This window comes from Eucalyptus grandis, chromosome 8 (genome assembly GCF_016545825.1).
Source record: "Eucalyptus grandis isolate ANBG69807.140 chromosome 8, ASM1654582v1, whole genome shotgun sequence".
Taxonomy (NCBI): Eukaryota; Viridiplantae; Streptophyta; class Magnoliopsida; order Myrtales; family Myrtaceae; genus Eucalyptus; species Eucalyptus grandis.
This window is the reverse complement of record NC_052619.1, coordinates 21,959,391-22,031,479: the sequence shown is the minus strand read 5'-3', so window position 1 is coordinate 22,031,479 and position 72,089 is coordinate 21,959,391. Positions and strand designations below refer to the sequence as shown.

The 72,089-nt window shown below is 38.6% G+C and overlaps 2 protein-coding genes and 1 pseudogene across 2 annotated transcripts; all 3 read left to right on the top strand.

Moving 5' to 3' along the window:
- Positions 1-2,331: 2,331 nt before the first annotated feature.
- On the top strand, positions 2,332-5,102 carry LOC104456885 (ABC transporter I family member 20). The gene is made up of 7 exons (XM_010071766.3): positions 2,332-2,523; positions 3,067-3,200; positions 3,469-3,588; positions 3,778-3,873; positions 4,042-4,194; positions 4,323-4,400; positions 4,496-5,102. Exons 1-7 carry the CDS (start codon positions 2,349-2,351, stop codon positions 4,733-4,735), a joined length of 996 nt encoding a protein of 331 aa, XP_010070068.1. The 5' UTR covers positions 2,332-2,348; the 3' UTR covers positions 4,736-5,102.
- A 10,717-nt stretch (positions 5,103-15,819) lies between these two features.
- Positions 15,820-54,258, top strand: LOC104416486 (annotated as a pseudogene).
- A 7,964-nt stretch (positions 54,259-62,222) lies between these two features.
- On the top strand, positions 62,223-64,478 carry LOC108954982 (rust resistance kinase Lr10-like). Its single transcript, XM_039299732.1, has 2 exons — positions 62,223-62,445; positions 63,310-64,478. The coding sequence occupies exons 1-2, from the start codon at positions 62,223-62,225 to the stop codon at positions 64,476-64,478; spliced, it is 1,392 nt and encodes a 463-aa protein (XP_039155666.1).
- Positions 64,479-72,089: the final 7,611 nt, after the last annotated feature.

Sequence of the window (72,089 nt, the reverse complement as noted above, 5' to 3'; positions counted from 1 at the left end):
TGGACATATCAAATTATGGTCACCATATGCTTGATGGTTTGTCTGCAAGTGATTTAAATCACTTCTGTTCAATGTGTCCATTAGTATAGGAAGAAGAAGAAGAAGAATACCTTTGATTCAATGTCTCCAATACTTTGTCCGTGCAAGCATAGATCGGTAGAGCCCATAATTTCGTATGGAAATGACGTCTTTGAGTGACCAGGCATCTGCGAGGGTGAGTAAACTTACGTTAGAAGATGAGTGAGCGAACGTGATATGTACAGATGAATTGAAAATCCTCGCGCATATGGAGGCAACTCTTCCCCTATTGCATAAATCGTGTTTGAGACGATGACGAAGGGAAGACCGTGGTGCAGTTTTGCCTTTAAATCCTCATCAGCTTACTAAAGTGGATATATTGCTGGCATGAAAATACCACATCAGGACATCTAATGATGATTGCGGATCAAGGGTCAATGGGGGCAAGATTTGGGATACAGGTGGAAATTGATAATTTTTTAGATAAATAAAATTTGGGCCAGATTCAAAATTAGATCAAAAGTTTGTGCCTTTTTTTTCATGAAATTAGGCCTTTTTTTTTTTGTGATTTTCAGTCAATTTTAAAAAAGAGGCGCTTTCTCATTGAGTAATTATTCTCCATACCATCCCATGAACATCTGTCTTTATAAAGCCAAAGCCCATACGATCTATGAATTTTTGATATCCTAAATCACCCAAAATGTCATCTAAGCCATTTTTAATAGGGAAAAGCCACACACAAAAAAAAAAAAAACTCTAAATTTTGCGTACTATTATACGTTTGCTTCAAACTATTTTTTGTGATTGGAAAAATTCCAAACTAGAACCTCTAAAAAAGAAAAAATCAATGACATCAAAAACCCTAACCTATACATATGCAATACATTTACTCTAAACTATTTTTTTTTTTTTTTGTATGGGTAAAATTATCATACAGATATAAGCTTAGGGTATTTTGGAATCACAATAAGAAATTTGGGTCACATTGTATAAATTTAAAATAAATATATCATTTAGGTAGAAGTTTTGAGTTTTTGATGTCGTAGAAAAATGTTTGGGATAGATATATTACAATTGGCATAGTTTAAGGTTTTTTCGTGACTTTTACTCTTTTTAATAATAGTATGAATAATAATATTAAGAATAATTTGTAATAAATGTTCTCATCTCTGAATTTTCTAAAGTAGGTGCGTTTCACGACTTTTGCTTTTTGACTTTTGTAATAAAGTAGGTGCGTCCCATTATCCTCAACCCCTTTCATTCGAACATATTAGTTTTTCTCAACTTACTAATTTTGACACGTAAAATTCATATATAATTTATCCATAATGTTTTAAAATACATGCTTTTATATATTGTTGGGAAATAAAAAAAGCATAATTTTCTTTAAAATAGTCAATTCAATTTTGTCTCTTTTACGCCAATCAACTTTTTTATAATGATGTTTTTCTTTTGGTTGAAAGTCTTTCACATTGATGTTGAAATGTAAAATATTATTTCAATTTCAATAGATTATTGGAACTCCTATGCAAATCAAAATGTCTATAGAGATGGGGCCCGACTATTCTATGTTACATGTATCCAAAAACCAATAAAACTATTAGATAATGAGTTGATAAACAAAATTAAATTTCTAAATGTGCAATCACATACTATAACTCATTCATTAGAATTTGTAAATCAATATCAATCTATAATCCCCGTCTCTTTGCTTATAATTTTAAATTAGTGACCAATGTGCCACGTAAGTAGCCAATTTTTTTTTCTAAGCATCAATGGATTCAATTTCTAAGGGTTCTAAGGATGCTTTTGTCACTAGATCATTAATTATTTGTCCTCCCAATCAATTCTTGCTCGGCGATAAATTTCTTTTATCACATTGGAACTTTTTATTCTCTAACCTTATCAAGCCAAAGTGTACTATAACTCTGATCAATAGAATTTGCAAATCAAAATTGATCTATAACCTCAGTCTTCTTAGCTATAATATTTTATTAGTGACTGACCATTTGCCAAGTAAGCTGCAATGTTTTAAAAAATTTCTAATTATTTAATGGATTCAATTTCTGAGAGTTTCAAGAATGCTTTTTTTTTTTTTTTCACATGGTACTATAATTTAATCTTTAGAATTTGTGAATCAAATCGACCTATGACTTCGGTTTCTCTAGCTATGATGTTTTATTAGTGAGCGGTCCTGTGCCACGTAAGCCGCCAAAATTTTATATCTATATTTCTAATTAGCGACCGACCCGTGCCACGTCACCCCTGCTCCGGCACACCTAACTCCAGCAACAAGCAACAAGGCCCATTTAAAACAGTCCTCGCCTACGATGGTGGAGGTGGTTATAGAGAGAATGGCGCCGACCGTGGAAATCAACGGCCTCAGATTCACGTACCCGGGGATCGACGGCCATCCTCCGCCTGGGTCCAAGCCCCTCATCGACGACTTCTCGCTCACCGTCGATTCCGGCGACCGCTGTCTCCTCGTCGGGTCCAACGGCGCAGGTTCGTTTCCGCTCAGAGCATGTCTTGTTCTGCCGGAATTTTTGTTCTGGGGTGTCTCCGGGTCTAGTGGTGGACAAGTATATAGCGACCTCGTCTTGTTAAGAAGGCGTGGATCTCGGTTACCCTGTTGAATTGGGTTGTTGGTGAAGCTGTTTTGTCATATAGAATTTGAGTTTGGTGGTTGATGTGTTTCGGATTTCGGTAGCTGGAGATAGTGATTTGATTTCAGAGGAAAGTTGGGTTTACTTTTCAAGAGGGTGGAATGAACGAATTCTTATGCAAAATGTTGTCGATATCCATTGGGACATTGAAAGATTGGGGAAATGGCTTTGAAATGGTAATTGCGAGAGTGTATAATTTGGCAAAATTCAATGATGGGCATGTGCGGTTTCTCGTTCGAGAATAGTAATGTAAAGAATCCAAAGAACCACATGACATTCTCATTCGAAGCAGTGCTTGTGACCGTGAATCGGGGGATATGCTTTTGGCCATTAATGTGAATTCCTTTCTGCTTTGCTCGCCATCGGGTGATGCTTGTGACAGGTAAGACTACTATGTTGAAGATATTAGGAGGGAAGCATATGGTGGATCCTCACATGGTCCGCGTGCTTGGGAGATCGGCATTCCATGACACGGCATTGACATCTTCTGGGGATCTCTGTTACCTTGGGGGAGAGGTGGGTTCTCTTCTTTCCTGATCTTGTTGTTGGACTGCACACTTCTTTGTGATATTGCGTTTGCCCTGATGGCGATTCTGAAAAATTGTTGCTTCCGGTTGTAATATCTGTTCTCTTCTGCTTTTTATGATGAGTTGTATGCTACAGCTTTGCATTCTGCGATTGGTGATTAGAGGGAGAGATTGAGTCTGATGTGATTATTTTCCTTCTCCAGTAGAGTATACAATTCCTGATATAATCGTTTCTTGTTTCCTTTTCCATTCCGCAGTGGAGACGAGAAGTTGCTTTTGCGGGCTTTGAAGTTCCTATACAGATGGATGTCTCTGCTGAGAAAATGATATTTGGGGTGGCAGGTATAGATCCACAAAGAAGAGCTGAGCTAATCAAGGTGAAACATTAACTTTCAGGACAGAATATGATTTAAAAACAGATTTTTTCCTCAAAAAACAATTGCTGAATTTTAAAGTTTATACCAAATGTATATGTTGGACATTGATAAAGTTTATGCAAACAGTACATATGCTATGATTTTTATTATTTAAGAGAAAGTAGATAACTTGGTCATTTGATTTTTTAGGTGCTAGACATTGATTTATCCTGGAGAATGCATAAGGTTTCTGATGGACAGAGAAGGCGAGTCCAAATCTGTATGGGACTCCTCAAGCCATTCAAGGTGCCTGCACCTTTTAATTCATGCAAACACGGAGCCCAAATTGTTCTTTATGTTTGAAGATGAGGAAGATGATGTGCTGTTATTACAGTTTTGCATTTTGGATGTTCTTGTTGTTTACTTTTGCAATTTTTGGCCTTTTGGGTACTTATGAATCCCATCCTTCCATAGGTGCTTCTTCTTGATGAGATAACAGTGGACCTCGACGTGTTAGCAAGGGCTGATCTTTTGAAGTTTCTCAGAAAGGAATGCGAACAGAGAGGGTCGACAATTATCTATGCCACCCATATTTTTGATGGTCTAGATGATTGGCCCACACATATTGTATGTACTTATCTACTTCTCCACTCAAGTTCATCATTTCTTCTTCTCTACTCCAGTGCTGGGATAAACTATAAAAGGTTGTGTGGCATATTCTGTGTCAAAGCAAATTTATCGCTTCTTTGCCTCAGGTGTATGTGGCTCATGGAAAGTTGCAGTTAGCAATGCCGATTGATAAGGTTAAGGAGAGTAGCAAACTGTCTCTGATGGTAACTTTTCCTTTCAAAGCAATTTCATGTTTTTTTTTTTTTTTTTAACTTGGTCAGCATGGATGTTTGATCTATCATGACAACTATCTTTGCAGAGGACGGTTGAGAGTTGGCTGAGGAGAGAAAGAGATGAGGATCGGCAGAGAAGGAAAGAGAGGAGGACAAAAGGTCTCCCTGAGTATGAACAGCAAATTGATGGAAGCCGGGTCACTGGTGATCCGGCTTTCGTTGCTGCACGGCCATTGAATAATGGTTGGGCTGGTGGAAGGCTGCACTCTACCATTGCTGGTGAAGAAAGTTGCTTCTTCAGCTCAAACAGAGTTCTCAGGCAGTAGTCAAATACATACATTCTATAACTTTCAAAGCAAAATAATTCCTTGATTGATGGAAGGTTAGCTTCAGAGGTTTCCCAGGTTTTACCTTTATATTATCAACAGATTCGATAGTCTAGGAAAAACCATCTGAAAGGGAAAGTATTCAGTATTGTTTTCTTCTTTTGGCTGAAGAAAGTATTCAGAAGCATTTTGCTCTTTTATTTGAGATATTTCAGTTTCTTATTCTTTTTGTTTGTTATCTATATGTTTCCATATGATGGGCTTTGCAACCTTTTCCTATTCGACTAGTCCTAATTTGGCACCTGGGGGGATGAATTGTATCATCTTATCTATTGCTGTATACGAAAGAAAAGTTAAGTTCTGCATTTGGAAAGGTGTTTTGATTCTGCTGCTTCGTGAATGTCTGCTGTTTAGTCTGATGCAATTTTGATTGGCATTTACTTGCGAAAGGACTTTGGATCGTGATCTGTGAGACTTGGTAGGGAGTGATAGTCATGGATCATGCGAGTTCTCGGAAATGGAAGAGCTTTGAGGGCTTTTAGAAATGAAAAGCGCATTGCAGAAACTAGAGTTGATTTCTCCATAAATCTTTTAGTGCGCTATTTCTTAATGCAAGATACACAGATAAAGCTCCTTGGGTTTGCATAACAGCGGAGCTTGACAGAGACTCGGAACCTAAAAGAAGCAGAAGATGCATAAACATGATCAGATGCCTGAGAACTATCGAAACAGCTGCAAAACTTTGTTGATACACAAACGGGGAAATCAAATTTCCCAGCCACGATTAATCTTTGTCCTTTTGAATGATGGTAGAGACTGAAATCCAATGGAAATCTTGGAGACTTGCCCTCGTTTTCTCGATTTTCAAGAGAACTCAGTTTAACAAAGGTAACAATATTCTCACGAACGTGAATGGTTTCGATTGACTTATTGCTTTTCAAAATCTCCACCGGGATATTGTTTTCCAATTGTTGGAAATCTATAGTTATTATATGCGAGAGAAGTTTTGTCCACGGCAGCATACATATTGATTTTGCCCTGTACAACATTAATGCAAGTCTAGAGAAGAAAATTTCCTCGAGAACTGAGAGTGACGTGGCAGCTATGCAGGCCCATTTAATCGAGCCGTTTCAACAGATCCAGTAATTAAGGCTCTAATTAACATAGCTTGCTTTGGGCATCGTACCCTCCAGCCCCGCAGCTGACACCAATCCAGTAAGAGGAAAAAAGAGGAGAGTACTTAAATATTTGCAGATCCATTTAAATTAACCTAAATTTTTCTCTCTATTCCTTCACCATCCTACCAATTTTTTATTTATTTATTGGTCATTTGATATTATTTTTTACAGACAACCATCCCATCATCAGTTTAAAGAACAAACACTTTTTTTTTTATTTTCTTTTTTATGTCAAGGCTCAATCAACTCCATGCCTTGATCAATTTGAGTAGAAGCTCGAAGCGCTCTCCCTAGAAAATGTGCGACGCTTTCGTTAGTCCTGGCGACCCGGAATGTAACACATGCATGACCTAGATGAGCCCTCAAGAAATTATCGCTGAAGTTGAGTGAATCATCCTAGCTAACACTGCATGTAAAAAACGATTACGAAGAAAATCATTTTCCTTGCAAGCCAAGAATTTTATTTATCTTTTCATCGTAAAAGAAACCATATGCTTTGAAGATAAAAAGTAGAGTTTTCTTGATGGAGGTGTTAAGATGTATTTGGTAATTATTTTGTTTTCGAGAATAATTTTTGCTTATAAATGATTTTTTTTATTCTATTCTCAAGAATAATTTTCGAGTTTTTAAAAGCGTTTAGTAATTCTCCAAAATCTTTATATCGAAATAAAAATGTATTTGGTAAGACTCTTAATTTTTTTTTATTTCTTTTCATTTTTTAATACTTTTATTATATTTTTCCCTTCTTTTCTTTTTTTCTTTTTCCTTTTCTCTTTTTTCCTCCTTTGTGGCTGGTTCACGAGGTCGACAAGCTTGCTTGGAGCAAGCTGGAGCCTTGCTAGGCCAGGGCGAGGTCCCAGTAAGCTCACTAGACGATCGCCTGACCACCACAAGTCTCGGGCTTGTAGATTTGGGTGAGGCCGAGCCTCGCCTAGCCACAACGAGACTCATCCTTGCTCAGGCGGCACGAGGTTGGCCTCGTTGTGGCCTGGCAAGGCCTAGCTTTGCATCGACTAGTGAGGTCAAGCCTTGCCGTGGATGGGTGAGGCTTGGCCTCGCCTTGGATGGGCAAGATTGACCTCACTTAGATCTACCGAGGCTAAGCTTGCCTAACCACCAACGAGGTTCAGCCTTGCCGAGCCATTGTCAAGTCAACCTCGCCTTGGCTAGACAAGCTTGTCCTCGCAAAATCTGGGCTAGGTCAACCTCTTCCAACCAAGGCAAGGCCGAGCCAACAAGCCTTGCCATAGCTTGGTGTTGCCGGGGGGCCAAGAACGCTCCAGTGAGGTTGCCAACCATGGCCAAGGTCGGCAACCAACCAAAAGGAAGAAGAAGAAAATGAAAAAGAGAAGAGAAAAAAAAATTTAATTTGATTCTAAGAATTGTTCCTAAGAGCAAGAAGCAAATTTTCTTTACTTCTTGATTCTATTCAAAATCTATTCCTAAAAAACAAAAACAAAAAAAGGATTTTTATTATCGGAAACAAAAAATTTATCAAACGGATTACTGTTCTTTTTTTGTTTCGAAGTATAAAAGAATAAAATTAGTTGTTCCTGAGAGTTTGCCAAATAGTGCCTTAGAGATACCTCTCCAGGAGAAGAGTAAAAGGGATGGTGACAAGGGCGTTAAAGATTTGGCAATAGGTGACGAGCACAAAAGGGTTTGATCCTAATGTTCATGGCCAGCTTCGATGTGATCATCATTCCCACATATCCCGCTTGGACAATGACCATCGCCAGGAATGGCACAAAATCTGCCATTTTCTTTGTTTCTTTGGATTTTCTCTATTATTCTTTGGACGGATCAAAGATAAGAGAGAGATGACTTGGAACACTTGAGCACATGCATGGAACAAGGTCAACCACCATAACCTACTAAAGGCTATTGTATCTTTCAGTTACGTGTGATCAGTGATCGTTCTAGGGTGAGTAGGTTCCGGAGCTGAAACTTGGAATTTGGAATCTATCGTATTATAATCAATGCTCAATTTTTGGACCTCGAAACCTATCTTGTTTGCCTGAAATCGATTCTGGAACCTACATTGTTTTTCCAGTCAGATTCTAGAATATACTCTAGAACCTATTTTATTTTTTCTTTCCTTTTTTATTTTATTTTACAGCAAAATCATATGAAGCTAGACGAAATAATTCAAAGTAAAAGATGAACAATAGAAATCCTAATCTAGAAAAAAAAAAAAAAAACAACAACAATCTAGATACGTAGTCACGTAAAATTATAAACAATAAAAATTTCAAACACATAACTTTAAATATAAATTATAAAACTTCATTCACAATTCATCTATTAAAATTTAGTAGAAGAGGAAAGACTAGCGAGGAGTTCCAATGAAGGAAAAATGACGAAGGAGTGTTGATATTAGAATTTTGGGGAAAAAGAAATTAAGATTTTGGCTTTTTAGCTTGTAAAATCAATTCTAAAACAAGGCAGTCCGGTCCCATTTTTTGGTGAGTATTCACTCAAAACCTGCTCATGTACCGGTTATAACCAATTCCAAAAATTTGGAACCCGTTCCAAGACTAGTTCCAATGGGAAATAATTCTCGAACTTATTTTTCAGGCAGTTCAATCCAACTCTTGAGTAGAACCAGTTTGATTGCACACCCCTACTTTTAGTTATAATTTCATTTGTTATGTTAACGCTCAATATCATGAAAAATCAATATACTAGGTCATATGATTGAACGTAATTAGACCTCTAAACAAGTTGGCCATAATAATGCATCGTTACATCATTAGTCGATCATATCATACTCCTAATAATAGCCTATTACATTTTTTAATATGTATCGAATTCATTAATCAGTGTGACTGCCCTAGCTCTTTTTCCATTTTTTATCTTCTTTTCTCCTTCTCTCTCCCTGGCTCCACACATTTCATGCCTTCGAGCAACACCAGACAAAGCTTGTATGCATAGTAAGGTTGGCAAAAATGAGGAGAGACCCCAAATATTTGCTTTTGCTTGTGCCATTTCCATGCATGCATCGTCATTGCACATAGCTTAGATAGGCTCATGACGAGAATCTTTTAATAGTGGGTTCATGGTGATCTCTCCCGGAGCGAAATTCATGTAAATCGGCCATTCATTTCATTTGCAACAAGTGCTGGACCCGTGCTAGTATGTATAAGTTTATTTATATGAAGGAATATAATTAGTGGCTTTCAATCATTGACTTGAGTTAAGTTTTTCAATTATGACATAAATCTGGTTCCCGGGCATTAACTCACAGGATTAGTGTCCTATTTAGCTCAATGCAATTGTAATGAGGATGAAAAGACCACAACTCCTTGTAAATAAAATACCAAGCGAGCTTATTTAATAGGATTAATACCATTAAGAGTTGTAAATCAGGATGTTCATGACATAGTGACAAAAAAATTAATTTCTGTCTCACAAAAAAATGTCAAACTAGTACCCCTTAACACATTTCCTCCAAACTAAATCTCATCTCACTATAGCTCCAAATCAGTATTCTTGACCCCATCCTCCACATTAGATCCCAAACTTCAGACCAATGGTAAATTTGGGTAAGGGTGCCAGTTTGGAATTTTTCGTGCAATGAAAATTAGTTTAGCATAAATATGTCATGGAATACCGATTTAGAATTTTTTATGAAACAAAATTCGATATGGTATAAATATGTCATGGGGCACTAGTCCAAATTCTCGGCCTCATCCTCCACATTCTCTAGCTCCCTCAGCCCATCTTCTTACTTCTTTTTAGACCCAGTTTCTCATCCTTCCTTTAGCCCATGAAGTGAGCCCAAGAATGAAAAAAAAATGAAAAGCCCAGCCCACATGTTCTTTTCTTCTCCTTTGCATTGCCCTCGTGTCTGGGAATGGGGAGTGACGGGAACACGAAACCAGCCTCAGAGCTACGGTCGATTGACGTCGCTTGTCTCCTCCAATATATCGTCCATTAGTTGCCGTTCCGCAGCCGCCGACCTCAGCTTCAAAGAACACCGGCCGTGCCCTGTTTTTGCATTGCTTTGTAACCAAGCACTTCAAACCCGAAGATTCAAATATGGTGGAACATCTAACATCGAAGCATCTCGTTGATCAGCAATCGTTGAAACTTCCGCAGTTGGTATAATCAACACTTGAGGCATCACTTTTTGCACGCTAATCGGGCAAGTTTCTTTCTGTTTCGCCATGGTTTTTTCTTCTTCTTCTTTTTATAAGCTTCGAAGGTGAAATTTAATCCATGAGTTTGTGAGAACATCACTTGAGATTGAAACCGCTCTGTGACGATTAGCGCCGATTTTCAAGTTGATATGATGGTCCAGACCAGAAAAGTTGCATTAAATTCATATCCAAGGCTTGCATTCAAGATACGCGCCCCTAGTTCGACAATTTGTTTATGGGAACTGTGCGATTTGATTTTGCATAATCGGTCATTTGACAATGCTCAGACCTAGGATGGATTGGCAACTACTTTATTGATTGCTGAATTGAATCTTGACGCTGCGTTTTTGCTTGGTGTCATGGCATATTTCTTGGACGTTTGTCGACGGCCGGAGACAAATCTTTGAACCGAAAGCATCTTTCCTTTTCCAGCAATAGCTTCAGGACAAAGTCCCATCACGTTAGCTTCCTATTTCCCTTTTGGTGATAAGTGCATGATTATGTATCGTATGACTTGAGAAATATTAGTTGATGATGGTTTTGGTGGCCGGAAATCGATGGCCGGCCATGAAGGAACTTATTTCGGCAAGGAGAAGTAATTGCCGAAGATGGTCCGGTGACAGCCGGAATATTGTCCGATGGCGGTGTTTAGACGATCGTAAGCGAAGGTTTGTTAGGGACTGGTATCAAAATCGAACGGAGTTCTGGTGATTATGCATTGGAGGAATGGGTTCGGCGAAGAGGGAGCAGAGAAGTCGTCGTGAAGGAGATGTGCAGATGGGTGAAGAAACAAAAATCAAAGAAAAAGAGAAGGAACTAAATAAAATAAATAAATACAATAAAAATATCAATAAGAAAGGAAGAATATAAAATTCTGTTTTATTCTGAGGCGGGTCGAAGCCCAGGTCGGCGGATCATGCCAGTAGGTCGGACCGGGTAAATCCAACCCGAACACACTTTCCCGAATATAATAATAATAAATCATAAAAAAAATATATTAAAAGTTCTAAAAATAAAAAAAATAATGAAAATTCAAAAAAAATATAAATAAAATATTTTAATTCATAAAATATTAAATCAAAATAAAAAAAAAAAAAAAATTCAGAAAAGTTGGAATTCCTTACAAATTTTACTAGTTCTTAGCATAGTTTTTCTCTTAAAGCTTAGAAAATCCTTAAAAAAAATTAAAATTGGAAATTGAACAAGTCTCTAGGACTTTACAATATGGATTTTTGGATTGTCATTTTCTTGTTGGTGCAATATTAGGTTGTTTGTGTGTTACTTCAATTTTGCTTAATTGCGCATTTAAATATCTTGAGTGTTATTTTTTTCATAATGATTATGGTAAAATCTAAAAATCTTTGATAGGTTACTATGGCATTAGTTACTATATAGTCGAGATATGTACGCATTAATTTTAGGCTTAATGTAATCAAGTCCCCGTTCCAAAATCTCTGATTACGCATGAAATGAGATATTCTCTCGTACCTCACTAGGTTTCTAGTCGATCTAAATAGAATAGTGGCGACTTCTTATCTAAAATTCACATAGGATTAATTAAATAAAAATTGAATGCCCAATGTCATACAATGTATGGGTTTAGGAAAACCTGAGTCAATTGAAGGCCATCAGCTTGAATTTGACAACACTTCTAAACCTATTTCCTCTTCCTCACAAGGGTAGGTCGCAACAGTGATCAATTATGCATATATGCTTATTAAGTGTTAAAAAGTGAAGGATATCTTCACACATCAACACAATGAAAGATATCCACCAACTATTTTAATTTCACCCATAGGAGGAGCTTATAGCATCTTATTCATAGCCAAATATCAGATTGTTACAAACTGGTATAGGCACACAGTTCCCCAAGAAATTTTACCATATGTCACAAGCATTATTCTTAAGACACGGACCACTAGAAGTTGCATGCCACTCACACAAACCTTTACAACGTGCTACATCTGTATCCTGAACAAATACATCACGACTGTGAAAATGATTAGGCCATTGGAAGCTGCAAAAGAAGAGGGTGTTTCCCCAAAAACTGGGCGTGAAACGAAATTCCCACATGCCACTAGGAGGGATCCGCTGAAAGCCGAGATCATCGTCCTTGGATCTGCAATGAACAGTCAGTGTTACTTCTCCAGGTAAGTCGTTAAAGATTTGGAGACGGAATTCTTCCTCTATCCAAAGATCACCAGAGCAAGCTTGCGAGAGGACAGCAATGGTCATGAATACCACGAAAGGTGTAAGGGATGTGGTCATGTTTGCACCCTTTGTATTTTCTTTTGGAAAATGCATAAAGAGGCACGGTGGACCAATCGATTTAAGGAGGAATGAGGTGGCTTCATTTGGTAATATAAGTAAATACACCCAATTTACCAAAAAGATAAAATTGCCCTTAATCATCATATTGCAGTTTAAAGTGGTGTTCCCAAACTTTTTAGTTTTTATGAAATTATGTAGGATTTAGTTACCAAAAAGATAAAATTACCATGTATATATTGTTAGATTTTATTTCCATAAAAATCAATTTTGTCGAAAAGAAAAATTTCCAAAAAACTTAGTTCTTTTCTAGGTTGTGTGTTCCCAGATATTAGTAAAACTCTCACATGCCTTGTATGAAAATATCTTGTCAATAATAAGGAAAAAAGATAAATTCTTTAGCATAGTTAGTAAAGAGACTTGATATACATATTTTAGAATAAAGAAATTAAAAAAAAAAATTAAAGTTCACCTAGAAAGTGAGCTTTTGATACAAGAGAGACAAAGAATAGATAAGTTATTCTAAGAGCAATGATGAAAAGGAGATTTTTAAGTTTTTAATATATCAAAGAATTTATCTTTTTCTTACTATTGGTGAGGTACTTTTACACGGGGTATTTAATAGTACACTAAAAAGTTCTTTAATATACTTAAAAACAAGACTTATATACAATTAGGAAAAAACGAAGAAAAAAGAAGACTTTGAATTGAATGATTGGAGCTATTTTATCTTATTTGTGTCAACAGAGCGAATTTAATCATATAGGGAGCGTAAATAGTGCTGCCCAAACATGTATGAAGAGTATATTTTACTTATTAAAGCACTAATATGACAAATGTGAAGGGCACTTACTATTGCAATATAGTGTATGGAGAAAGAGTCTTTTTGAATCTATATCTACATATATCTATACTTGGAATATTTAGTGAATTTTGATGTTAGCATGCAAATTCATTGGTAATTCCAAATGAAGCATCTTCCATTTCTCATTTAGCGCTTGAATAGCTGGTGTATACTCATCATACATATTTTTACCTATTCAAGGACTAAGATGACAAATGTGAAAGGTACTTATAATAGCAATATAGTGTATGGATAGAAAGTCTTTTTAAATCTATATCTAAATATATCTATACTTGAAATTTTAGTGAATCTTGATGTCACTATGCAAATTCTTTGGTAATTCCAAATGAAGCATCTTACATTTCTCATTTAGTGCTTGAATAGCTGGTGTATACTCATCATTAGCATCTTAATCCTCTCTAAGTAAACTATATGTCTACATTTTAATGGGAAATCGAACATAAATCTAATGAATGGTAGATTTGAGTAAGGGATATTGATTTAAAATTTTTTGTAAGAAGAATTTGGAAAAAATGTATTGTGGGGCACCATTTTGGCATTTAACCCTTCACCATATCAGAACTCTTTATTTTCCAACCTTACTCAAGCCGAAGAGTACTATAACTCTTTTCATTAGAATTTGTGAATCGAAATCGATCTATAACCTTGGTCACTTTAGCTATAATTTTTTATTAGTGATTGACCTTGTGACACATAAGCAGCAATTTTTTTCTAATCATTGTTGACACATAAATTTTACCATTTTAGTTAAAAGTTAATCGCATACAAATTAGGAATTAGTCGCTAAAAAAAAAAAAAAAGAAACAAAAGAAAAAAAAAGACAACAAAAAGAAAAACACAAAGAGGACGCTCGAGGGGCCGGGATAGGCCGAATTTGGCCTGGGCTCAACCCGGCCCTCCGTTTTTCCTCTCTCTCTCTCTCACGCACCCGGCCCATTTCTCTTTCGACGCGGCTCGTGCTTGTCTCTTCTTTTCCTTCAACCTTTAAGACTCCAAAACCCTAACGCAGAGAGGGAGGCGGAGAAGGGGAACCAAGGAGAACACAGAAAAGGGAGAATAGAGGGAGCTAAAAAAGGAACCGAGAGATACGGGAGGAGAAAAACCAGAGAAAGCTCGATAGAGGGAGAGGGAGAGAGAAAGGAAGGAAGAGCAACGGCGGAGGGCGGCGGTGGCGTTGCCGGCGCCGTCCGAGCAGCTGCCCTTCGAACGACGTCCCCTGCAGCGCAAAGTTGCGACGTTGTCCGACCCACCGCCTGCAATCCAACGCCGGTAGCCAACCCAGCGAGCCTCACCGCCGCTTCCCTCCCCCGCCCCCCCGAAGTCGCTCGCCGCCTCTGCCGGCCCCGCTCCGCCCAGCTCTACGCCACATCGATGCTGCTGCCACAACTTGCAGCAACTCACGAGCACCGCCGCAGCAACCCGCAAGCTCGCTTGCAACGCCTCCGCCGTGCCTCCACTTGCAAAACCTGACACCTACACCTTCGCGCCGTTGCCGCTGAAGCGTCGAACATCTGCGAGCACCGCCAGCAACTCGCCGCCCGTCCGAACGCTGCCCACCTTCGCCGTGACGACCCGCCACGCTCTACTTGTAGCCCGACATTACTGCCCCCAATGCCAGTAGATTCCGGGCTAGCCGCCGCGCCTCTGCCTCTGCTCCCCCATCGCAGCACTAGCACTGCACCGTCGCCGCCCGAGCCGCCACCACCCGCCGCATTGTCGTGCCTCGCCGCGTCGCCGCCGCCAAGAAACCTAGGGAGTGGAGGTATGAGTCGGGTCGCGGCCACTGAACAGCGTAGGGTTTTGATTCATCCGAGCTGGGCCTGCGCAAATGGGTTGACACATCCCTAGGCCAGGCCCATCCTTTTTAAGGAAATAGGGCTCCAGTCATAATGGGCCAAGTCTGTGGACTTAGTTTATTTATTTGTTTGTTTTTTTAAAAAAGGGAAAAGAATCTCGAGCTAGGCCTACGTTGCAGGCTTGTCCGGGTCTTCGGCTGATGACCCGGGTCGGTCCCACCCGGGAACCCAACCCTAGTCCTTTTTAAAATATATTATCTTAATATAATAAAAATATTTAAAAATTCAAAAATATTTAAAAATATTTAAAAGTAAAAATAATAATAAAATATTTAAAAATTTAAAAATATTTAAAAAAATTTAAAAGTAAAAAAATAAAAAAAAAAAATTGAAAATACAAAAATGTAGGGTTTGTTAGAAATTTCCATGTATTGTCTTTTTAGTGTAATTAGGTCTTTATTTACTCGTATATTGATTATATTGCATGTTTAGTTTGCATATTTAATTATGCTAAATTGCACATGTTTAATTTTACTACAATGAAGATTTTGGTAGTTATGATTATTATTTTAATTATTGTGCATCTGCATAATCACTTCATATGTTAGTGGATAGGTATGAAATCAATCTGAACTGCTTGCCAAAAATCATTTTGCTAAAATGAACAAGATTAGGTACGAAAGGGGCATTAATTGGTCAATTAGTGTAATCAAGTCCCCAACCCTAGATTCTCTGGTTGCGTAAGAAGTGAGGTATACTCTCATACCTCATTTAGTTTCTAGCCGACCCCAATAGGCTAGTGGCAACTCTTTTTGTGCAAAATTTCCTAAGAATATCCAAACAGGGAATTTTCTCTGTGGAATCTTCATTCTCTTGTTTTGCCTGGCCTTCAGGGTGCTATGATCTTTAAAATCTTGCGTCGGACCGAACTAATGCTTTTGGAGGCTATGTTTTCAAGCAGATTTCCAACTATTGGGGTTTATCAAGCAAAAAATGGCCGACCGACCCCAAAAAGCTAGGGGCGACTCCTTTTGTGCAAAATTTCTTAAGAATATCCCAACGTCATGCAGGGTATGAGTTTGGGAGAGCCCACGCCTAATCATGGGCCTTATGCCCGTCTTTTAGGCAATACCCCTAAACCTGTTCTCTCCCCCGAGGGTAGGTCGCGACAATCATTTAATGGATTCAATTTCTAAGGGTTTAATGATGCTTTTTCACTCGGAATAACTCGATCTTTAGAATTCATGAATCAAAATCGTTCTTTGACTCTGGTCTCTCTAGCTATAATTTTTTATTAGTGACCGACCTTGTGCCACGTCGCCTTTGCTCCGACACACCTAACTCCAGCAAGATGCCGACCCTGGCGGAGATGGTTGTGACAGAGGAGAGAATGGCGCCGAGCGTGGAAACCAACGGCCTCAATTTCACGAACCCAGAGATCGATGGCCATCCTCCCTCGGGTTTGAACCCTCATCGACTACTTGTCGCTCACGCTCGATTCCAGCGATCGCCGTCTTCTCATTGGGTCCAACGGCACAGGCTCTTTTCAACTCAAACCATGCCTTCTTCTGCCAAAATGTTGTTATGGGTGTCTCTGTATCTAGTAGTGAACAAGTATATGGAGATCTCATCTTGTTAAAAAGGCGTGCATCTTGGTTACCTTGTTGAATTGGCTTGTTGGTGAAGCTGCTTTATCACATCGAATTTGAGTTTGGTGGTTGAAGTATTTGGATTTCAGTAGCTGGAGATGGTGATTTGATTTCAGGAGAAAGTTGGGTTTATTTTTAAAGAGGGTGGAATGAACGATTTCTCATGCAAAATGTTGTCGATATTCGTTGGGACATTGGAAGATTGGGCGTTGTTTTTAAATGGTTATTCGGAGAGAGTGTGTATTTTGGCAAAATTAAATCATGGGCACTTGCAATTTTCTCGTTCAAGAATAGTAATGTAAAGAATCCAAAGAACCACATGACATTCTCATTTGAAGCAGTGCTTGTAACCCTGAATCGGGGAGATATGCTTTTAGTCATTTATGTGAATTCCTTACTGCTTTGCTTGTCGTCGGGCGATGCTTGCAACAGGTAAGACTACTACATTGAAGATTATTAGGAGGGAAGCATATAGTGGAGCCTCACATGGTCCGCGTGCTTGGAAGATTGGCATTTCATGACACTGCATTGACATCTTCTGGGGATCTCTATTACCTTGGAGGAAAGGTGAGTTATATTCTGTCCTGATCTCATTGTCGGACTGCACACTTCGTTGTGATACTGCGTTTGCATTGATGGTGACTCTGAAAAGTTGTTGCTTTTTATTGTGATATATGTTCTCTTCTGCTTTTTCTAATGAGTCGTATGCTACAGCTCGGCATTTTGCGATTGGTGATTAAGGGAGAGATTAAGTCTGTTGTGATTATCTGCCTTCTCCAGTAAACTATACAATTCCTGATTCCTTGTTTCCTTTTTTGCCCTTTTCATTCCGCAGTGGAGACCAGAAGTTCCTTTTGCGGGCTTTGAAGTTCCTAAACAGATGGATGTCTCTGTTGAGAAAATGATATTTTGGGTGGTAGGAATAGATCCACAAAGAAGAGCTGAGCTAATCAAGGTGAAACAATAACTTTCTGGACATAAAATGATTTGAGAACAGCTTTTATTTTTTTCACCAAAAAAATGCTGAATTTTGAATTATATACCAAAGGGAAAACTTTAAATAAAAGCCTGAAATATTATAATTTTTTTCAAAAAAGGGCATGTCATAAATATTATTTCAAATAAGGGCATGAAATGATCAACACCATCTCAAATAAAGGTTTCAGTGAGCACACGCATCTTGCAAACACTTTTGAAGTTACTATTAAGGGCATTTTAGTCCAAGGATTTCTTTTCTTTATTCTTTCTCTGTTCATCTTCTTTCTTCTTCCTACAACCGACTCTCTAGTTCATCTTCTTTCTTTCCCTCCTTTTCTTCTTCCTTAGCATGCTGAACTAAACTCACCTCGGACAAAAGCACAAAGCAAAATCAATATCCGGGCTGGTTCAAATCGATTAGTAAAAAGAATCTCGATTGAACAGTTAATCTAAACAAGGCAGAAGGAAGAATTATCAATAGGTCAAAAATGATTATGTCCCTTTGTGCTTACAAGCAAAGATCGATCTGAACTAAGAGAAGCAAAAATTGAAATTCTCAACCATTTCGAGTCAAAGATGGATTGGAACGGAGACAAAGAATTATGTCCTATTGTGCTTACAACCAAACAAAAAAATAAAAATAATAAACGTATGGACCCGAAATTCGCTGTAAATTAAAGAGGTGAAGGAGAATTGTTTGTTTATATAGGATGGGATGTTGTGGGAGGTGGGAAAATTCTGTAAAAAGATGTTTATGGCCTCCTCTCGATGAGGATCGCTCTTCCTCACGTGCACACTCACACATGAGTCCTTCCTATCGCCTTCCCTAGCTCTCACCACCTAAAGCATTGACTGCTCGCCACCACTCCGGTACATTCTCCGCGGAAACGTGATGGAGCTGAGTGACGAACGACTCATGGGGTTTCACCGGCAAACTAGGGCTTCCGGTTCCATGGGAGGACTGACTAGGTTCTTCTTGAAGGATTCGGGGAGGTTTTGTACGTGATTGCCTTCTCTTGCAAATATAGTTGGTGTGATTTTTCATTTTTCTTTCATTTTAGGAAAAAAGTTAAGCACCAGGTGAAAGCAGGAAAAAGATCAACCGAAGAGATGATGAAGGAAGAAGATGAATAGAGGGAAAAAAAAAGCATCTGGACGAAAATACCCCCATCATGATGGCATATGCACCTGCTTTGTCAGACCCTTAATTGAGACTACATTATCACTTGAAGTCCTTATTTGAGACCGTGTTAATCACTTCGGCTTTCATTTAAAGCAATACTTACTTTGGGCTAGAAAGTACCATTACTTCCAGCTCTTATTTGAAATTTTCCTTATACCAAATGTATATGCTAGACATTTATAAAGCTTATGGAAAAAGTATGTATGCCATGATTAATATTATTTAAGAGAAAGTAGATGACATGGTCATTTGATTGTTTAGGTGCTAGACGTTGATTCATCCTGGAGAATGCACTAGGTTTCTGATGAACCGAGAAGGCGAGTGCAAATCTGTACGCGAGTCCTCAAGCCAATCAAGGTCCCTGTACCTTTTGATTCATTCAAGCATAGAGCCCGATTGTTCTTTTTGTTTAAATCTAGTGAAACATCTAACATTGAAGCATCTCGTTGATCAGCGATCGTTGAAGCTTCCGCAGTTGGTATAATCAACACTTGAGGCCTCACTTTTCGCACGCTAATCGGGCAAGTTTCTTTCGTTTTGCCACAGTTTTTCTTCTTCTTTTTTTTTTTTTTTATAAGCTTCGAAGGTTGAATTTAATCCATGAGTTTGTGAGAACATCACTTGAGATTGAAACTGCTTTGTGACAATTTGGGCCGATTTTGAAGTTGATATGACGTGCCCAGACCAGAAAAATTGTATTAAATTCGTATCCGAGGCTTGCATTCAAGATACGCACCGCTAGTTCGACAATTTGCTTATGGGAAGTGTGCGATTTGATTTTGCATAATCGGTCATTTGACAATGCTCAGACCTAGGATGGATTGGCAACTACTTTATTGATTGCTGAATTGAATCTTGACGCTGCGTTTTTGCTTGGTGTCATGGCATATTTCTTGGACGTTTGTCGACGGCCGGAGACAAATCTTTGAACCGAAAGCATCTTTCCTCTTCCAGCAATAGCTTCAGGACAAAGTCCCATCACGTTAGCTTCCTATTTCCCTTTTGGTGATATGTGCATGATTATGTACCGGATTACTTGAGAAATATTAGTTGATGATGGTTTTTGGTGGCCGGAAATCGATGGCCGGCCATGAAGGAACTTATTTCGGCAAGGACAAGTAATTGCCGAAGATGGTCCGGTGACAGCCGGAATATTGTCCGATGGCGGTGTTTAGATGATCGTAAGTGAAGGTTTGTTAGGGACTGGTATCAAAATCGAACGGAGTTCTGGTGATTATGCATTGGAGGAATGGGTTCGGCGAAGAGGGAGCAGAGAAGTCGTCGTGAAGGAGATGTGCAGATGGGTGAAGAAACAAAAATCAAAGAAAAAGAGAAGGAACTAAATAAAATAAATAAATACAATAAAAATATCAATAAGAAAGGAAGAATATAAAATTCTGTTTTATGCTGAGGCGGGTCGAAGCCAGGTCGGCGGATCATGCCAGTAGGTCGGACCGGTAAATCCAACCCAAACACACTTTCCCGAATATAATAATAATAAATGATAAAAAATATTTAAAAAATATATATTAAAAGTTCAAAAAATAAATAAAAAATAATGAAAATTCAAAAAAATCAGAAATAAATAAAATATTTTAATTCATAAAAATATTAAATCAAAATAAAAAATAAAAAAATTCAAAGAATCCAGAAAAATCATTAAAACATAAAAATGTAAAAAAAATAAAAAAAAAAAAAAAATTCAGAAAAGTTGGAATTCCTCACAAATTTTACTAGTTCTTAGAATAGTTTTCTCTTAAAGCTTAGAAAATCCTTAAAAAATAATTTAAAATCGGAAATTGAACAAGTCTCTAGGACTTTACGATATGGGTTTTTGGATTGTCATTTCTTGTAGGCGCAATATTAGGTTGTTTGTGTGTTACTTGAATTACGTTTAATTGCGCATTTAAATATCTTGAGTGTTATTTTTTTCATAATGATTATGGTAAAATCTAAAAATCTTCGATAGGTTACTATGGCATTAGTTAGTACATAGTTCATATATGTACACATTAGTTTTAGGCTTAATGTAATCAAGTCCCCGTTTCAAAATCTCTGATTGCACATGAAATGAGATATTCCCCCGTACCTCATTAAGTTTCTAGTCGACCTAAATAGATTAGTGGCGACTTCTTATCTAAAATTCACATAGGATTAATTAAATAAAAATTGAATGTCCAATGTCACCTAAGGTATGAGTCCAGGAAAACCTGAGTCAATTGAAGGCCATCAGCCTAAATTTGACAACACTTCCAAACCTATTTGCTCTTCCTCTCAAGGGGTAGGTCGCAACAGTGATCAATTATGCATATATGCTTGTTAAGTGTTAAAAAGTGAAGGATATCTTCACACATCAACACAATGAAAGATATCCACCAACTATTTTAATTTCACCCATAGGAGGAGCTTATAGCATCTTATTCATAGCCAAATATCATATTGTTACAAACTGGTATAGGCACACAATTCCCCAAGGAATTTTACCATATGTCACAAGCATTATTCTTAAGACACGGACCAGTAGAAGTTGCATGCCACTCACACAAACCTTGACAACGTGCTACATCTGTATCCTGAACAAATACATCACGATGGTGAAAATGATTAGGCCATTGGAAGCTACAAGAGAAGAGGGTGTTTCCCCAAAAACTGGGCGTGAAACGAAATTCCCACATCCCACTAGGAGGGATCTGCTTAAAGCCGAGATCATCATCCTTGGATTGGCAATGAGCAGTCAATGTTACTCCTTCAGGTAAGTCATTAAAGATTTGGAGACGGACTTCTCCCTCTATCCAAAGATCTCCAGAGCAAGCTTGCGAGAGGACAGCAATGGTCATGAATACCACGAAAGGTGTAAGGGATGTGGTCATGTTTGCACCCTTTGTATTTTCTTTTGGAAAATGCATAAAGAGGCACGGTGGACCAATCAATTTAAGGAGGAATGAGGTGGCTTCATTTGGTAATATAAGTAAATACACCCAATTTACCAAAAGATAAAATTGCCCTTAATCATCATATTGCAGTTTAAAGTGGTGTTCCCAAACTTTTTAGTTTTTATGAAATTATGTAGGATTTAGTTACCAAAAAGATAAAATTACCATGTATATATTGTTAGATTTTATTTCCATAAAAATCAATTTTGTCGAAAAGAAAAATTTCCAAAAAACTTAGTTCTTTTCTAGGTTGTGTGTTCCCGGATATTAGTAAAACTCTCACATGCCTTGTATGAAAATATATTGTCAATAATAAGGAAAAAAGATAAATTCTTTAGCATAGTTAGTAAAGAGACTTGATATACATATTTTAGAATAAAGAAATAAAAAAAATTAAAAGTTCACCTAGAAAGTGAGCTTTTGATACAAGAGAGACAAAGAATAGATAAGTTATTCTAAGAGCAATGATGAAAAGGAGATTTTTAAGTTTTTTAATATATCAAAAAATTTATCTTTTTTCTTACTATTGGTGAGGTACTTTTACACGGGGTATTTAATAGTACACTAAAAAAGGTTCTTTAATACACTTAAAAACAAGACTTATATACAATTAGGAAAAAACGAAGAAAAAAGAACACTTTGAATTGAATGATTGGAGCTATTTTATCTTATTTGTGTCAACAGAGCAAATTTAATCATATAGGGAGCGGAAATAGTGCTGCCCAAACATGTATGAAGAGTATATTTTACTTATTAAAGCACTAATATGACAAATGTGAAGGGCACTTACTATAGCAATATAGTGTATAGAGAAAGAGTCTTTTTGAATCTATATCTACATATATCTATACTTGGAATATTTAGTGAATTTTGATGTTAGCATGCAAATTCATTGGTAATTCCAAATGAAGCATCTTCCATTTCTCATTTAGCGCTTGAATAGCTGGTGTATACTCATCATACATATTTTTACCTATTCAAGGACTAAGATGACAAATGTGAAAGGTACTTATATTAGCAATATAGTGTATGGATAGAAAGTCTTTTTAAATCTATATCTACATATATCTATACTTGAAATATTTAGTGAATCTTGATGTCACTATGCAAATTCTTTGGTAATTCCAAATGAAGCATCTTACATTTCTCATTTAGTGCTTGAATAGCTGGTGTATACTCATCATTAGCAAATGAAGCATCTTAATCCTCTCTAAGTAAACTATATTTCTACATTTTAATGGGAAATCGAACATAAATCTAACGAATGGTAGATTTGAGTAAGGGATATTGATTTAAAATTTTTTGTAAGAAGAATTTGGAAAAAATGTATTGTGGAGCACCATTTTGGCATTTAACCCTTCACCATATCAGAACTCTTTATTTTCCAACCTTACTCAAGCCGAAGAGTACTATAACTCTTTTCATTAGAATTTGTGAATCGAAATCGATCTATAACCTTGGTCACTTTAGCTATAATTTTTTATTAGTGATTGACCTTGTGACACATAAGCAGCAATTTTTTTTTTCTAATCATTGTTGACACCTAAATTTTACCATTTTAGTTAAAAGTTAATCACATACAAATTAGGAATTAGTCGCTAAAAAAAAAAGAACACAAAAAAAAAAAAAAGACAACAAAAGAAAAACACAAAAGAGGACGCTAGAGGGGCCGGGATGGGTCGAATTTGGCCTGGGCTCAACCCAGCCCTCCGTTTTTCCTCTCTCTCTCTCTCTCGCACCCGGCCCATTTCTCTTTCGACGCGGCTCGTGCTTGTCTCTTGTTTTCCTTCAGCCGTTAAGACTCCAAAACCCTAACGCAGAGAGGGAGGCAGAGAAGGGGAACCAAGGAGAACACAGAAAAGGGAGAATATATGGAGCTGAAAAAGGAACCGAGAGATACAGGAGAGAAAAACCAGAGAAAGCTCGGTAGAGGGAGAGGGAGAGAGAAAAGAAGGAAGAGCAACAGCAGAGGGTAGCGGTGGCGTTGCCCGGCGCCGTCCGAGTAGCTGCCCTTCGAACGACGTCCCCGGCGGTGCAAAGTTGTGACACCGTCCGACCCACCGCCCGCAATCCAACGCCGTAGCCAACCCGGCGAGCCTCACCACCGCTTCCCCCCCGGAAGTCGCTCCGCCGCCTCTGCCGGCCCCGCTCCACCCGGCTACGCCACATTGATGCTGCTGCCACAACTTGTGGCAACCCATGAGCACCGCCGCAGCAACTCGCAAGCTCACTTGCAGCCCCTCCGTCGTGCCTCCACCTGCAGAACTCGACGACTGTACCTTCGCGTCATTGCTGCTGAAGTGCCGAACATCTGTGAGCACCGCCAGCAGCTCGCCGCCAGTTCGAACGCTGCCCGCCTTCGCCCGTGACGACCCGCCACGCTCTGCCTGCAGCCCGACGCTGCTGCCCCAACGCCAGCAAATTCCGGGCCGGCCGCCGCGCCTCTGCCTCTGCTCCCCCATCGCAGCACCAGCACTGCACCGTCACTGCCGCCACCTGACACATTGTCGTGCCTCGCCACGTCGCCGCCGCCATCAAGCCCATCACCGCCGCCAAGAAACCTAGGGAGTGGAGGTACGAGTCGGGTCGCAGCCACTAACCACGTAGGGTTTTGATCCGTCCGGGCTAGGCCTGCGCGAATGGGTTGACACATCCCTAGGTCGGGCCCATCCTTTTTAAGGAAATATGGCTCCAGTCATAATGGGCCAAGTCTATGGGCTTAGTTTATTTATTTGTTTGTTTTTAAAAATAAAGGGAAAAGAATCCCGAGCCAGGCCTGCGTTGCAGGCTTGTCCGGGTCTTTGGCTGAGGACCCGGGTCGGTCCCACCCGGGAACCCAACCCTAGTCCTTTTTAAAATATATTATCTTTATATTATAAAAAATATTTAAAAATATTTAAAAGTAAAAAAATAAAAAATAAAAAATTGAAAATCCAAAAATATAGGGTTTTGTTAGAAATTGCCATGTATTGTCTTTTTAGTGTAATTAGGTCTTTATTTACTCGTATATTAATTATATTGCATGTTGAGTTTGCATATTTAATTATGCTGAATTGCACATGTTTAATTTTACTACACTGAAGATTTTGGTAGTTATGATTACTATTTCAATTATTGTGCATCTGTATAATCACTTCATATGTTAGTGAATAGGTATGAAATCAATCCAAACTGCTTGCCAAAAATTATTTTGCTAAAATGAACAAGATTAGGTACTGAAAGGGGCATTAATTGGTCAATTAGTGTAATCAAGTCCCCAACCCGAGATTCTCTAGTTCTCTGGTTGCGTAAAAATTGAGGTACATTTGATTTCTAGCCGACCCCAATAGGCTAGTAGCAACTCATTTTGTGCAAAATTTCCTAAGAATATCCAAACAGGGAATTTTCTCTGTGGAATCTTCGTAGAATCTTCGTTCTCTTGTTTTGCCTGGCCTTCAGGGTGCTATAATCTTTAAAATCTTGCGTCGGACTGAACTAATGCTTTTGGAGGCTATGTTTTCAAGCAAATTTCCAACTATCGGGGTTTATCAAGCAAAAAATGGCCGACCGATTCCAATAGGCTAGGGCGACTCATTTTGTGCAAAATTTCTTAAGAATATCCCAACGTCATGCAAGGTATGGGTTTGGGAGAGCCCACGCCTAATCATGGTCCTTATGCCCACCTTTTAGGCAATACCCTAAACCTGTTCCCTCCCCCCGAGGGTAGGTCGCGACAATCATTTAATGGATTCAATTTCTAAGGGTTTAATGATGCTTTTTCACTCGGAATAACTCGATCTTTAGAATTCATGAATCAAAATCGTTCTGACTTTGGTCTCTCTAGCTACAATTTTTTATTAGTGACCGACCCTGTGCCACGTCACCTTTGCTCCGACACACCTAACTCCAGCAAGACGCCGACCCTGGCGGAGGTGGTTGATAGAGGAGAGAATGGCGCCGAGCGTGGAAATCAACGGCCTCAGTTTCACGAACCCAGAGATCGACGGCCATCCTCCCCTCGGGTTCGAACCCTCATCGACGACTTGTCGCTCACGCTCGATTCCAGCGATCGCCGTCTTCTCATTGGGTCCAACGGCACAGGCTCTTTTCAACTCAAACCATGCATTCTTTTGCCAAAATGTTGTTCTGGGTGTCTCTGTATCTAGTAGTCGACAAGTATATGGCGATCTCATCTTGTTAAAAAGGCGTGCATCTTGGTTACCTTGTTGAATTGGCTTGTTGGTGAAGCTGCTTTATCACATCGAATTTGAGTTTGGTGGTTGAAGTATTTGGATTTCAGTAGCTGGAGATGGTGATTTGATTTCAGGAGAAAGTTGGGTTTATTTTTAAAGAGGGTGGAATGAACGATTTCTCATGCAAAATGTTGTCGATATTCGTTGGGACATTGGAAGATTGGGGCGTTGTTTTTTAAATGGTTATTCGGAGAGAGTGTGTATTTTGGCAAAATTAAATCATGGGCACTTGCAATTTTCTCGTTCAAGAATAGTAATGTAAAGAATCCAAAGAACCACATGACATTCTCATTTGAAGCAGTGCTTGTAACCCTGAATCGGGGAGATATGCTTTTAGTCATTTATGTGAATTCCTTACTGCTTTGCTTGTCGTCGGGCGATGCTTGCAACAGGTAAGACTACTACATTGAAGATTATTAGGAGGGAAGCATATAGTGGAGCCTCACATGGTCCGCGTGCTTGGAAGATTGGCATTTCATGACACTGCATTGACATCTTATGGGGATCTCTATTACCTTGGAGGAAAGGTGAGTTATATTCTGTCCTGATCTCATTGTCGGACTGCACACTTCGTTGTGATACTGCGTTTGCATTGATGGTGACTCTGAAAAGTTGTTGCTTTTTATTGTGATATATGTTCTCTTCTGCTTTTTCTAATGAGTTGTATGCTACAGCTCGGCATTCTGCGATTGGTGATTAAGGGAGAGATTAAGTCTGTTGTGATTATCTTCCTTCTCCAGTAAACTATACAATTCCTGACGTAATTGTTCATTGTTTCCTTTTTTTCCCTTTTCATTCCGCAGTGGAGACCAGAAGTTGCTTTTGCGGGCTTTGAAGTTCCTAAACAGATGGATGTCGCTGTTGAGAAAATGATATTTTGGGTGGTAGGAATAGATCCACAAAGAAGAGTTGAGCTAATCAAGGTGAAACAATAACTTTCTGGACATAAAATGATTTGAGAACAGCTTTTATTATTTTCACCAAAAAAATGCTGAATTTTGAATTATATACCAAAGGGAAAACTTTAAATAAACGCCTGAAATATTATAATTTTTTTCAAAAAAGGGCATGACGTAAATATTATTTTAAATAAGGGCATGAAATGATCAACACAATCTCAAATAAAGGTTCAGTGAGCACACTCATGTTGCAAACACTTTTGAAGTTACTATTAAGGGCATTTTAGTCCAAGGATTTCTTTTCTTTATTCTTTCTCTGTTCATCTTCTTTCTTCTTCCTACAACCGACTCTCTAGTTCATCTTCTTTCTTTCCCTCCTTTTCTTCTTCCTTAGCATGCTGAACTAAACTCACCTCGGACAAAAGCACAAAGCAAAATCAATATCCAGGCTGGTTCAAATCGATTAGTAAAAAGAGTCTTGACTGAACAGTTAATCTGAACAAGGCAGAAGGAAGAATTATCAACAGGTCAAAAATGATTATGTCCCTTTGTGCTTACAAGCAAAGATCGATCTGAACCAAGAGAAGCAAAAATTGAAATTCTCAACCATTTCGAGTCAAAGATGGATTGGAACGAAGACAGAGAATTATGTCATATTATGCTTACAACCTGTTGGGAATGACTGATCCCCGAAATACTGGATTCGACACTAAATCGAACTCCTAAATCAATGCGGAAGACGAAGCCCGGGAAAACGAACACGCATCACCGATCCTAAAGCACACCACGGATTCGAGCGTACCTTTTAGCCACAGATTAAACACCGACGCCGATTGAGGAAGAAAATCCGGTCGAATTCGATCCGATGAAGCCTTGAAGGGAAGAATTTGAAGCCGTATGCCTACTGTTCCTTTTGAGAGAGAAAATGCGCGGGAGAGAAAAGATGTGCGTAATTTCTAATTCCAACAGACGTCTTCTCTCTCTCTCTCTCTCTCTCTCTCTCTCTCTCTCCCTTTTATACCTCCCCCCATCCACGGGCCATATTCCCGTGGGCCGGGCTCTCTTGGCCCAACTTGGGCGGACGGGCCTTAAGCCCAAATTAAATAAAGCCTTCATCTCCCACTCGCACATGGTGGGCCGAACAATATTCTCTTTACCTCTCTTCAACATTCATACCGATGAATAATCCGTGCGACCAGCATACTTTGAGAGCTCGTTGCTATATATCTGTTAGGAATATATAGCAGCTCATTAATGGGCGTCACACTCCGAGTAGATTTAGTATGCAGTACCATAGATCGATCGATCACAAGTTATATCTCTCTTGATCTCTTTTAAACATGATATGTATATTGTATTCACAATTATAATTATCACAAAAACAATCATAATTGGTCGACCAGTGAATACAAAAACTACAATGTGATTCTCCAAAATCGATCTTCCTCTTTCCTTCAAACTCTCAATTTCAGTCCAGCTTGCTTTTCTAGAAATGCCCCATTAGATCGAATCATCTCATGACCATTGGCAACACCCTAAGATAGCAAACACTAAATAGAAATCTTGAGAATAAGTAAGAGTCCTGAGGGGACTAAAAATTGAGGAACTCTTTTCCTCAAGAGTCTCACACGTCATAAAAATTGAGATCAAACTTTTTGCCACTCTTATTGGTCGTCTCATGCATACGTAGTATGAAATACGTATTATGGTATTAACTCCTTTCCCATGGAGCGTATGTCTGCACTTTCAATACCGTACAGATGATAGTTCAGACATACCTAATGTCTAACTTGAGTTCACATATCTACTCAATCACAAAATTCATCGAACTCACATCCGGCATCATAGCACGGATAAAGTAAAATATGTGGGGTATTTTACTTTCGGACATCGTAAGTATTATGTCCTCATCTTAACACTTAGTTAAGACGACATACGTATTTTAAGCTTGAGCTCTTGATTATCACCTAGATAATAAGCTTAAAATCAGTCTCATCTCTATTTATCACACAAGAAATGAGAGGCGATTACCCGTGTGAGTGGGCTAATCTTTTATCTGTCCGACATACTTCTCAACTTAAAATAATGCACTGAGCATTAAGATGCATAAAGATCATACAAAGATTCATATGCATTAATCAATGAAAAACAAAATTTCATAAATGTGAACAACTCGGGAAATTATAATTCAAGTACATCGACTCTACGCAATCCTAGAGATTTTACATGACCACAAAACACATATCTAGGTATTGGCTTTGTCATAGGATCTGCTACCATTCTATGCGTAGATATGTACTGTAAGTTCACATCCTTTCGTGCAACCATATCTTTCACAAAGTTATACTTGGTATCTATATATTTGGTCTTGCCATGATATTTTGGATCTTTGGTGTACGCTATAGTTGCTTGGCTATCACAGTTAACCAATAATGGATTTGCAGCTTTCTCAATAACACCTAAATGATCCAAAAATCTCTTAAGCCAAACTCCTTCTTGTACCGTCTGCGATAACGCCACGAACTCAGCTTCCATCGTGGATAAGGCTATGCACGTTTGCTTCTTACTACTCCATGATAGGCGCCATTGCTCAGTAAGAAAGCAAATCCTGAGGTAGATTTTCTTTCATCTAAATCTCCTCCCCAATCAGTATCTAAATAGCCTTCAAGTCGCAGATCCTTTCCTTGGTAATTCAACTTGTAATCAGCGGTTCCCTTCGATACCTCGTATTCTCTTAACGGCTTTCCAATGTCTTGGACCTGGATTGGATTGGTATCTACTCACCATTCCAACTGCAAAACATATGTCGGGTCTTGTACACATCATAGCGTAGATCAAGCTCCCAACAGCACTTGCATAAGGAATATGTTTCATTTGTTCCTTCTCTTGTGGAGTCCTTGGACACGTCTATGGCTCAATCCTTCACCTTTTGCAATAGGAGTGTCTATGGGTTTACAATCTTGCATACGAAACCGTTCTAGAACTTTGTTTATATAAGTTTCTTGCGAAAGAGACAACGATCTCTTCGAACGATCTCTTGAAATCTTAACTCCAAGAATGTATGTAGCCTCACCCATATCCTTCATCTCAAAGTTGGAAGACAACCAACTCTTGACAGTCTTAACAAACTCCATATTGCTTCCAGCAATTAGTATATCATCAACATATAATGATATGATCACAAATTGATCCTTGGATCTTTTGATATATACACAATGATCCTCATCAATTATCGTAAAATCATATGCCATTATGGCATTATGAAAACGTATATACCATTGTCTTGATGACTGCTTAAGACCATATATCGACCTCAAAAGTCGACATACTTTTTCTTCTTGGCCTTTCACTATGAAACCAACGGGTTGTTCCATATATATTTCTTCCTCTAATTCTCCATTGAGGAAAGCAGTCTTTACATCCATTTGATGTAATTCAAGATCCAGACTAGACACTATTGCCAGAATAATGCGAATTGAGGTAAATCTCACTAAAGGAGAAAACGTATCTTCATAATCAATTCCTTCCTGTTGATTATACCCCTTCGCCACAAGGCGAGCCTTATGCCTTTCAATCGAGCCATCAGCCTTTCGCTTTATTTTGAGAACCCATTTGTTCCCAATAGCTCTGCGTCCTTTTGGCGAGATCAACCCGGTTCCCAGACTTGGTTTGATTTCATTGACTCAATTTCCTCTTCCATTGCATTAATCCATTTTTCCTTACTAGGGCAATTCAGAGCCTCATTAATATTTCTTGGCTCATCCTCATCTTGTGGAGCAACCATAAAAGTCTCCCCTTCAATGTCAAAACGTCGACGAGGAATACTTTGGCGACTTGTTCGCCGTATGGGAGATTGTACACTTTGCACATCATTCCCCATTATGCTCCCACTTGGATGAAGTCCACTAAGGTCATTATCTTGATCCAATGTTTTAAATAGGGAACAATCTTCCCCTATTTCGCCCTTCTTAGGAAATTCATCCTCTAGGAATGTGACATCTCATGATTCAAACTCAGTTATACTCCCACTTTCCTGCTCACCTATGAACACATACCCTTTTGAGTGTTCTGAGTATCTTATGAAAATACTCTTCTTTCCTCTGGGACCCAATTTCCCAAACTTGTGAGAGGACTCATGTGTGTAGGCAGCACAACCCCATGGCTTAAGAAAACTTAAGTCCGGTTTTCTACCTGTCCATAACTCATATGGAGTGGAAGTGCGATTTGGAAGGCACACGGTTAAGTATATAGGCAGCGGTTAACAAAGCATCACTCCAAAAGGTAATGGGTAAGTTAGCATGCGCCATCATGGACCTAACCATTTCCAGTAGGGTTCTGTTTCTTCTCTCGCAACACCATTTTGTTGAGGAGTATATGGAATAGACAACTGTCTTTCTATTCCTTTTTCATCACATAATTTTCTGAACTCATCGATAAATATTCTCGACCTCGATCGGATCTCAATGTTTTTATTTTCTTGTCTAATTGATTCTCTACCAGGTTCATAAACCTTTTAAAACAACTTATTACTTCAGATTTGTGAGAAATCAAATAGACATATCCGAATCGAGTATAATCATCAATAAAAGTGATGAAATAAACAGCCCCATGCCTTCCTTTCACATTCATTGGACCACGAGACATCGAATGGATTAAATGCAGAGGAAATTCAGCTCTTTTTCCTTTTCCAAATGGTTTTCTTGTCGTTTTCCCTTCTAGGCAATGCTTACATATGGACAAATCGACTTTTCAATATTGCCCAACAAGCCCTCTTTGGCTAGTCTATTCATACGTTGTTGGCCAATGTGACCAAGTCTAGCATGCCACACATTCACATCATTATCATATTTATTAGGAGACGTGAGAAGGGAATAACAAACATTAATATTAACATAATCAATATCTAATACAATAAAACCATCTAGAAAATAACCACAACCATAATAATTTGTATCCAAAAACAAATTCACACCTCTATTACGTAAGTTCATATTAAAACCTAATTTAACCAACACTAATACAGACACTAAATTCGACGAATCTCCGGAACATACAGCACATCATGAAGGAACAAAGTGCGTCCACCACGCATATTCAGTTGGCATGTGTCAATTCCTTTCACTTCAGCTCTGGAGTTGTTTCCCACATAGATCCACTTAGTTCTAGTTGGTATTCGTTGAAATTCCACGAAGGATCCTCTATCCTTCGCTACATGGTCCGTCGCTCCTAAATCCACAGTCCACAAAGGATTAGACTTAGTTAAGAATACAAAACTCGACACAAAAGTGAAGTTCTGAAAAGTAAAAGGGGTGCATACCTTCTTTGGCTCACGACGATCGCGAGCATAGTGACCCTTCTTGTCACGGTTGTAGCATTTCACCCTTGCAAGCTTTTTCATGCGGGGACGCTTCCCTCTTTCATGTTGGTTAAACTTGGGTTTCTTCCTGAAGGACACGCTTCTTCCTTGCCTTTTCCCTTATCAAACCGGTTAGGGCGCTTGCGCTTGGAGCTCGAAGCTCCATTTGAGCTAGAACTAGCATGATAAAGTTCAGCATTCGGCTTAGCCGCCAACAAGCGGTCCTCTTCCAATTCAAGATGACGCATTGCATCCTCAAAGGTTTTGATATTTTCATTATGAGTCGGGTGCACCTTCATATGCTCCCAACTCGAGGCAAGGAACGAATCTTTGCTTGCACTTGCTGCTCATCGTGAGGACATGGCCAGCATCTCTCGGCTCGGTTATCATGTTTGACATCTTTCTAAGATGTTGCTTCATGGTCTCGACCATGAGGCTTCTTATAAGAGTCAAACGATAGTGAGCTGCCTCGATCTAGTCAGAAGTATGACCAAATCTAGCTGCCAATGCCTCCCACATTTCCTTAGCATTGTCAAAACGCCGAAACTCTCGCATGACGTCATTTTCCATGCTGCTCAGCAACGTGATGCGAGCTAGAGTTCATTCTTTTCCACGCAGAAAAGCTTCTTTGTCTCTTTTGTCTTTGTGCGGTGGTTCCCTCTTCAAGTTCTACCATGGTCATGACAAGAGCCTCAAGTGCTTCTTGCTCTTCCAAAGACATACTTGGATTTTCATATGCCAAATTTCATAGTTGTCTCCATTGAGCTTTTCACCTTTGTTCAGCTCGGCAACTATGCTCTTTGTGGCTGAAGCCATTGATCCGAACAAATCGAGACAAATATGCACGAATTATTAATGACTATCATTTATGCATCCCTATTTACATAGACCCATCATATTAATGAATAATTTCAAGTAAGGTTTCAGAATCAAAAGGTCACTATGTTTCCAATCATCCTCCAAAATCCTAACTTAAAACTATTATCAATATAATTGTCTTATGCAAAATCAATTCTATGAAGCTACAAAAACTTCTAAAACTACCCTGACTAATTACCCACAGCAACCAGCAATAACAGAAAGCAATATATAATAGAACATCCAATAAAAACAATAATGCTTTCAATTAACACAATTAGGTAGTAATCATTACATAATATGTCCACAAATCACACTTAACATATATAAGCCAATACAACTAACACCAAGTCAGCACACGAACTGGGAAATATCCTCTTTTGTTCAATTTCTTGATCTTTTCCTTTGAAACAATACAATAATATTCATTTACAAAATCCATCACAATTTTCTTATAGGAAGCAACTCCGTTGACATCCCATATGCGATTCAACACATCTTGCCATTCGGGTGGAAGAGTGTTTATGAAAAATCGCACCATCTCGATTGTGACATAGGACGACCATTCCATATGACCTGTTGAATTTTCCCGTTGACTTCAAGGACATGATCAATTAAGTCACCTCTCTCCCATCGATGATCAGTCAGCTCAGCTATCAACTTAGACAGCCTATCCTTTTGTTCATCGGTAATTGCGCGAATAGGTGTGCGCAACCTCAAGGGAGGCATTGTTCCTGCAACAAATGCAGAACAAATAAGGGATCACATTATAATCCACATACACTTAATTGAAAAAGAAACATATTCTTCTTTTTTTTTTTTGGTCAACGGTCAACGGTCAACGGTCGGGCCGGTCGCACCGGTCGGGCCGGCGGGTCCGGCTCGGGCGAACCGACGGCACGTGCCGCGCGCGTGTGCGGGCTGACGTCACGCAGACGTCATCCGGCACGTGCCGCGCGCGTGCCGGGTCTCGCGCGGGTCGGGTTGCCGGTCGATGACCGCCCGGCGAATCGTCGCCGTGCTGACGTCATCAATGACGTCACCCTAGCGGTTATTGACCATTGGGTGACGTCATGCCGCGTCAACACGCGTCGGTCCGCGGACCGGCGCGTGCCGGCTCGCCGGCCGGCGGTGCGCACGCGCCCGGTTCGACCGACCGCGCGTGCGCCCCTGGGCCGGGCGAGCTAGCGCTTCCGGGCGCGTCGCGCCACGCGCAGCGCCTTCCGGCCGCGTGTGTGGGCGCGTGCGCGTCGCCGGCGGCGCACAACCTGTCCCGGACTCGTCTCGACGTCGCCTTTCTTCCTATGTTATCAGAATTTGATTGCGACTTACGCAAACTCAGAAAAAAAGGACGTACGGTGCTCGGGTGTCGGGATTTCTCGCCCGATCCGTACGGCCGAAGAACTTTTGCGAAAAATCAATCAGAAAGCACGAAACAAGATCGGGAAAACATGAAAGCGGGCTCTGATACCAATGTTGGGAATGACTGATCCCCGAAATACCGGATTCGACACTAAATCGAACCCCTAAATCAATGCGGAAGACGAAGCTCGGGAAAACGTGTTGGAGAAATCTTCGTGAAATGTTTTGAAGTTGACAAAACGTCTAGTCTGAAGGTCTGCGGACTCGTTAGTTAAAGTCGAAGACTTCCGGACAGCCGAGACTCAAGACTCAAAGTCTATCCTCATTGACAGTCTCTAATCCATTGAAGAAAGGTTATCCAGAACTAGATGTTTTGTTCAGGATTTAACCTTATCATCTGGAGAAGATCTTGTGGTTGGAGAAGACGTATAAGAATCCTTTGATTGATCAAGATTGATTCAATGACTGAAGATTCGATGATTGTCTAAATATTATTGGAAGGTTCTACTTATGGAAACCGAGATCCGATTGTATGAGCGAACGGGATTGATGGGCTATCAACACGTTCCTTTAATAGCTCGAACAATCTTCCTAATTGATTCCGTCCAACGGGTAGATTGGAGGAATTCCTTTGGTAAGTGCCAACGGGTATGATGGCATAAAGGAGTATATAAGGAAGACGTTCTTAGTTGTTCGAGGTGTGCGCGATAGAAGAATTCCAAAGTCGAAGCTCCTATTTGTTTAGATAAATCCTTTGAGCGAATACTTGTATACAAAGAGAGTCTATATTTGTGAGAGACCTTGAGGAGGTGTGGTAAAACATCTACACTTTGTGGAATCAAGGCAAAGCTGTGCTGTAACTTCTCTTTTGATCATAGTGAAATCCAGCCGGTGGGCTGTCAGTGCGGAAGAGTGGACGTAGGCTTGGAATAAGCCGAACCACTATAAATCCTGTGTTCAATTTTCTCTTCCTCACTCTCTCTACCTCAATCGTATTTCATTTTGTTAATTAAGAGAGAATTTACTTTCTATCATATGTTAAGAATCGCTTCCGTATATCGATAAATTGTTTAGGCACCTATTCACCCCCTTTAGGTACTCATACTAGCAATATCAATTGGTATCGAGCACTGTGTACTTACTTTATTTGAAGTGTTTTACTTCATAGTAAAAGATCCATGGCTAGTATGCTAGCACCGGGGCGATGGAAGGGCAAAGCAATACCGAGACCACCCTACTTTGATGGAAATGATTACAACATACGGAAGAACAAGATGAAAGCTTTCCTACGATCAAAGGATCCCTCGGAATGGGATGTTGTAGAAAAATGAATTACTCCTACCACTTTGCATCGAGTCTCGAAAGAGGAAAAGAAAGCGAAGAAACCAGCGGAATGTCTCGGGAAGAAATAATCAAGAGACAAACACTCGATGCAAAAGCAATTTACTCCTTATATTGTGCTTTATCACCAACTGAATATAATAGAATATCTTCTTGTGGTACAGCAAAAGAAGTTTGGGACAGATTGCATATCACCTATGAAGGAACAGGTCAGTGAAGGAAACAAGAATCAACATTCTTCTCGGTCAATATGAAGCCTTGAGAATGAAACCAGGAGAATCAATATCGACATGTTTAGTCATTTTACAGATATTGTGAATGGTCTTGAAAATCAAGGTCAACCAACTTCGATCCCATGAAGGTAAACAAGCTACTGCGTGGACTCTCCAGGGATTGGAATCACATAAAGACTTCGATAGAGAGACGCGAGAGAATCATGCCACTATCGTCGACGAGCTGATTGGAACTCTTCAGTCCTATGAAGTGGAAAGGATCAATGAAGATGAAGATCCAAAGGTAAGAAATCCATTGCATTAAAATCAAATGATGATTATGATGATACAGATTCTGAAGATGATATGGACGATGAGGAGCTTGCTCTCATGATAAGAAGATTCAGAAAACTAAATAGAAAAGGAAGAAGGTTCAACTCAAAGAAACAAAGCTTTCAAAGACAGCAGACCAAGTCTGTTGATGATGAGAACAAATAAAGATGTAGTACGCTTTGAATGCAAGAAAAGGGACACATCGGACCCAATTGTCCTCTTCGAAGAAGAAGAGAGGAAAAGCTGAAAATTTTCGAAAAGCTCTCAAAGCCGAAACCTAGAGTGATACTGAGTGTGAAGAAAGTGATAATGAATATGCCAATCTATGTCTGATGGCACAATCAGACTCAGACTCTGGATCAGACTCAGGATCAGACTCAGACAGTGAATTTGAGGCAAGTGATTTTAAAATTCCTGTCAAAGTTTCTAAATATATTGATGAACTATGCTTTAGTCTTAAGACTTTTCTCAAAAGAATTTCCGAACTGAAAAAAGAAAACTCAGCTCTAAAACAAAAGGAAAATGTTTTAGCAGAAAGAGTTAAAAGTCTAGACTTATCTGTTTCCAATCTTAAAGAAAATGAAGATAATCTTTTAAAAGAAAATGTTTTTTTAAAAACAGACTTATCAAATATATCAAAGAAATTTTTATAGGGTCTGAAAAACTTGAGAAAATTCTTTCAAAGCACAAAGACCTTACTTCAATAAGTCTGGTCTAGGTATGTGAAGAAGAAACAATCCCCTTGATTGATTTTCCTAAAGTAAAAGAAAGAATTAAGAAAAGGCTTTCGAGTGAGGTTTACAAAAATCACTTCAAGAAAGTTTTTGTAAAACTGTAGGTAGAAATGCTCTCGGATGTTCTAAGTGCAACGGTCGGATCACTTTGAAAAAGAGTGTCCTATGGTATGGAAAACTGTTAAGAAAGTATGGGCTAATACTTGTTTATCTTATTAACACCAAAGGACCCAAGAAAATTTGGGTACCAAAGAAAGCTTGAGACTTTATTTTAAATGCGGGTCTCCGTCAAGAAACAGTAAAGTGGTATCTTGACAGCGGATGCTCAAGACACATGACGGGAGACTCAAATTGCTTTATAAAGATTGCTCAAGTAAATGGTGGAAAAGTTTCATTTGGAGGAAACACAAAGGAAGTATTGTGGGATTTGGAACCGTGAAAATTGGAACTCTCACAATAAGTAATGTTTCCTTAGTGGAAGGACTCAATTACAATCTTCTCAGCATTAGTCAATTGTGTGATACTGGTTTCAAGATCTTCTTTCAAGAAGGAACATGTTACGGAATCGGTAAAGACTCTACTCGAGTCTTTCATGGGTCGAAGACATGGAAATATCTATCTTCGGATGTGAAACCAAATGAATCGCAATGCCTTATCTCAATTCAAGACGAAGCAAGCTTATGGCACAAAAGCTTGGTCATGTCAACATGAAGCAATTAGCCAAAATCTCTTCAAAACAGCTTGTTCGAGGACTACCCGGATTGCCATACCAAAAGAGGCGATTCATGCACTCCATGTATTGGGAAAGCAGGTAAGAAATTCTTTTAAGCCAATTAATTATGTCTCTACTAATCATGTACTACGGTTGCTGCATATGGATCTCTTCGGACCAACCAGAACTCAAAGTATTGGGGGTAAGAAGTATTGCCTAGTAATTGTTGATGATTACTCCCGTTTTACTTGGGTATATTTCCTTGCAAGTAAGTCGAAACCTTTTCGTATTTTGAAAAATTTGCTAAAAGGTTCAAAATGAAAAAGGATGTGTTATCTCTAGTATAAGAACAGATCATGGAGGTGAATTTGAAAATCAAGATTTTACAAAATTCTGTGATGAATCGGCTGTAAGCATGTGTTTTCCTCTCCATATACTCCTCAGCAAAATGGAGTTGTGGAAAGAAAGAACAGATCTCTTCAAGAAATGGCTAGAACTATTTTAATTGAAAGTAAAATTTCTTCTCGATTTTGGGCTGAAGCTGTTTCAACAGCATGCTATATCATCAATAGAGTCTTCTTAAGATCTATTCTTGAGAAAACCCCTTATGAGTTATTCAAAGAAAAGAACCCTATTGTTTCATACTTTCATGTATTTGGTTGCAAATGTTTTATACTGAAAAATGCAAAGATCGAGTTGGTAAGTTTGGAAAGATCGGATGAAGGTATCTTCCTTGGATATTATACATCAAGCAAAGCCTTGAGTCTATAACAAGAAGAGCCGGTCTGTGGAGGAGTCAATGAATGTCAAATTTCAAGACTCAACACAAGATGAATCAAGTCGAGACTCATCAAGAAGAGTACGAACCTGCTCCGGATCTTCCAAAGCTTACAACTCAAGAAGCATCTCGGACTACGGAAAACCAGAATAAGGATGTTCGTGAAGATTCAATCAAAGAGAGAGATCATCAATCAGACAAATCAACGAGTAACTGGAAGCATAAGTCCAGTCATCCCAAAGATCTTATAATCGGCGAAATGAATGAAGGAATTCGCACCAGATCCAAAAGGCGAGAAGAGTCTAGTCTTTGTGGCACTCGTTTCGAAATTGAACCAAAGAGCATAGAAGAAGCTTTATCGATGAAAGCTGGATTGAAGCTATGCAAGAAGAGCTCGACAGTTCAGCATAAATGATGTCGGGAATTGACATCCAAACCAAAAGGTAAAAGCATTATTGGAGCTAAATGGGTTTCGAAACAAGATGAACGAGAAAGGAAAAGTCGTACGAAATAAAGCAAGACTCGTGGCCAAGGGATATACGCAAGAAGAAGGAATAGACTATGATGAGACTTACGCTCCGGTGGCAAGGTTAGAAGCTATTCGACTATTACTTGCGTTTGCTTGTTATAAGAATTTCAGGTTATTCCAAATGGACGTCAAAGCGCATTCCTAAATGGATTTATCCATGAGGAAGTTTATGTGGAACAACCACCAGGGTTTGAAGACCCAAAGAAGCCAGACTCAATCTTCAGACTGAAAAAGGCTTTGTATGGTTTAAAGCAAGCACCTCGAGCTTGGTACGACAGATTAAGTAAGTTCCTAATACAAAATGGTTTTGTCAAAGGTAAAGTAGATACAACTTTATTTATCAAGAAGGAAAACAAAAGTTTCTTACTTGTTCAAATATATGTGGATGATATTATTTTTGGATCCTCTAATGAAAGTTTTTGCAAGAAATTTTCAAAGTCTATGCAGGATGAGTTTGAAATGAGTATGATGGGAGAGTTAACATTCTTTCTTGGTCTTCAAGTAAAACAATTGAAGGAAGGAACTTTTATTTATCAAGAAAAATATGTTAATGATCTTGTCAAAAGGTTTGGACTGGAAAAGTGCAAAAGGTCGACATACCAATGTCAAGTTCTTTAAAGATAGACAAAGATGAAGAAGGGAAGAAAGTTGATCAAAAGCATGCAGGGAGCATTATTGGATCACTTCTTTATCTTACGCCTCTAGACCTGATATTTTGTTGAGTGTTTGCATCTGTGTTAGGTTTCAATCGGATCCTAGAGAATCTCATCTCGGTCTGCGAAACGCATCATTAAATACGTTGCTTCATCATCAAGCATCGGTCTTTGGTATCCTAAGAAGGAGACTTTAATCTTAAGGATATTGAGACGCGAGATCGGCCGGTTGCGAGTTGATAGAAAGAGCACTTCGGGAACTTGCCGGTTGCTTGGAAGCGGGACGGTGTCTTGGTTTTCAAGGAAACAAAGCACCGTGTCTCTTTCAACAACGAAGCGAGTATGTAGCTCTTGGAAGCTGCTGTTCGCAAATTCTATGGATAAAACAACAGCTAAGAGATTTTGAAATTGAAGACTCATGCACGGAGATTAATTGCGACAACACCAGCGCTATCAACCTCACCAAAAATCCAATTCTCCACTCAAGAGCAAAGCATATAGAGATTCGACATCACTTTATTAGAGATCATGTTCAAAATGGAGATGTTTCAATTCAATTTGTTGACTCAAAGAATCAACTGGCTGATATACTCACAAAGCCTTTGGAGAAAAATCAATTTGAGTCTATACGGTCCAGACTCAACATTTTGAGGTATGAGGATATCAAAGTCTAAAGACTGTCAGACTCAGGCTAACAAGACTTTATCTACTGTCTTGGCTCGACCTTCGTTTGTAAGTCTTTCTCTCTCAATCTTATCTTGAAAAGGTACGATCATCAGGCTATGTTTAAATTGTTGCTATATTTAATTAACGTAAATATTGCATCGATTCATTTTCAAAAGGGAAGTTATTTTTGAAATAACTATTTTTGCGGATAAAGACAGTTATTTTGAAAAGGCATATTTTTATTTCCTTTGTGACGGTTCGTTTACTCTTCTTTTTAACCGATTGTGCCTTTGTCGATTTCTCTTCACTTTTCTATTCACTTTTCTCTCAAAAACCCTAGAAAGCATCGATCCTCAATTCCCATTTGTCTTCTTCGCTCAATCTTCAAAAAGTTGTCATCTTTTCGGGAAAGTCAAGCAAGGAATCTTCCAAACACCGAGAAAGATGTCATCTTCACGAAAGTCCTCAAGAATCGCAAGCGGGGGACCACGAGAGAATGAGTGAGGGGCCTACGCACTTCGATCTTGCGAAGATGAAGTTACTCCGGATCGGCAACCGAGCCCACAACATTCTCGCGGCGTCATTCTCCACCATCTAGTCCTCAAGGCGTTGTTCATCAGCATCAAGAAGAAATCATCGAGGATGCGAGACCGTAAGAGTTCAAAAGCCCGCTTTTATTTACAAGCCATATCGTGCCTTAAAAGGAATTCGTACTCCTTTGAACTATGTTGATGAGTTTCTTAGAGACAAAGGATATAGAAACGAATATATCTTTCTGCGAAAAATGGAAAGTTTGGGAATCGCTCGTAAAGGGGTGGTGAGGAAACCCTTGCGAATATCCCAAGTGATCCTCGTGATTTGGGGACCGAATCTGTAGATGGGAATGACGATGACAATCTGTTCGGTCTATTTCAACCGAAAATGGGTATTGCGGCTGAAATTCAAGGAAAAAGGGAGATTTGTTCAGATCAAAGGAACAAAAGGATCTGTACTCGAAATTCTGAAGCGTGGGGTAATAAACCTAGGAGTGTGGACTTTGATTTTCTAGATCTTTGTGAAAGTGAACTTGAGGGAAAAGTTCAGTTATCTTCAACTTGAAAAGTTTTGCTCGACTCAAGCGAGGCTTATGCTGAATTGACTGCATATTTCTATTCAAATCTTAGCTTTTTGGATGCGAATAGATTCTCCTTCAGTGTTAAAGAACAAGACTATGTTGTGGATATGAATATGCTGGCAAATGTGTTAGAAGTTGAGAGAGGCAGATATCAACCAATCAAAGTTTCCATTGCTGGGGCCACACTTGAACTGGTGAAGGACAGGAGAACAGATGAGAAGATCACCTACTCACGGATGAATGCATTCAACATCTTGCTTCACAAGATTGTGATCAATTGCCTTCGGCCGAAATCAACTTCCAAAGCGATGTTTCAAGCTCGAGGCAAAGTTGATGTATGCCATCCTCTGTGGTAAGAAGTTTTCTCTCCCTCATCTTGTTATGTTTCACATGTATAGAGCGGTGATGAAGGACAGAGGTCAACTCCCTTACCCAAGCCTTGTTACGAAGTTATTCGGACATCGAATATTCAGCCTCCGCAAATCTTTTGTGTTCGATCATGCGATCATATGGTGGTAGGACTGAAAATGGTGACCAAAATGCGTCGAAGGAACGAGCAAGGAGGTGGAGAAATTCAAGGAGAAGACTCTGCCAAATCTCATCAACTCTCTTCTGTTTGCTAAGAGAAAAGGGAAGGAGCCCATGGCTGCTTCATCAAAAAGAAGAAGAGCTCTCCTCGTTGAGGATGAAGATGATGACGAAGACATCACCATCTCTGCAATGGCTTTGAAGAATTTAGGTCGTCCTGTTCCACAGAAAGAATCGGAACAAAAGACGAAAGAAGCAGAGGAGAAGGAAGAAGAAGAAAGAGAAGTAGAGGAGAAGGAAGAAGAAGAAAGAGAAGTAGAGGAGAAGGAAGAAGAAGAAAGAGAAGCAGAGCAAGAAGCGAGAGGAAGAAAGACTGAAGAAGAAAGAAGAGAAGAAGGAGAACCGAGGAAATCTCTTCTACACCCGTAGGCATGGAAACGGGGGAGATCAGGAGAAAGGAGTGACGTCTTCATATCCTGATGCAAGTGAAGGAGTCAGTCGCTCGCCTGCAGACCCAGAAGATGTTTATGCATCTCAGTTTCCAGAAGAAGGTCATGAAGTGTCATCGCCAAATCTGCAAGATTATGCGATCTACCATCTTCGCAGATCGAGCCGAAGCAAGTACTCGGGCCCGATAATGGAGCAGATTTTCGCGAGAATCATGGATATTCTCTTGGAGATGAAAGGTCGATTTATGCCTTGGGATGCGAAGTTCAAAGTTTGAAGAATGAAAGTCAAGCTTCTTCCTGTTCATTGAATGATAAGATGCAAGCCCTCTCTATTCAGAATCAGGCCAATGCCAAGAGTGAGGAGGTTGTACATTTGAAGGAAGACTTTAAAGGCCGGGAAGGCATCGTTCGGTCTATGGAAGATTTCCAGCTTGTCCGCATTCCCAAGACTTCATCTCATCCTTTTTAATGATGACAAAAAGGGGAGAGATGCATGATTTGATCAAAAACTTTCAATCATTTTTAACTGTTTGTTGGATTGTGTTGTTGTTTAACTGTTTTTTGTGAGACTTTGACTTTGTTTTGTGTCCGGATGAGAACTAAACTAGACTTGGACTTGATTGCTTCTATTAACAAGTATTGATATCTTATGGATGGTTTTATTATATACTAGACTAACCTATTTTCTGTGGTTGCAGATTCTAGTGTTAATCTTTTAGCCATTCATCTCTATAAGATATGCATATGTGTTTGAGAAATGTTTTGTAGGTCAAAGTTATCCAAATCTGCAGGAAGGTTTTGTCACCATCAAAAAGGGGAGATTGTTGGAGAAATCTTCGTGAAGTGTTTTGAAGTTGACAAAACGTTTCCATCGATCTAGTCGAAGGTCTGCAGACTCTGTTAGTTAAAGTCGAAGACTTCCGGACAGCCGGACTCAAGACTCAAAGTCTATCCTCATTGTGAGTCTCTAATCCGTTGAAGAAAGGTTATCCGGCTGGATGTTTTGTTCAGGATTTAACCTTATCATCTGGAGAAGATCTTGTGGTTGGAGAAGACGTATAAGAATCCTTTGATTGATCAAGATTGATTCAATGACTGAAGATTCGATGATTGTCTAAATATTATTGGAAGGTTCTACTTATGGAAACCGAGATCCTGATTGTATGGGCGAACATGATTGATGGGCTATCAACACGTTCCTTTAATAGCTCGAACAATCTTCCTAATTGATTCCGTCCAACGGGTAGATTGGAGGAATTCCTTTGGTAAGTGCCAACGGGTATGATGGCATAAAGGAGTATATAAGGAAGACGTTCTTAGTTGTTCGAGGTGTGCGCGATAGAAGAATTCCAAAGTACGAAGCTCCTATTTGTTTAGATAAATCCTTTGAGCGAATACTTGTATACAAAAGAGAGTCTATATTTGTGAGAGACCTTGAGGAGGTGTGGTAAAACATCTACACTGTGGAATCAAGGCAAAGCTGTGCTGTAACTTCTCTTTTGATCATAGTGAAATCCAGCCGGTGGGCTGTCAGTGCGGAAGAGTGGACGTAGGCTTGGAATAAGCCGAACCACTATAAATCCTGTGTTCAATTTTCTCTTCCTCACTCTCTCTACCTCAATCGTATTTCATTTTGTTAATTAAGAGAGAATTTACTTTCTATCATATGTTAAGAATCGCTTCCGTATATCGATAAATTGTTTAGGCACCTATTCACCCCCCTCTAGGTACTCATACTAACAATATCAAAACGAACACGCATCACCGATCCTAAAGCACACCACGGATTCGAGCGTACCTTTTAGCCACAGATTAAACACCGACGCCGATTGAGGAAGAAAATCCGGTCGAATTCGATCCGATGAAGCCTTGAAGGGAAGAATTTGAAGCCGTATGCCTACTGTTCCTTTTGAGAGAGAAAACGCGCGGTAGAGAAAATACGTGCGTAATTTCTAATTCCAACAGACGTCTTCTCTCTCTCTCTCTCCCTTTTATACCTCCCCCCATCCACGGGCCATATTCCCGTGGGCCGGGCTCTCTTGGCCCAACTTGGGCGGACGGGCCTTAAGCCCAAATTAAATAAAGCCTTCACAACCAAACAAAACCAAAAAATAAAAATAAATGTATGGACCCGAAATTCGCTGTAAATTAAAGAGGTGAAGGAGAATTGTTTGTTTATATAGGATGGGATGTTGTGGGAGGTGGGAAAATTCTGTAAAAAGATGTTTATGGCCTCCTCTCGATGAGGATAGCTCTTCCTCACGTGCACACTCACACATGAGTCCTTCCTATCGCCTTCCCTAGCTCTCACCACCTAAAGCATCGACTGCTCGCCGCCACTCCGGTACATTCTCCGCGGAAACGTGATGGAGCTGATTGACGAACGACTCATGGGGTTTCACTGGCAAACTAGGGCTTCCGGTTCCATGGGAGGACTGACTAGGTTCTTCTTGAAGGATTCGGGGAGGTTTTGTACGTGATTGCCTTCTCTTGCAAATATAGTTGGTGTGATTTTTCATTTTTCTTTCATTTTAGTAAAAAAGTTAAGCACCAGGTGAAAGCAGGAAAAAGATCAACCGAAGAGATGATGAAGGAAGAAGATGAATAGAGGGAAAAAAAAGCATCTGGACGAAAATACCCCCATCATGATGGCATATGCAACTGCTTTGTCAAACCCTTAATTGAGATTACATTATCACTTGAAGTCCTTATTTGAGACTGTGTTAATCACTTCGGGCTTTCATTTAAAGCAATACTTACTTTAGGCTAGAAAATACCACTACTTCGAGCTCTTATTTGAAATTTTCCTTATACCAAATGTATATGCTAGACATTTATAAAGCTTATGGAAAAAGTGTGTATGCCATGATTAATATTATTTAAGAGAAAGTAGATGACATGGTCATTTGATTGTTTGGGTGCTAGACGTTGATTTATCCTGGAGAATGCACTAGGTTTCTGATGAACCGAGAAGGCGAGTGCAAATCTGTACGCGAGTCCTCAAGCCAATCAAGGTCCCTGTACCTTTTGATTCGTTCAAGCACAGAGCCCGATTGTTCTTTTTGTTTAAATCTAGTGAAACATCTAACATCGAAGCATCTCGCTGATCAGCGATCGTTGAAGCTTCCGCAGTTGGTATAATCAACACTTGAGGCCTCACTTTTCGCACGCTAATCGGGCAAGTTTCTTTCTGTTTTGCCACAGTTTTTTCTTCTTCTTTTTTTTATAAGCTTCGAAGGTTGAATTTAATCCATGAGTTTGTGAGAACATCACTTGAGATTGAAACTGCTTTGTGACGATTTGGGCCGATTTTGAAGTTGATATGACGTGCCCAGACCAGAAAAATTGCATTAAATTCGTATCCGAGGCTTGCATTCAAGATACGCACCGCTAGTTCGATAATTTGCTTATGGGAAGTGTGCGATTTGATTTTGCATAATCGGTCATTTGACAATGCTCAGACCTAGGATGGATTGGCAACTACTTTATTGATTGCTGAATTGAATCTTGACGCTGCGTTTTTGCTTGGTGTCATGGCATATTTCCTGACGTTTGTCGACGGCCGGAGACAAATCTTTGAACCGAAAGCATCTTTCCTTTTCCAGCAATAGCTTCAGGACAAAGTCCCATCACGTTAGCTTCCTATTTCCCTTTTGGTGATATGCGCATGATTATGTATCGTATGACTTGAGAAATATTAGTTGATGATGGTGTTTGGTGGCCGGAAATCGATGGCCGGCCATGAATGAACTTATTTCGGCAAGGAGAGGTAGTTGCCGAAGATGGTCCGGTGACAGCCGGAATATTGGCCGATGGTGGTGTTTAGACGATCGTAAGCGAAGGTTTGTTTGGGACTGGTATCAAAATCGAACGGAGTTCTGGTGATTATGCATTGGAGGAACGGGTTCGGCGAAGAGGGAGCAGAGAAGTCGTCGTGAAGGAGATATGCAGAAGGGTGAAGAAACAAAAATCAAAGAAAAAGAGAAGGAACTAAATAAAAAACAATAGAATAAAAATATCAATAAAAATAATAAGAATATAAAATTCTGTTTCATTCTGAGGCGGGTCGAAGCCGGGTCGGCGGATCATGTCAGTAAGTCGGACCACGTAAATCCAGCCCGAACACCCTTTCCCGAATATAATAATAATAATAAATCATAAAAAATATTTAAAAAGAAAAATATATTAAAAGTTCTAAAAAAAAAAAAAATTCAAAGAATCCAGGAAAATCATAAAAACATAAAAATGTAAAACAATAAAAATAATAAAAAATTTCAGAAAAGTTGGAATTCCTCACAAATTTTACTAGTTCTTAGAATAGTTTTTCTCTTAAAGCTTAGAAAATCCTTTTAAAAAATTAAAATTGGAAATTGAACAAGTCTCTAGGACTTTCCGATATGGATTTTTGGATTGTCATTTTCTTGTAGGTGCAATATTAGGTTGTTTGTGTGTTACTTTAATTATGCTTAATTGCGCATTTAAATATCTTGAGTGTTATTTTTTTCATAATGATTATGGTAAAATCTAAAATCTTCGATAGGTTACTATGGCATTAGTTAGTACATAGTCAAGATATGTACGCATTAGTTTTAGGCTTAATGTAATCAAGTCCCCGTTCCAAAATCTCTGATTGCGCATGAAATGAGATATTCTCCCGTATCTCACTAGGTTTCTAGTCGACCTAAATAGGTTAGTGACGACTCCTTATCTAAAATTCACATAGGATTAATTAAATAAAAATTGAATGTCCAATGTCACACAAGGTATGAGTTTAGGAAAACGTGAGTCAATTGAAGGCCATCAGCTTGAATTTGACAACACTTCTAAACCTACTTCCTCTTAAGGGGTAGGTCGCAACAGTGATCAATTATGCATATATGCTTGTTAAGTGTTAAAAAGTGAAGGATATCTTCACACATCAACACAATGAAAGATATCCACCAACTATTTTAATTTCATGGGGAGCTTATAGCATCTTATTCATAGCCAAATATCAGATTGTTAAAAACTGGTATAGGCACACAATTCCCAAGAAATTTTAGGAGTCCCATATGTCACAAATAAAATCGTTAAGACACGGACCAAGAGGTTTTACATGCCACTGACACAAACCTTGACAACGTACTACATCTCTATCCTCTACAAAAACATCATGATGGTGAAACTGATTAGGCCATTGGAAGCTGCAAAAGAAGAGGGTGTTTCCCCAAAAATTGGGCTTGAAACGAAATTCCCACATGCCATTAGGAGGGATCTGATGAAAGCCGAGATCATCGTCCTTGGATTGGCAATGAACAGTTAGTGTTACTCCTCCAGGTAAGTTGTTTAAGATTTGGACACGGACTTTTCCAGCTATCCAAAAATCTCCCGAGCAAGCTTGCGAGAGGACAGCAATGGTCATGAATACCACAAAAGGTGTAAGGGACGTGGTCATGTTTGTACCCTTTGTATTCTCTTTTGGAAAATGCATAAAGAGGCACGGTGGACCAATCAATTTAAGGAGGAATGAGGTGGCTTCATTTGGTAATATGGGATGATGCTATTTCTATATCTTATATAAGTAAATACACCCAATTTACCAAAAAGATAAAATTGCCCTTAATCATCATTGCAGTTTAAAGCGGTGGCCCCAAACTTTTTAGTTTTAATGAAATTATGTAGGCTTTAGTTACCAAAAAGATAAAATTACCATGTATATATTGTTAGATTTTACTTCCATAAAAATCAATTTTGTCGAAAAGAAAAATTTCCAAGAAACTTAGTTCTTTTCTACGTTGTTTGTTCCCAAATATTAGTAAAACTCTCACATGCTTTGTATGAAAATATCTTGCCAATGGTAAGGAAAAAGATAAATTCTTTAGCATAGTTAGTAAAGAGACTTGATATACATATTTTAGAATAAAGAAATTAAAAAATAAAAAAAGTTCACCTAGAAAGTGAGCTTTTGATACAAGAGAGACAAAGAATAGATAAGTTATTCTAAGAGCAATGATGAAAAAGAGATTTTTAAGTTTTTTAATATATCAAAGAATTTATCTTTTTTCTTACAATTGGTGAGGTACTTTTACACGGGGATATTTAATAGTACACTAAAAAGTTCTTTAATACACTTAAAAACAAAAACTTTGAAATGATTAATTATGACAACTAGATCCTATATTCAATTAGGAAAAGAAGAAGAGAAAAGAAGTCTTTGAATTGAATGATTGGGGCTATTTTATCTTATTTGTGTCAACGTGGCGAATTTAATCATATAGGGAGCGGAAATAGTGCCACCCAAACATGTATGAAGAGTATATTTTACCTATTAAAGCACTTATGTGACAAATGTGAAGGGCACTTACTATAGCAATATAGTGTATGGAGAAAGAGTCTTTTTAAATCTATATCTACATATATCTATACTTGGAATATTTAGTGAATCTTGATGTCACTATGCAAATTCATTGGTAATTCCAAATGAAGCAATCTTCCATTTCTCATTTAGTGCTTGAATAGCTGGTGTATACTGATCATACATATTTTTACCTATTCAAGGACTAAGATGACAAATGTGAAGGGCACTTACTATAGCAATATAGTGTATGGATTGAAAGTCTTTTTGAATCTATATCGACATATATCTATACTTGGAATATTTATTGAATCCTGATGTCACTATGCAAATTCGTTGGTAATTCCAAATGAAGCATTTTACATTTTTCATTGAGCGCTTGAATAGGTAGTGTATACTCATCATACATATTTTTACCTATTCAAGCATGAAGATGACAAATGTGAAGGACACTTACTATAGCAACATAGTGTACGGAGAGAAAGTGTTTTTAAATCTATAGCTGCATATATCTATACTTGGAATATTTAGTGAATCTGGATGTCACTATACAAATTCATTGGTAATTCCAAATGAAGCATATTACATTTCTGATTTAGTGCTTGAATAGCTGGTGTATACTCGTCATTAGCAAATGAAGCATCTTAATCTTCTCTAAGTAAACAACATGTCTACATTTTAATGGGAAATCGAACATAAATCTAACGAAGGGTAGATTTGAGTAAGGAATATTGATTTAAAAATTTTGTTAGAAGAATTTGGAATAAATGTATTGTGGGGCACCATTTTGGCATTTAACCCTTTGCCATGTCAGAACTCTTTATTTTCCAACTTTACTCAAGCCAAAGTTTACTATAACTCTTGGAATTTGTAAATCGAAATCGATCTATAACCTTGGTCTCTTTAGCTATCATTTTTTATTAGTGATTGACCTCATGCCACATAAGCAGCAATTTTTTTTTCTTAATCGTTTAATGGATTCAATTTCTAAGGGTTTAATGATGCTTTTTTCACTCGGAATAACTCGATTTTTTTAGAATTCATGAATGAAAATCGTTCTTTGACTCTGGTCCCTCTAGCTATAATTTTTTATTAGTGACCGACACTGTGCCACGTAAGCCGCCAACATATTTCATTTATTTTTCTGACTGGTGACCGACCCTGTGCCACGTCACCTCTGCTCCGACACACCTAACTCCATCAAGACGCCGACCCTGGCGGAGGTGGTTGTGACAGAGGAGAGAATGGCGCCGAGCGTGGAAATCAACGGCCTCAGTTTCACGAACCCGGGGATCAACGGCCATCCTCCACCCGGGTCCGAACCCTTATCGACGACTTGTCGCTCACGCTCGATTCCGGCGATCGCTATCTTCTTATCGAGTCCAACGGCACAGTTCTTCTCAGCTCAAACCACGTCGTCTTCTGCCAAAATGTTGTTCTGGGTGTCTCTGTATCTAGTAGTGGACAAGTACATGGCGATCTCATCATGTTAAAAGGCGTGGATCTTGGTTACCTTGTTGAATTGGCTTGTTGGTGAAGCTGCTTTATCACATAGAATTTGAGTTTGGTGGTTGAAGTATTTGGATTTCAGTAGCTGGAGATAGTGATTTGATTTCAAGAGAAAGTCGGGTTTATTTTTAAAGAGAGTGGAATGAATGATTTCTCATGCGAAATATTGTCGATATCCATTGGGACATTGGAAGATTGGGGCGATGTTTTTGAAATGGTGATTCGGAGAGAGTGTATATTTTGGCAAAATTAAATCATGGGCACTTGCAGTTTTCTCATTCGAGAATAGTAATGTAAAGAGTCCAAAGAACCACATGACATTCTCCTTTGAAGCAATGCTTGTAGTCCTGAATTGGGGGATATGCTTTTAGTCATTTATGTGAATTCCTTACGGCTTTGCTCGTCATCGGGCGATGCTTGTAACAGGTAAGACTACTACATTGAAGATTATTAGGAGGGAAGCATATGGTGGAGCCTTACAGGATTGGCATTCTATGACACCGCATTGACATCTTCTGGGGATCTCTGTTACCTTGGAGGAGAGGTGAGTTCTCTTTTGTCCCGATCTCATTGTCGGACCGTACACTTCGTTGTGATGCTACGTTTGCATTGATGGTGACTCTGAAAAGTTGTTGATTTCGATTCTGATATATGTTATCTTCTGCTTTTTATGATGAGTTGTATTCTGCTATTGGTGATTAAGGTAGAGATTAAGTCTGTTGGGATTATCTTCCTTCTCCGGTAAGCTATACAATTCCCGATATAATTGTTCCTTGTTTCCTTTCTTGCCCTTTTCCTTCCACAGTGGAGACGAGACGTTGCTTTTGCGGGCATTGAAGTTCCTAAACAGATGGATGTCTCTGTTGAGAAAATGATTTTTGGGGTGGCAGGAATAGATCCACAAAGAAGAGCTGAGCTAATCAAGGTGAAACGATAACTTTCAGGACAGAAAATGATTTGAGACCGCCTTTTTTTTTTTCACAAAAAGAAAAATGCTGAATTTTGAAGTATATACAAAGGGGAAAACTTCAAGTAAGGATCTGAAATATGATCATTTAGGGCTTGAAGTAAATATTTTTTAAAATAAGGACTTGAAATGATCAACATAATTTCAAATAAAGGCCTCAGTGAGCACTCGCATCTCACAAGCACTTTTCAAGTTACTATTAAGGGCATTTTAGTCCAAGGATTTTTTTTCTTTATTCATTCTCTATTCTTCTTCTTTCTTCTTCCTACAGCTGACTCTCCAATTCATCTTCTTTCTTTCCCTCCTTTTCTTCTTCCTTAGCATGCTGAACGAAACTCCTTCGCCTTGAACAAAAGCACAAAGTAGAATCGATATCCAAGTTAGTTCAAATCAACTAGTAAAAAGAGTCTTGACTGAATAGTAGCAGAAGGAAGAATTATCAATAAGTCAAAAATGATTGTCCCTTTGTGCTTACAACCAAAGATCAATATGAACCGAGAGAAGCAAAAATTGAAATTCTCAACCATTTCGAGTCAAAGATGGATTGGAATGGAGACAAAGAATTACGTCCCATTGTGCTTACAACCAAACCAAAAAAAATAAATGTATGGACCCGAAATTCGCTCAAAATTAAAGAGGTGAAGGAGAATTGTTTGTTTATATAGGATGGGATGTTTGTGGGAGGTGGGAAAATTCTGTAAAAGATGTTTATGGCCTCCTCTCGATGAGGATCGCTCTTCCTCACGTGCACACTCACACATGAGTCCTTCCTATTGCCTTCCCTAGCTCACCACCTAAAGCATCGACTGCTCGCCGCCGCTCCGGTACATTCTCCGCGGAAACGTGATGGAGCTGATGATGAACGACTCATGGGTTTTCACTGGCAAACTGGGGCTTCCGGTTCCACGGGAGGACTGACTAGGTTCTTCTTGACGGATTCGGGGAGGCTTTGTACGTGATTGCCTTCTCTTGCAAATATAGTTGGTTTGATTTTCATTTTTCTTTCATTTTAGGAAAAAGTTAAGCACCAAGTGAAAGCAGGAAAAAAAAAAAAAAAACCGAAGAGATGATGAAGGAAGAAGATGAATAAAGAAAAAAAAAAAGCATGTGGACGAAAATACCTCTATCATTATGGCATGTGAGATGCACCTGCCTTGTCAAATCCTTAATTGTGACTACATTATTACTTGAAGCCCTTATTTGAGACTGTGTTAATCACTTCAAGCTTTCATTTGAAGCAATGCTTATTTTGGGTAAGAAAATACCTACACTTCAAGCTCTTGTTTGAAATTTTCCTTATACCAAATGTATATGCTAGACATTAATAAAGCTTATGAAAAAAGTATGTATGCCATGATTATTATTATTCAAGAGAAAGTAGATGACTTGGTCATTTGATTGTCTAGATTCTAGACGTTGATTCATCCTGGAGAATGCACTAGGTTTCTGATGGACCGAGAAGGCGAGTGCAAATCTGTACGCGAGTCCTCAAGCCAATCAAGGTCCCTGTACCTTTTGATTCATTCAAGCACAGAGCCCGATTGTTCTTTATTTTAAAGATGATGCTCTGTTATTACGTTTTTGGATTTGAAAGTTGTAGTTTACATTTGCAAGTTTTGGCTTTTGGGTATTTATGTATCGCATCCTTCCAGAAGTAAGTGCTTCTTCTTGATGAGATAACAGTGGACCTCAAAGTGTTAGCAAGGGCTGATCTTTTGAAGTTTCGCAGAAAGGAATGTGAACAGACAGGATCGATAATTATCCACGCCACCCATATTTTTTATGGCCTAGATGATTGGCCCACACATATTGCATGTACTTATCTACTTCTCCACTAAAGTTCATCGTTTCTCTTTCTCGGGAAGCATGGACACTTTCTAAAGCCTTTGTGTCGGTGTCGAACATCCTGATCAAACATCTCGACACGTGTTTGACACACACTAACATGTTTCTACACACTTCGACAGGTGATTAACAAGTGTCGAAAATCTGATATGCAATGTGGAGTCTCAACACGCGATTCGACACACACAGGTAAATTTTAAAAAATTTCAATAAATTAGGGGTCAAAATATAAATATATAAAATATAAAAAGAAAAGAGAGAAAGGAAACCCTTTTGATGATGAAATGTGGATTTTTTTTTTTACTTATTTTTAAATGTTAAATTTAATAATAGATTGTGGATTTCTTGTTTTTCTCCAAATTTTATGGATTATTGAAATAAAATATGGTTGAATTTGTCAAATTAAAATAATGAATGATATTAACAAATAATGATTAATGTTTTTGGTATAAATTCATTCTAAATTATTTTTTATTATTTATGTATTTGTGGATTTGAATAAAATTTGATTTCATAAAAATGATAATTTCTCACGTATATAACATATAACATGTCGGTGTGTCTTGTTGCATGTCGCATGTCATATGTCGCGTATCAATGTCGGTGTAGGTGATGGCACTACATCAGTGCTGGGATAAACTATAAAACTTTGTATGTCATATTCTCTGTCAAAGCAAATTTACCGCTCCTTTTACTCTGGTGTATGTGGCTCACGGAAAGTTGCAGCTACCAATGCCGATTGATAAGGTCACGGAGATCAGCAAACTGTCTCTGATGGTAACTTTTCCTTTCAAAACCGTTTCGTGTTTTTTTTTTTTTTTTTTTTTTTAATTTGGTCTGGATAGATGTTTGTTCTATCATGACAACTATCTTTGCAAAGGACGGTTGAGAGTTGGCTGAGGAGAGAAAGAGATGAGGAACGGCAGAGAAGGAAAGAGAGGAAGGCAAAAGGTCTCCCTGAGTAGGAACAGCAAATTGATGGAAGCCAGATCACCGGTGATCCGGCTCTTGTTGCTGCACGGCCGTTGAATAATGGTCGGGCTGGTGGAAGGTTGCACTCTACCACTGCTGGTGAAGAAAGTTGCTTCTTCAGCTCAAACAGAGTTCTCAGACAGTAGTCGAAAACATGCATCCTTCAATCTTTCAAAGCATAATAATTTTTTCATCGATGGAAGGTTAACTTTAGAGGTTTCTGTTTGTAAAATTCTAAACGCAAGTGCACGTGTCAAACAAGTAATATAATGATGAGAAAAAGTATCGTCCCACAGAGATCGATGATTAATAAACTAATTAAATACTAAAATAGATTAATTCTTAAATTTATCTAACAGATCAAAATATAATTAAGAATAAATTAAAAACGAAATTTGTAGATTAAATGCAGTAAATCGATCAAATAAATATGTTAGAACATCCGATTTCACCATAACCACTATATATGAATTTCAGATTATTGTGGGTACAAGAACGATATCAAACATGTGATAGTGGAATTTCCCAATCAATTTACTATCATATCTCTAGGTATAACAAACCTACTCAGCTTATTAATTCACTATATCTCTATATAAATTAAAATAAACATAAATACATTAAAAACTATGAATATTCCCGGCTTACAATGAGTCTTTTGAATCACCTTATCACCGAAAGCTACACAAATAACGCGGTATATCTCTATCCACATTTAATTCATGGTTATTTATTATAATGAATAATTGCATATTATCACTTCTCAGTCTCAAACATGCTCATCAAATGATTCAAGTGGTGGCCAGTCACTCAAAAACATTAAATACAATAATATATAACTTACATGAATAAAATCAATTGTAAAACATAAAAATCATGAAATTCAGTTAGGCTACATCGTAGCCCTAACAAAAGAAAATTAGAACATAGTAGAATAAAAAATAAAAATATAAATTAAACCCAACATATTGAATCAGAGAACAAGAATTCTATCACCACTTTTGTCTTCCTTTCAAAATACTTGAAAAACTCTCAGAACAATAAAAAATGATCTCATAAAAATCTCGCTTCGCTCTCTCGGCTCTTATTGTTCTCCTCTTCAAAGAATATCTCCAAACGCTTACAGATAACATTAGGAAACAAAATCAAGAATTTCCTGATTTGATATCCATCTTTCACTGCCCTAAAATAGGTAAAATAACTCTATCAAACCTTTTCGTACTCTACTAGTCCTAATTTGGCGTCTATTGCTGGAGTCCTAATTTGGCACCGGGGGATGAATTGTATCATCCTGTCTATTGCAGGTAAAATAACTCTATCAAACCTAATTTTCTATTGCTGGAGTCCTAATTTGGCACCGGGGGATGAATTGTATCATCCTGTCTATTGCAGGTAAAATAACTCTATCAAACCTAATTTGGCACCGGGAAAGGTGTCTTTTCCTACTCCGGGAAAGGTGTCTTTTCCTACTCGACTAGTCCTAATTTGGCACCGGAAAAGATGTTTTATTTACATTGCTTTGTGAAGTCTCATTGGCTGTTTAGTCCGATGCAATCTTGATTGGCATTTACTTGCCAAATGACTTTGGATCTACGTGATTTGGAAGACTTGGTAGGGACTCAAGTCTTATAAGCTAGTCCATGACTCCTTCCCTAGACGATGTGGGACAAGAGAAGAGAGGGACCCCTTCCTTGCGCATGTCCGAGGACCACCGCTCAGCCGTCACACCAAAAGCCTGACTGAAATAACTCAAAACCCAAGAACTTGGCTAAACTAAAGTTGCTTAGTCCAGGAAACATTCCTGCCTGGGCACCCCACATCTGAAAGAGATAATCTGTCATCACCAGAATTCCTGTATAAAGAAGGAATAACTTTGACGGGATTCGAGATGCTTTAGGTAAAATGGAACATATGACAAGACCAAGCAGATGAAGGAAACCAAAGAGACTAATTGGTGACAATGATGCATAGAACACTGCTATACACACTATCTTGTCACACTGCCAAATGAGGAGCCTCTTAATAAATCCAAGTACTCCAAATTCCATTAAGTGTGGAGTCGTCAGATTGGATATACTTGCTCTGTCTCCTTTTGTAGCTGTAAAGCTGCATCACAATCAAGATTGAAAGAGACTGCCAAATATTTTGCAATAGGGAAGCTTTTGAGTTGTAGGCCAAGTAAAACTGAAGATCAATCAACCCGACAACCACATCTCAAAGGTGGAGAAATTGCTCAAGCTGTGTAAGAAGATAAACACGGTGATTGCATATACTTTCAATGGAAACCAAACGTGTCTTCTCGTCCTTTCAAAGAGTTGTCTTCCTATGATCCAACATAGGAGGAGCAAAATGTAGCCAAACGATATGTAAATGGGTGTCACCAAGTGAAGTGTTAGGAGGATTGTCAAAAAAAGCAATATACGAGCCACAGGAGTGATATACCGATAGAAACTTCTGCCTCGTTGCACCGAGAAATGACATGATCATTCTCTATGGAAGTTGAAAGGATATTACATTTTAGAAATGCAAATTAGAAATGCCTGTCGTATAATTTAGAAAACAGGAAACAAAATCTTCTTCTATAAACCTCTACAAATGAATCGGCATTCGAACAAAGTGCTTAACTAGTCAAAAGTCTGCCACCATATCTAAATAGATAAAGGCTAGTCATTACTCGCATGCTATTAAACCAGTGGCTAATCAATTTTTATGCAGAAACTCCATGAGGAAATTTAAAGGGTGTGTTCCTGAAACGAAAGGGAGGAGTCTTGAGCATATTCAAGCAGCCATCAACGAAGAATGAAAATGGCAGTACTCCCAAGTCATTTACTCAAAAGAGAAATGTGAAGTGATGCTCAAACTCGACAAAGGGACGGCTCGTTCAAACCGAGCATGATGATGGTCTAGGAGTTCACCAGCTATCATTTCGGTTTGACCGTAAGGTGAGCCCGAAGCGAAACGAGCTATGGTACCGCACGACATTCTTGGGCGAACATCAAGCGCAGCCTCGCCTCCTTGCGTCCTTCGGCCAGCGATCCTCTCTCTGTTTTGTCCTGAAGCTAACGTCCAAGCGAGGGAAGGAGGAGGAAGGAGGAAGAAGAGGGAGCTGGGCCGCGGAAGAAGAAAGGTGGGCCGTGCTGGGAAATATAAGGAACGAAGCAAGCTAGGCCACAAGAGGAAGGGGGAAGAAGGAGGGGCGGGCTAAAGGTGGCCCTAGCCCCCCCAAATGCGTTTTTATTTTTTGTTAATTTTTTTTTTATAATCTTAATTTTTAAAATTATTTTTAAAATTTTTTAATACTAGTAATGCAAATGTTCCTAATGTCTATATGCAATACAATTTAACGAAAACACAATGCATTTTAATGAAAATTATTTATTTTACTTTTTAGTTATTTATAGAGACTAATACCTAATTTTCTATACGACTAAGTCCTAAATAAAAAGGGCAAAATTTAGATGTCAAAAACAGACAGGAACATTTTTTTTTTTTCATTTGATAGAACGACAGTAATCAATCGGTTCATTTATTAAGTGGTTCTATTATGGGAAAGAGATGACAATATTGTTCATAGAACTAACATAATTACAGGAGAGTGATTGTAATACTGAAGTTGATAGTGAATAAGTAAACATAATTTTTTATTTTTGTGAACTTGAATATTGCATGTAAGTCTTTGCGCAACAACGAAGTTTGTGAGGTTTTAGTCAATGCACGTCAGTCCCATCCCTAGAAATTATCAAATTGCTTTCTTTCTTTCATAATGCATTACACCATCCAAGAAGCACTAACTCTTGTCTTTCCTTTTAATTTTGTTATACAAGTTAATATTCCCTTTAATAGTCTATCTTTGTTACCAATTTTGTTTTTTTTGTCAGTAATGAAAAAGCTGATACGGTGAAATACGATATTTTTTCCCTTTTCATCTTCACAATTTATCGAACTGACACTCGTGGAATATTGGCTTTGAAAATAAAATTGAATGCCAATACCTCACTTGAAAGGATTTTGGTTCAATTTAGAGTACATCACATTCAAATCGATTATTTTCTTAATGAACTAAAATTGATTCCTAAAGAGTCAATTTGCCAAGAAAAGTTAAATTTGAAAACTGCAGAGAAGTTTCTTTTCTAATCAACGTGAAAACCACACCATACATAATTCCAACACCGTGTTTTTGTCGCCTTGACTGCAAGGGCTGCAATTTCCACATGAGACCCACTTTTTCTTCGCTAGACTTTGTGTTGATGGTTCACTTGGAAATTTGCATCTATAGTCTTTGCGTGATGACGGAGGAGTAAGTGAGGTTCTAGTCAAGGTGCATTGGTCCATTGCTAGAAATTATTGTATTGCTTTCTTTCTTTCATAACTTGTTACACTATCCAAGAAGCACTTATTTCTTAGTTTCCTTTTACTTTTGCCTAAAGTGACATCATACAATTTAATATTCTTGTTCATAGTCTATTTTTGTTGCAAAATTTATGTTTTTTTTTTTTTTTGTCAAAAATAAAAAGCTTAGATGATGAGATACGACATATTTTTCCTTTTCGTCTTCACAATTTAACGAAGGGACATTGATGGAATATTAGTCTTGAAAAGAAAATAGAACGTCATTGCCTCACTTGAAAAGATTTTGATTCAATCTGAAAACTGCAGAGAAATTTCTTTTCTAATCAACGTGAAAACCACACCATACATAATTCCAACACCGTGTTTTTGTTGCCTTGACTGCAAGGGCTGCAATTTCCACATGAGACCCACTTTTTCTTCGCTAGACTTTGTGTTGATGGTTGACTTAGAAATTTGCATCTATAGTCTTTGCGTGATGACGGAGTAAGTGAGGTTCTAGTCAAGGTGCATTGGTCCGTTGCTAGAAATTATCGTATTGCTTTCTTTCTTTCATAACTTGTTACACTATCCAAGAAGCACTTATTTCTTAGTTTCCTTTTACTTTTGCCCAAAGTGACATCATACAATTTAATATTCTTGTTCATAGTCTATTTTTGTTGCAAATTTATGTTTTTTTTTTGTCAAAAAAATAAAAGCTTAGATGATGAGATACGACATATTTTTTCCTTTTCGTCTTCACAATTTAACGAAGGGACACTGAAGGAATATTAGTCTTGAAAAGAAAATAGAATGTCATTGCCTCACTTAAAAAGATTTTGATTCAATCTGAAAACTGCAGAGAAGTTTTTTTTCTAATCAATGTGAAAGCTATGCATAAATAATTCCACCACCATGTTTTGACACCTTGACTGCAAGGACTGCAATTTCCACGCAATATCCACCTTTTCTTCACTAGACTTTGCTTTGTTGGTTGACTTAGACATTTGTATGACCGACGACTCCAGGCTCTTTTCATTCATATTACTGGGCCTCCATCGCATTACCAATTAGCAAAACTTTTATTGCATTAGATCAAACGATATAGAGACGATTAAGTCTCTGAGCTCCACAAACATGTTCAATGCCTTGGTTTTCATATTGTATGTTCTGCTACTATTGGGGACGAGTTGTGCTGCATAGAAGAATCACTTGTGCGCTACTTCATCTTGCGGCGAGGTTCATAACATATGCTGTCACTTTCAATTGAAAGGCAACCCAAAAGGATGCGGCCACTATGAACATAAGTTAGTGTGTGAAAATAGTCGCATTGTTCTATATCTATATGTCAGCCAATATTATGTGAAATCTATTTACTACTGTTCCAATGTTAGAAAATATTTATTTAATGGTGAAATCGCGGTGGTTCACGATGGACTGCAAAAAAGTAATTGCTCATCCCTCCCTTATTACTCATTGGCGCTCTCCAACTTTAGTGATAATGATCCATACGGTTCGTTAGCTGTGCTGGTGGTCTTCATGAAGTGCTCACAGCCCCTTTCTTCTATTTCGTAGGTCAATACTGAACCATGTATTGAGGGAGCATATCCTTCCGATATGCCCCCTATTTTTTCCCAAATGAAGGTGTACTCATACACTGTACATGGGTTTGATCTCCGAGTAGGGGACATCAAGGATACTTACACCAGAACCATAAAGGCTTTAATACCGCATTATATCCCAAGGTGGGAAAAGGATCGGTATAATTGTGCGAGCTCACCGTATAAGGACCTCCACAACACGATGGTCGAGGGATTCACTATCTCCTATTATAAACTCTCGCCACCAACAAGTTTCGAGTTTTGCTACTTAGGTTTCGCATACCAAAGGGCGAGGTGCAGACACCATGATTCCCAGAAGCTGACTTTCCCAGTTCTTTCTTTGTTTCTTTCTTCATCCTCATCCTTTTCTTAAATGTTAGCTCTACTGAGGGATCGTATAAAAATTTACTTATTGAGTGATGTGGCATGTTTCAATTGGATATTGCAATAGCTCGGTTCGATTTTTTGCGAGAAAAAGATGAGATTATTTTATAGGCAAGTGATTGACTAATCCAAAAGAATGATATTTCAATTGACAGTGAATAAGTACGTGTCAGTTTATTTTTGTGCATGTGAATATTAAACCTATAATCTTTGCGCATGTCAAGAATGGCAAAGCAAGTGAATTTCTAATTGAGACCCGCATCGATTGATCGTTGGTTGAGAAATTATCGTATTGTCTTTTTCATTGAGATCAGTTTGTTCATTCATTAAGTGGTTCAATTATGGAAAAGAGATGATGGTCATATTCATGATTATAGCACAATTACAAAAGAGTGATTTTAAAATTTAAGCATAGTGAATAAGTAAACATCGCATTATCTTTGTGAATTCAAATGTCGCGTCTATAGTCTTTGCGTGTGTCGATCCACAACGACGCAAGTGAGTTTCTAATTGAGGTGCGTCAGTCCCATTGCTATTTGAGAATTTACCATATTACTTTCTTTCTTCCATAAAGTTTCACAACATCCATGAGCAAGAAGCGCCCGCTTCTTATTTTCTTTCTCTATTTGCGGAAAGCCACATTACATGAGTTAAAATCTATGTACCCGTTAATTAACATGATCCTCTCTCTTGGTCACTATTTTTTTTTCTCAAAAATGAAAAACCTTATATGATGAAATACATCATCCTTTTTCTTTTCGTCTTCAAAATTTAACGAAACAACATTTACGAAATATTGGCCTTGAAAATAAAATAGAATGCCGGATGCCGTATTTGAAAGGATTTTGAATGAGTTTAGGGTACAAAACATTGAAACCAATTCTTTTTTACGATACTAATAAAATAAAGAGAGAATTAATTTGCCAAGAAAAATCAAATTTGGAAAATGCAGAGAGGTTTCCTCTGTAATGAATGTGAAAGCTATCCATCACTTATTCCGAGACCGTGTTTTAGCTGGGCCATACTTTTTAAGACTTTCTTCGCTAGACTTTGTTTTAGGGTTGACTTGGACATTTCGATGACCAACGACTCCCAACCCTTTTTACCAAAAAAAAAAAAGGACTCCCAACCCTTTATTTAGCCTCTCTCGCATTACCAAATGAGCTAAAACCTCCATTGCACCAGACCAAACGATAAAGAGATGATTATTTCTCTCAGCTCCATATTTACACTCCGTGTTTTACTTCTCGTATCGCATGTTCTGCTACTATTAGGGATGAGTTGCGATGCGAAGAACAATCATTTGTGCGTCCCTTCATCTTGCGGTGAGATCCATAACATAAGTTATCCTTTTCGATTGAAAGGCGATCCAAAACATTGCGGCAGCTCTCAGTATGAGCTAACTTGTGAAAATAACCGCACTGTTCTATATATATATGCTGGCCGATATTATGTGAAGTCAATCCATTACGGTTCCTATTTTGACCAATATTACTTCGAAGGTGATATCACGGTGGTTGGCGATGGACTGCAAAAGGGTAATTGCTCGTCCCTCCCTCGTTACCCATAGAGGTACTCCGACTTCAGTCCTTATCATATATATGCTAGTGGATTAGTTCCGCGGGTGGCCTTCATGAAGTGTTCCCAACCCATTGCTTCTACTTCATATGTCGATACCAAACCATGTACTGAGGGAGCATACTCTGCCGACACGCCTCCTTATTTTTCCCAAATGAAGGTGTATTCATACGCTGTACAGAACTTAAAAGCAGGGGATTTCAAGGACTCCTGCACCGTAACCATGACGGCATTCGCATCGGATCAAATCTCGGGGCGGGAAGGGGATCAGAATGGGAGCTTAACATACAAGGACCTCCACAACAAGATGGCCGAGGGATTCACTCTCTTCTATGGGAACTATTATTGGGTGTCAGGAAGAATTTTTTGGTGTCGCTACTTAAGTTTCGGATACCGAATGGAGGGTTGCGGTGGCATTCGGTTCGCCAAGGGACTTCCCCTTAAAGGTGTTCTTTCTTCTTCTTCTTCTTAAATCCTAGCTTTACTAAGAGATCTGACCAAAATTTAGTTGCCAAGTGATGTGGCAAGTTTTAGTTGGGTGTTTTTAATACAATCCACACATTAAGACACTAGTTTCTCTAAAAACACAATAGAAAAAAAATTGCCACATCACCAAAGTTGAAAAGTTGAATAAGATTTCTTAGTAGATTCGGCATGCATTTATTTTTTTAATTTTACAATTTATGGACCTTTTTTTCTGGATTTGACACTATTACTTTATATTTGTTTGGGGAAAATGGTTGATTTAATAGTTGCTCGTGTCCCTTGCATGGCTGTTATTCTTATGCGGGTGAATAAATTGCACGCGTCCTGGATGATGTTTGTAAATTAGAATTATGGCGCAGTGAGATGTGAACTTATGAATCATTTGGTACTCCTTGAGAAGACAAAAGCGAAATCGTGTTTTCTTTAGAGAAATGGTCATGTTACGATAACATGGATTCCCCAAGTGAATAGAATAAACTGCGATCTGAGCACTTATCTGGGAGAGTAAATTATTTTTTATGTTTAAATGCTGAAATGATAGATTTAATTCTTCATTGATTGATCATCGATTCTAATCAGTCATTTTCGGTCACCTTAGATTATGTTAAGGGGATCAGCCCTTATCTTGCGCCATATGTGGGCTGGAGCCTTGCCTTTGTCTTGGGTATGACTTCCTAGCCCTTTTCTCCTCACAACTATGAAGATCTCAAGCACCACTCTGATAAAAGAAATTACGTTTAAAATTCTTTTGTTTTTTTTTTTTTTGGTAAAGTTTAAAATTCTTTTGTTGCACTACGCTAATCTATGGAAAATTTCTAACGCAGCCAATTACGTCGCAGCAAGATTCATACTCGGAGCTCTATGTGTGCTGATACTTCTAATCTATAAGTGGATGAGAAGGCACCAAGCAAACGATGCAAACATCAAAGAATTCTTACAAGCTCACAATAACTTTCTGCCCATAAGGTACTCCTATTCGGATATTAAGAAGATTACAAAATATTTCAAATGCAAATTAGGTGAGGGGGGATATGGTTTTGTGTACAAAGGAATCCTTAGAAGCGGCAATGAAGTTGCAGTTAAGATTTTGAACAAACCAGAATCTAATGGCCAAGATTTTATTAGTGAAGTGGCCACAATTGGAAGGATCCACCACGTCAATGTGGTGCAACTTGTTGGTTTTTGCTTCGATTATTCCAAACAAGCTCTAGTCTATGATTTCATGCCGAATGGCTCCCTGGATAAACACATTTCGAATAAGGATGGTGATGATTCTCTTAATTATAAGAAAATGTATGAGATCTCTCTTGGCATAGCTAGAGGGATGGAATATCTACATCGGGGATGTGATATGCAAATTCTACACTTTGATATCAAGCCACACAACATTCTCCTAGACCAAAGTTTCACTCCGAAAATTTCTGACTTTGGACTTGCAAGATTTTATCCCACCGATCATAGCATAGTATCGTTAACTGCAGCAAGAGGAACCTTGGGTTATATAGCACCTGAGCTATTCTATAAAGACATTGGTGGCATTTCTTATAAAGCTGATGTTTATAGTTTTGGGATGATGTTGATGGAAATGGCCGGTAGAAGGAGAAATCTAAATGCACGTGCAGAGCGTTCAAGTCAAATTTACTTTCCTTTGTGGGTTTATGATCAATTTGGCAAAGAAAATGAGGTTGAAATGGTAGGTGTCAAAGAAGAGGAAAGAGAAACAACGGGGAAGATGATAATCGTTGCATTATGGTGTATACAATTGAGTCCTAATGATCGGCCGTCGATGAGGAAAGTCCTAGATATGCTTGAGGGAGATATGGCTAAACTGCAACTACCTCCAAAACCACTTTTGTATCCAAGAGAGGTGCTAATTGATGATGTCGACACTGAGATAGAACTTGAAATGGTCTCATCTTCGTCAAGTGCTTCGATAATTTCGGGCAATTACCAATTTTACCATGACAATGATACAAAATCATGTATTGTGTGATCATTCCCCTATCGTAGAAATGAGGTGCAAAATTTAAATAGTACTATTAACATGTATCATTATTCACAATGTAATCTGTGAAGTTTTTACATGTTTTTCATATAGCACTAGTGTTTTCCGGTAGACTCATTATGTCCATATTTTATAAATGACAATGAATGCCGTAAGCATTCATTTAATTTTTGTTTCATGTGAATCTCTCTTGTTTCCATCTAAACCTCTCACCCCCACCCTTCGACCCCGCTCGATCACCCACCTCTGCAACTGCTACATGCTCAAGCAATCTCTGACTTCGACCTCATGTCACAGGATGAGTTAGGACCTAACTGATGAACGACTGGCACATGTCAAAGACGAAAGACAGAGTAGGCCGACAATTTTGCCTTTATGATGAATGGAAATTGAACACGTAGTGTTGTTTTAGAGCATGTGATGTATTACAAAAGCTCAATCCCCAAATGCAGTAAGAATTTATGCGTTCACTTGATGATAAGACATGAGATGGTGCCTTATGTTCTTCCAAACAAGTATCATATTCCTCCAGACATTGATGTCGATAAGGAACCCGCGATATCCACTTCACTCGAGATCGCAGATAGAGAACCCCGACTGATGCCAAATTGGCGAGGTACTCCCCATGAGATTCAAATAATGTCATTCATCAGGACTAAGAAAACATAGAAAAGCAGCGAAAGCGCACGCTGCTGCTTAAAACTTGGGTCGTCTCGCCAAGTACAAAAGCAATTAACATTTTCTGCAAGGTCTTTTCGATTGCTTCAAATGGTTTTTAAAGTATCTAGAAATGGATAAAGCATAAAGGACCATCCTAGTACAAGGTCAAAAATTGAAGGCTTTCAATGACTCTGAACGAGTCTCGGTTTGGAGAATACGAAATTGTTCGAGACCACTCCCGAAAGCTAACTCTCAACTCTGGAAATGGCAAACCGTGTCTATATGTATAAAGAGATATATTGAGTGATACATTGATTGATAGCATATTACTAGCTTTTTTCAGATTTGATGCACCACGAGTCGAATGCACTGATGGGCAAACTGTTGGGAATAACGGATCCCCGAAAAATGGATTCGATACTAAATCGAACCCCTAAAACGAATGCGGAAGCGAAGCCCGGGAAAACATGTATCACCGATCGTAAAGCACACCACGGATTCGAGCGTACCTTGTTAGCCACGGATTAGACACCGATGCTTAAGAAGAGGAAGAAATTCTGATCTGATGATGTCAATTGAAGGGAAGACAGTGCCGTTTGCCTTACTGTTCTTTTTGTCTTTTGGAGAGAGAGAACACACGCGGGAGAAAAGCGTACGTACGTCTGTTTTTCCAACTGGTGCCTTCTCTCTCTCTCTCTCTCCTCCCTTTTATACCTTCCCCCATTCACGGGCCTTATTCCCGTGGGCCGAGCTTTTAGGCCCAACATGGGCGAACGGGCCTTAAGCCCATCTCATAAATCCATCATCTCCCACTCGCACATGATGGTCCAAAACCAACATGGGCGAACAGGCCCTACTCAGCCCCATCAGAGAAAAATCCATCATAGACTCTCACTTAACATGATAGGCCGAACAGAATCCTCTTTTCCTCTCTTTAACATTCATACCGGTGAATAATCCGTGCGACCAGCATACTTTGAGAGCTCGTTGCTATACATTTGTTAGGAATATATAGCAGCTCATAATGGGCATCACATCCTGAGTAGATTTAGTATGCAATTCCCTAGATCGATCGATCACATTTATATCTCTCTTGATCTCTTTTAAACAATGATATATATATTGTATTCACAATTATGATTATCACAAAGACAGTCATAATTGGTTAACCGGTGAATACAAAACTACAATGTGATTCTCCAAAATCGATCTTCTCTTTCCTTCAAACTCTCAATTTCAGTTCAGCTTGCTTTTCTAGAAATGTCCCATTAGATCGAATCAAACTCATGACCATTGGCAACATCCTAAGATAGCAAACACTAAATAGAAATCTTGAAAATAAGTAAGAGTCGTGAGGAGACTAAAAATTGAGGAACTCTTTTTCTCAAGAGTCTCACACGTCATAAAAGTTGAGATCAAACTTTTTGCCACTCTTATTGGTCGTCTCATGCATACGTAGTATGAAATATGTATTACGGTATTAACTCCTTTCCCATGGAGCGTATGTCTACACTTTCAATACCGTACAGATGATAGTTCAGACATACCCAATGTCTAACTTGAGTTCACGTATCTACTCAATCACAAAATTCATCAGAACTCACATTTGGCATCATAGACAGATAAAGTAAAATATGTGGGGTATTTTACTTTCGGACATAGTAAGTATTATATCATCATCTTAACACTCAGTTAAGGCGACATACGTATTTTAAGCTTGATCTCTCGATTATCACCTAGATAATAAGCTGTAAAACAATCTCATCTCTATTTATCACACAGTAAATAGAGGCGATTACCCGTGTGAGTGGGCTAATCTTATATCTGTCCGACATACTTTCTCAACTTAAAATAATGCACTGAGCATTAAGATGCATAAAGATCAAACAAAGATTCATAGGCATCAATGATGAAAACACAAATTCATCAAATGTGAACACTTAGGGAAATTACAATATTCAGTACATCAGCCTCTACGCAATCCTTGAAATTTCATATGGTCACAAAAACACATCTCTAGGTATTGGCTTTGTCATAGGATCTGCTACCATACTATGCGTAGTATGTACTCTAAGTTCACTTCTTTTCGTGCAACCATATCCATAACAAAATTATACTTGGTATCTATAGGTTTGGTCTTGCCATGATATTTTGGATCTTTGGTGTACTCTTTTGCTGCTTGGCTACCACAATTAACCAACAATGAATTTGCAGCACTTCCAATAACACCTAAATGATCCAAAAAAATCTCTTAAGCCAAACACCTTCTTATACTGCTGCTGATAATGCCACGAACTCAACTTCCATCGTGGATAAGGCTATACACTTTTGTTTCTTACTGCTCCAACATATGGTGCCATTATTCGATAAGAAAACAAACCCAGAGGTAGATTTTCTTTCATTTAAATCTCCTCCCCAAACAGCATCAAAATAGCCTTAGAGTCGCAGATCATTTCCTTAATAACTCAGCGTATAATCAGCAGTTCCCTTTAGATACCTCAGTATTCTCTTAACGGCGTTCCAATGTGATGGACCTGGGTTGGATTGGTATCTACTCACCATTCCAACTGCAAAACATATGTCAGGTCTTGTACACATCATAGCGTACATCAAGCTTCTAACAGCACTAGCATAAGGAACATGTTGCATTTGTTCCTTCTCTTGTGGAGTCCTTGGACACAGTCTATGGCTCAATCCTTCACCTTTTGAGTGTCTATGGGTTTACAATCCCATATCCTTCAATTCAAAATTGGAAGACAACCAACTCTTGACAAAAGTATTGACAAGCTCCATATTGCTTAGGCAATTAGTATATCATCAACATATAATGATATGATCACAAATTGATCCTTGGATCTTTTGATATATACATAATGATCATCATATATCATTGTAAAATCATATGCCACTATGGCATTATGAAAACGTATATACCATTGTCTCGATGACTGCTTAAGGCCATATATCGACCTCAAAAGTCGACATACATTTTCTTCTTGGCCTTTCACTATGAAACCAGCAGGTTGTTCCATATATTTCTTCCTCTAATTCTTCATTGAGGAAAGCAGTCTTTACATCCATTTGATGTAACTCAAGATCCATACTAGCCACTATTACCAGAATAATGCGAATCGAGGTAAATCCCACTACAGGAGAAAATGTATCTTCATCATCAATTCCTTCCTGTTAATTATACCCCTTCGCCATAAGGCGAGCCTTATGCCTTTCTATCGAGCCATTAGCCTTTCGCTTTATTTTGAGAACCCACTTGTTCCCAATAGCTCTGCGTCCCTTTTGGAAGATCAACCAGTTCCCAGACTTGGTTTGATTTCATTGACTCCATTTCCTCTTCCATTGCATGAATCCATTTTTCCTTATTAGGGCAATTCAGAGCCTCATTAATATTTCTTGGTTCATCCTCATCTTGTGGAGCAATCATAAAAGTTTCCCCTTCAATGTCAAAACGTCGATGGGGAATACTTTAGCGACTTGTTCGCTATATGGGAGATTGTACACTTAGCACATCATTCCCCATTATGCTCCCACTTGGATTAGATAATGACGATATCATCTCATCATGTGGTTGTAATTGAGAATGAGTTGAATTCAATTCATCACTTCTCATATTACTCCCACTTGGACGAACTCCACTAATATCATTATCTTGATCCAAGGTTTCAAATAGGGAGTAATCTTCCCCTATTTCGCCCTTCTTAGGAAATTCATCCACTAAGGATGTGACATCCTGTGATTCAAATTTAGTCATACTCTCACTTTCCTGATCACCTATGAACACATACCCTTTCGAGTGTTCGGAGTATCTCATTAAAATACTCTACTTTTATCTGGGACTCAATTTTCCAAACTTATGAGAGGACATATGAGTATAGGCAGCATAACCCCATGACTTAAGAAAACTTAAGTCCGGTTTTCTACCTATCCATAACTTATATGGAGTGGAAATAACTGATTTGGAAGGCACCTGATTAAGTATTAGGCAGCAGTTAACAACGCATCACTCCAAAAAGTGATATGTAAGTTAGCATACGCCATCATGGACCTAACCATTTCCGGTAGGGTTCGTTTCTTCTCTCGCAACACCATTTTGTTGAGGAGTATATGGAATAGACAACTGTATTTCTATTCCTTTTCACCACATAATTTTCTGAACTCATCAGATAAATATTATCGACCTCGATCGAATCTAAATGCTTTTATTTTCTTATCTAATTGATTCTCTACCAGGTTCATAAACCTTTTGAAACAACTTATGCTTCAGATTTATGAGAAATCAAATAGATATATCCGAATCGAGTAGAATCATCTATAAAAGTAATGAAATAAACAGCCAATTGCCTTCCTCTCACATTCATTGAACCACAGACATCAGAATAGATTAAATGCAGAGGAAATTCAGCTCTTTTACCTTTTCAAATGGTTTCCTTGTCGTTTTCCCTTCTAGGCAATGCTTACATATGGACAAATCGACTTATTCAATATTGCCCAACAAGCCCTCTCTGGCTAGTCTATTCATATGTTGTTGGCCCATATGACCAAGTCTAGCATGCCACCATATTCACATCATTATCATATAAAGTAGAAGACGTGAACCAAGGGAATAACATATTGACATCACCATAGTCAACATTTAGTACAATAAAACCATCCAGAAAGTGACCAAAATCATAGTAGTTTGTATCCAAATACAACGCACCTTGTTCCTACATGATATCCTATATGCCCGGAGATTCGTCGAAATTTAGTGTCTGTTCGGCATTTTTCGAACTCAACCTTGAGTGCCAACTATAGCTGGGAACTGTAAAAAAACAATGAATTCAAAAGCATCAAACCTCTCTTGTTCGGAAGAATCGAAACTTAACCAACACCAAAACAGACACTAAATTTCGACGAATCTCCGGAGCATATAGGACATCATGTAGGAACAAGGTGCGTCCACCACGCATATTCAATTGGCAGGTGTCAATCCCTTTAACTTCAACTCTGAAATTATTTCCCACATAGATCCACATAGTTCCAGTTGGTATCATCGGAATTTCACGAAGGATCCTCTATCCTTCCTTACATAGTCTGTCTCTCTTGAATTTACAGTCCACAAAGGATTGGATTCAGCCAATAATGCAGAACTCGACACATAAGCAAAGTTCTCAAATGTGCAAGAGGTGTTTATCTTCTTTGGCTCACGACAGTCGCGAGCATAGTGACCATTTTGTCACAATTGTAACACCTCAGCCTTGACATTTTCTTCACTTGAGGACGTTTTCCTCTCTTGTGTTGGTTAACTCTTGATTTCTTGCAATAAGGACTTGATCCTTTGCATTTCCACATATTGAACGAATCAATACGCTTGCGCTTAGAGCTCAAAGCCCTTTTTGAGCTAGAACCAGAATTGCTAATATCTATTTTCAGCTCACATGCCGTTAAGCGGTCCTCTACCAGCTCAAGGTGGCGCACAGCATCCTCGAGATCTTCCATAATATGGTCAAGAGCTTCTAGTGCTTCTTGCTTTTCCAGCACATATTGAATCTTCATATTCAATATTTCACAATTGTTGCCGTTCATATCAGCAATTACGTTCTTAGTTGCTGAAAATATCAATCTAAACACATCAGACATACATGCACGAATAATTAATGCCTATCATTTATGCATCCCTATTTGCAAAGACCCATCATATCAATGAATAATTTCAAGTAAGGTTTCAGAATCAAAAGGTCACTACGTTTTCAATCATCCTCCAAAAATCCTAACTTAAAACTATCATTAATATGATTGTCATATGCAAAATCAATTCTATGAAGCTACAAAAACTTCTAAACTACCCACAACTAATTACCCACAGCAACCAGCAATAACAAAAAGCAACAATATCTAACTTCCAATAGAATAACAATGCTTTCACATAATACAATTATACATTACACTAAGCAATATATACAGAGAAAAATATCAATATGGAAAGAGATATTTACACCCATAAAACATCTCATCCTAATTTAAGAAATAAGTAGGGAATGTCCCTTCTAATCTATCAGTCAAAACATCTGAGAAAACTGAAGGCACATTTGCCAACCATGGAAAAACTTTTGGAGAGTTCTCGTGTCGCCACTAAGGTGCATTCACTCTGCGCCATGTGGCGCTCAATCTAAGGGTTGAAATTTTGGCCAACTCAATCCTATAGTATTCTCTTACAAAAGCTTCCACTAGCTCCCTGTAATCCGGGACCACGTTGACCTCCCATAACCGATCTAACACTGCTTGCCATTCAGGTGGAAGAGTGTTCATCAAAGCCCGCACCTTCTCAAAATCCAGCATGAGATAACCATTCAAGATGATTTCTTGTATCATCTGATTGACCATGACCATGTGTGATACTAAATCACCATCAAGCCACCGATAATCGCCTAACTCTTTCATCAGCCTTTTCAGTCTAGTTCTTCCTTCGTACGTGCTGGGATTGCGGTATCCGTGCGTAACGCATCATAGTTCCTGCAACAAATGCAGAACTAAAATGGATCACTTTTAATCCACAATAAACAAAATGGAAAATACATAATTTTCCATGATTCATGCAACAAATGCAGAATTAAAAAATGGATTACCTCTAACCCACACAGACATAATTGCAAAAGAAACAATTTCTTTTTCTTTTTCTTTTTCTTTTTCTTTTTCTTTTTCTTTTTCTTTTTCTTTTTTTTGGGTCAACGGTCAAAGTCAACGGTCAACGGTCGTCGGTCAACGGGTCAACGGTCAGGTCGTCGGTCGTCGGACCGGTCGGGCCGGTTAGCGCGAACCGCCCGCACGAGCCGCGCGCGTGTGCGGGCTGACGTCACGCAGACGTCAGCCGGCACGTGCCACGCGCGTGCCGGGCATCCGCGGTTCGGGTCGGGTCGGGTCGGGTCACCGGCCGGTGACCGCCCG

What these genes read in the sequence shown, in the direction of transcription:
- LOC104456885 (XM_010071766.3), top strand. Translation starts at nt 2,349, where the DNA reads ATGGTGGAGGTGGTTATAGAGAGAATGGCGCCGACCGTGGAAATCAAC. An exon ending in GAAGAGCTGAGCTAATCAAG is followed by an intron (nt 3,589 to 3,777) that starts GTGAAACATTAA and finishes TTGATTTTTTAG; the next exon opens with GTGCTAGACATTGATTTATC. An exon ending in GTAGCAAACTGTCTCTGATG is followed by an intron (nt 4,401 to 4,495) that starts GTAACTTTTCCT and finishes CTATCTTTGCAG; the next exon opens with AGGACGGTTGAGAGTTGGCT.
- LOC108954982 (XM_039299732.1), top strand. Translation starts at nt 62,223, where the DNA reads ATGACGGCATTCGCATCGGATCAAATCTCGGGGCGGGAAGGGGATCAG. An exon ending in CAAGGGACTTCCCCTTAAAG is followed by an intron (nt 62,446 to 63,309) that starts GTGTTCTTTCTT and finishes TTTCTAACGCAG; the next exon opens with CCAATTACGTCGCAGCAAGA.